This window comes from Lytechinus variegatus, chromosome 6, assembly GCF_018143015.1.
Source record: "Lytechinus variegatus isolate NC3 chromosome 6, Lvar_3.0, whole genome shotgun sequence".
Classification (NCBI taxonomy): Eukaryota; Metazoa; Echinodermata; class Echinoidea; order Temnopleuroida; family Toxopneustidae; genus Lytechinus; species Lytechinus variegatus.
Window position 1 is genome coordinate 41,631,064 of NC_054745.1, and position 71,578 is coordinate 41,702,641.

At 35.0% G+C, this 71,578-nt stretch overlaps 2 protein-coding genes across 2 annotated transcripts in view; both read right to left on the minus strand.

Annotated features, from left to right (window-relative positions):
- Positions 1–7,001, minus strand: part of LOC121417834 (tyrosine-protein kinase receptor Tie-2-like) — a 14,852-nt gene extending 7,851 nt beyond the window's left edge. Inside the window, exons 1-3 of the mRNA XM_041611566.1 lie at positions 6,644–7,001; positions 3,898–4,191; positions 1,396–1,533 (exon numbers count right to left, since the gene is read on the minus strand). Of these exons, the coding sequence (XP_041467500.1) occupies positions 1,396–1,533; positions 3,898–4,191; positions 6,644–7,001 (790 nt within the window). The remainder of the gene's footprint in view (positions 1–1,395; positions 1,534–3,897; positions 4,192–6,643) is intronic.
- An 8,866-nt stretch (positions 7,002–15,867) lies between these two features.
- Positions 15,868–45,832, minus strand: LOC121417835. The gene is made up of 4 exons (XM_041611567.1): positions 45,618–45,832; positions 17,711–19,120; positions 16,600–16,696; positions 15,868–16,087 (listed from the first exon to the last, which is right to left on the minus strand). Exons 2-4 carry the CDS (start codon positions 18,756–18,758, stop codon positions 15,868–15,870), a joined length of 1,365 nt encoding a protein of 454 aa, XP_041467501.1. The 5' UTR covers positions 18,759–19,120; positions 45,618–45,832.
- Positions 45,833–71,578: the final 25,746 nt, after the last annotated feature.

The following is a 71,578-nucleotide window of genomic DNA, read 5'->3' on the forward strand; positions in this document are numbered from 1 at the left end:
AACTTTCGGAATGACAAGTAAGCCAGAGGTGGATGAGCGCAAAGATCTGCCTGGTCTGTAGTGATTGGTAAATGAAAGACTGTATTGTGGTGCTGATCCACGAATACTTTTACGAATCATTTAAAATCCTCCTTGACCTTCGAAACTGTTACTGGATAATATTTATATAACTTCAATAAATTTCATATTGGTAATGTTCCTCAAATCTTTAAAAATATGTTTGTAAATAATTCTCTCATCCATTCGTATAATACAAGGCAAAGATTGGTAATGTTCCTCAAATACTTTCCCCATCATTATTTATATAACTTCAATAAAAGATGAGACTTAAGCCTGAAGTCGAACGGAAATTCCTTTGGATTTCCTTTCAAACGTGACTCGCCGTATAACTTTTTGATGTCTAACATGTTTCCCAAATACACCAGACTAAAAATAATTATATCTGAAGAGAAATGATGGTGAAAGTATTTGAGGAACATTACCAATCTTTGCCTTGTATTATACGAATGGATGAGAGAATTATTTACAAACATATTTTTAAAGATTTGAGGAACATTACCAATATGAAAATTAAACATTAAATATGAGTGTGTTTAGTGTTACAAGCTCCTGAACTGGAAGACTTTCTTGTTATTTTTAATTTACAACAACTTTTTTTTTGTTACAAAAATGAAGTAATTTTCATTTTGGGACTAGCGAACCCTTCGGATTAACGAACTTTTCTTGTTTTCGGACTAACGAACCTTTAGATTTTGATAATCTTATTTCGTTTCGGAGTAACGAAACTTCGTACTGATGAACCTTTTTTTCTTTTTCGAACCTTCGGAGTTACGAATCTCATTGCGTTTTCGGACTAACAAACCTCGGAATAACGGAGCGTATTTTGTTTTCGGATCGAAATTACGAACTTTCGGACTAACGAACCGTTAGAAATACAAATGTAACCCTATGATATCACTATCGCCTAATGGATATTCCTGTCGATGTGCATTTTCACAAAATACTGCTAAAGTTAAGAATTCAATAAATGTATGACTCATTATCGAATTTGGAGGAAATGTTGAGTGTTTTGTTTGCTATTTTTTTTCATTCTCTTCAAACATAATTATTTTTAGTCTGGATTTATTTGGGAAAGATGTTAGACATCAAAAAGCTATACGGCGAGTCACGTTTGAAAGGAAATCCAAAGGAATTTCCGTTCGACTTCAGGCTTAAGTTTCATCTTTTATTGAAGTTATATAAATAATGATGGGGAAAGTATTTACGTGTCAAAAAATCCCACACGGATGCGATAATAAATACAATCTACAATTTATGTTCACTTTGACCAATTCGAGAGTCACCCTAAAAGTATTTGGTATGTAATGGATCAATAATTATACAGTAATACCTTACCTATTTCACATGAATAGCCCTGAAATCCTGGAGGACAGATACATTCCCCGGTTTGATCGTGGCATATTCCTCCATTATAACATGATGAGCAGAACTGGGTGCAACCACTCGATTCATTATAGCGCCCAGCTGGGCATGCTGAAACATGATTTTCAACAATTGTTAACCTAAATGATTTCTCGCCCTTTAAACAATATACACTGCATTTAAGTTGTATGGTCACCTATCAAAATATGGGAGCAATGTGTGCATTAAACCTTTCTATTTCCCATAATAATAATAATAATAGGCATTTATATAGCGCCATCTATCTAGAAATATTCTATTCCTAGGCTCACAAAAAATAAAGATTGAGAAAGTTTAAATGAGTGTCAAAGTGCCAATATAATACTGTTAGAAAAGATAAGATTTCAGTTTTGATTTGAAGGTCTCCAGTGATTGTATAATTCTTAAATTTAACGGCAACTTATTCCAGAGAGAAGGTGCTGAGGCAGAGAAAACTCGTGCACCATATGCTACGTGTCTTGGGGGTCTTAAGAAGTTGCTGGTGTGATGATCTCAGGCTACGAGCTGGTGCATAAAGCGTGACAAGGTCTTGTAGATATTTTGCTGCCAAACCAATGAACACTTTCCAGGTGAGAAGATGGATGATTCTATTAAACAAGGGCTTAGGCTTGGGTGCCCTGGGTGCACATGCACCCTCCCGCTGAGGCAGAAAAAAAATCACCCCCTTATTCTGCTTTCTAAACCTGATTTTCCAACTTAGGTTCCACCTCCCCACGATATGAGACCCTACCCCCACCCCCACCTCCCCATGCTCGAACTATCCAATGCTCTTGTAAATCTAATGATCTCTACATGTAAATCTGATGAATACGGTTTGGGATTATATCTTTTTTTCAAATAAAATTACTACACCACGAGACATTTCAGATCTATCTTTACAACTTACACGAACTTCTTTATTTCTCCTTTTTTGTTCTCTTATCAGGAACATAATTTAATAAAAATGGGTTATATGCCAACTTAATGTAATTCTTAAGCCATAATTAGGTCAGTAATCTGTTCATAAATCATGCACCCTTACAAATCAAGTGGCTAGGGAGACTATAAAATGAAATTGTAGTATAGCGAAAAAAACGCGAACCCTTCTGAAAACAAATGAACTAAAACTATTTGGTCCCATTCCAGAGAGAGACCTTTGAAAGACCAAAATATGGCAAGTCATTACAGTAGTCTTCAAGATTACTGAAAATTGTCATCTCTGTGAAATGGCTAAGAACATGAAGAAAGATCCATTCAAAGAACTCCGAAAAGTGATTGGTGCTGGGCTTCGACTAGTCCTATAGAGATCCTTTAATTGTTTTTCAGAAATATTTTATGTAACAAGTGATCTTTCATAATTCTTTCCGTGGGTTTTGCCTGGTCTTTTAATTATATTTCCACTATCTCTCATGAGCCTTATGGTGATCTCCGCAAAAATATTGAGAGACTGTCGAAATATCATGAAAAGACTAATCAGAATTTTGGAAAGTTCATCGAAAAAACACTGAGAGACCATCAAAAGACTTTTTTCTGTAAGACCACTGAAAGACTATTTTAACGATTTCAAAAAGTTTTGGAGGTCATGGAGACCATGAAGACCACTGAAAGATCAATCAGGAATCGTGAATGTCCTCGGAGATCTTTGAAATCTCGTTGAATCACCTTTGAAAGATCAAGCAAGGACAGGTTGATGGTTTTACAGCACTCTTTCAGAGGTATTGCTCTCTGTGGAATGGGGGTTTACAAAGCCAGGCATGACAGCAGACAGGCTTACAAATTATTTCAAAGATATTTCTCTTTCAACGCCCAAGACAGACTAGTTTGGGCGGAGGAAGCGTCACAGTAAGCCCAGTCGGAAAAAAGGGTTAATTGAGCTATGCCATTATAGGCAGAGTTACCCGGCCTTTCCTATAGTATACCCAGATACTCCAACTACTTTCCAGGAGTTTCTTGGTCGGAAGGAGGTGGGAGGGATGTCGGAGGAACGTCGGAGTAGGATCCCAAGTATGAACGGCTAACATGAAGCTTGACATGTTTGAGGGTATAATGGTTTTGAAAAAAGAATGCGAGGATGCAAAAAAAATTAAGATGTTGGATGCCAAAGAATAAAGATGTTGGACGGGATTATGAATGGAAACGCTGACCAGGGAATTAAAACAAAAGCCCAATATAGGACAAAATAGGAATGGAATTCAACACTAATAATGAGACCATAGCATACACCTCAGCAGCGGTTACACTTCAAAAAAGGAGTTTACACTTGAAAATAATAAGCCTCCAAAGAATACAGTAATTAAGGTTACACTTCGTAATTCCGAAGGTTCGTAATTCCGAAACACGTAAATTGCCTATACTGTCGGAATAACGAAGCTTTGGAATTGAATGTAATTCCCCCTTCCAACGAAAATACGGAATAGATAATTTTTCATCAACCCAGAGCAAAGTATAATGATTTACCTCTAACAATTAGTCTTTGTAGTCCAGCCCTTGCTTGTGATCTTTGACCCGGTACATGAATCTCGTAAACCCCTGAATGTGACGTATTCACTTTTCCTTTGATTGTATACACTGGCCGCTTTCGCATTCGAGGGTTTATATTATAAGAAATGGTATCCATTGCGATGGTGGTACCATTAAACCTCCATTCTTTGCTGGTGTCACTCGGAGTGACCTCAGTAAACTCAACAGTCACATCCACGTCACCTCTGTTGACTGTCTTGGTAAACCTGCCCCTGCGAGGTACAAATTTAGCTGCGAAGAAATGAAATAAATATATATAACATACATAGAAATTATATTTTTTTTGGTAGATATACATTATAATTCACTTTTCTGTAAGCCCATTTCAAATCCAATATCCTATTCTAGGTGATAATACCAATTCTCAATTCAATTTACATTCAAATGCTCTTGGAAATTAGATTTACAGCCGTCTTTTATTTTACATTCTTTCTTTTCAACTACATTGCCAGTCGCACTTCTTTGGGGCCTGTTTGCCTGTTTCAGCCGGACAGCAATAGTGTTAGCTGTTGTTCTCTGGTTGGGGGAGGTAGACAAGTGTCGGGAAGGTGTGACTGGTACTGAATGTAAATTTTAAGTGTATGTGCAATATAAATGGAAATGTAACATTTTTTATGAATTTAATAATTTAGTAATTTGTAGATATCATTTTTGTCAATAATTATACATAATAATCAATTTTCTGTATATATTCAGTTTTAATCCAACTTTCAATTCTAATTGGTATCCAGTCTCATTTCAATTTGCATGTAAATACTCTTATTTTGATATGGAAATGAAATTTACAACCGATTTCTAAATGTGTATCAATCCGCTTTAATTTTGAGATAATTTCGAGTTTATAATGAATCTTCACCATGCATCCCAATCAAGCCTAAATTTTTCTTAATATAAACTTCTTTCATAAATTTGGATGTACATTTGAGTTTTTTAAGTTTTTAAATTGTTGATGCATTATTTTCAAGTATGTTTGAATTAATCTAATTATGTTAAATTACAAGAATTTTTCGAGGATACAAGGCTACTCAAATATGCACTCGGTGAAACCTTTATTTTTGCAATTTTTCCATAACTTTCTACACGATACCCAAATTTTTGGAATTTATTTCTTAAAACATTATTCCTTATACCAACAATTTCAACTTCAAGTAAAACTATACATAAGTTCATACTCATTGGTTTATTATGTCTCAAAATTTTACTGGAGTATTAATTGGTTATTGGGCATTTCTTTCAAAAAAAATTGTTTATTTTCAATGTTGTTGCGGTTATGATTTACATCAAATATTTCACTGTTTATGTTTATATATTATGTTTTTACTTTGTAAATCTTTCTCAATTCAGTCACTGGCTGCGATGAAATGAAATTGATGAAAATGAAACCTTCAATTCAATTTAATTCAAATGATGGAAGTTGTAAATAGTGATGATGATTTATAAGAAAATCCCCTTAAAATATGAAACAGTGATAAATGAAAATACATAAGTAGATAAAAGAAAATAAATAATAATAATAGTAATAGCTGGTTTTATATAAAGCTGGTTTTATATACAGCTTTTTTGCCTAAGGATACAAGCGCTTGCTATCATTACCGTGGCTTAAGCTCGAGCAACCATCACCGGCGCACAATGCGAAACAAAAGTCATTTTAGGCAATATCAGATTTTTTATTTTGTCATGCCCAGCTGAGAGACAACCCTTTGAAGAATACAAAATATTTCATTCGGGAATTTGCATAAAGGTTGATAATTTCCTACCTCAAATCGTAAAATGTGACATTTTGCGAAATGCCACGTATATGACAACTAAGTTGAAAAACAAGCTATTTCACAGAAGGCTTTTCACGTAGGAATCTGAAATAGCATAAACATAATCCTGATATATTACTTTTACGTGTGAAAGGGTTCAAAGTAGATAAAGGACATATTTCAGGAGGTTTATGGGATAAATAGTCCTCGAAATAGGCGGATAATCCATTGTGTTTCGCATTTACATTAGCAACGTGTGGATTTCCGTAGATTTCCGTCTAAATTCTATCACCATCATTTTGCCACATGTTTAAGCTTTAAATCGATACCAAATTTAGCTGCCCGTCTTTGCCCATTTCCATGTTAGAGCCGATTTTACTTGACACAATACCCCCAAAACCTGTTAAAAACGGTCATTTTTTTTATACCGCGCAGTTATCGCAGCGCATCGTGTGGGGTGCGATAACATTATTTTTAGGATCTCATACATACTCTTTATTATTCATAGAATGATATCATCTAATATATACTACATTGGGCCTCGTCAAAAAAGACGTCAAAAATAGCAGTTGCTGATACCCTGTTTGGTGTTTGGTATCAAGACATAAAGCCTTGTCAATCTGGAGCTGCACAATGGCTGCCCACGACCAATTAAGTAAATTTCGCTTGTAAAATGGATTTTACATTAATATTTCTATTCTCAGATTTCTATTTCAAACAATAAGATATGGATTTGAAAATATATTACAACTGGAATATCTCAGGGGCCGCAGAAGCGGGGAGGGTTTTCCAAAACCGTGTACAAAAACGTAAAAATTACCATACGATTGTGATTTTTTGCATGGTCAGCCCCCCTCCCCCTCCCCACTTTGAAAAACGTTCCGCGGCCCTTGTATCTAATTCATTTTTGGAACACAGCTTAGAATATGTTTTACCATCGGATCTCAGGAAGATTGTTGGAACAGCGGAGTATTCTCCATCAAGCGCCGCAGAGCAGTAGAAGACACCATACGATCTGTGATAACTTGTGTGAAGGTTTATTCGGTAGACTTCAGTTGATGGATTACCAGCCCTGTAGAAGGTAGGGAGTGGAGGCAATCCATTAGCAGGGTTAACTATGCTATTGTATGTATAGACGTATCTGTCTACTCCCACCTTGGCTTGCAAATCAGGAGCACTTCTGAAGCAGTCGAAGAAAGGTTGACCAGTCTCTGCGCTCGTGTATCCTCGACTGGTAGTAGATATGTAAACACCAACACATGCTGAAATAAAGAAGCATGATTTTCTTTTCATTTTCTGTCATTTCTGTTTTGTCTCTCCTTAGTTTATGTTCCCTATGAGGGATGTATTATCATGAAACACATGCCCGGTATGTTGTTAACACCGTTGTGACATGCAAACAAATAATAATGATTTCGAGAAAAGGAGCAAACTTATATTTTTCCGAGCCTACATCACATTCATTATCAATGATTCAATTGTATTTATGAATTTGCAGTAAACAGTAATTCTAAATAAGTGTTTAAATAACCATCACTTCATGAAAGCCGATCTGGGGCCCGTAACACAAAGCTTAGCAATGATCATAAAACATTTTTTTACGACTGATTACATTGACTATGATGTATAATAAATCATGAAAATCAAGTGTACGCTCAATCGCTAACCGTTGTGTTACGGGACCCTGGATCTCCATACAAATACTGTGTGCTCATTTTATCAGATCGTTACCGCAACTCCCATTTATGTTCATATGTGAAAAATAGATTTATCGGGTGAAAATCAAAATATAAAATTTTCCGATGAAGTCATGTTAATATTTTTCAGGCCGTTTACTGCATTGTATATAATTTTTTTCAAACGATTTCTTTGCAAGTCACGCATGTTCATTGGCAAAATACTCTAAAATCGTCCTTTCATGATTTCAAAATGGCCCTTCTGACCTAAAAATATAATCATTATCACATCCACATTCACACTTTTATCATAAAGCATAGAGTAAAATAGATGAAGTCCAACATTTTAACAACAAACGATTGTACTTTACCTCCATATAAATTCAGTGTAAGTGTAACAGCCACCAACCTAGTGAAGTTCATTTTGAAGCCAAGTGCCAAAAAATGTTAAAATTCAAGGAGGATGCGGGATCGACGGGCTTATCAAAAAGTGAATCCTCTTGAGACACATATACCTACGTGTATGTATATATATGAAATTCAGTCTATCTTTATCCATTAAACAGTGTCACAACGGGACGTGAATTATTCTTCACTTTCGATTTCGCAATTTTGTTTTGCAATTACACTGTGAAGTATACTAATCATCATTACAAAAAAAAATAATAAACATTGTTTTGGCGGAAACTCCCGGTAGTTCTGCAGACAATCAGTTCCTGCGACGCTAGCACAAGATGTTTTTATAGCATTTTCTGAATGTCTCAAAATGTGGGGGTTTTGTCAACTGTTTATAGTGAGATACCTATCTTGTCCATAACTACAAAACATACTTAGGATGTCCATTTCCACGTAGGAGTATCAGATTTTGCGGTTTGATAACGAACCCACTTTGTTCATGATTGCAAAAAGTCATGGGCGTAAATCCCAGGGGGTCGGGACGTGTCCCCTCTACTCAAAATAGTAGGGGGACACAATATAAAATGTCCCCCTATTATTTTTGGTCTTCTATGATGGTAAAAAAAACATAATTCAAAATCGAACTAAAACATGTATTTTGGGACGAGATGACCTTAGCTTTGGGATGATAACCTTTTTTTTTGTTTGTTTCTCTTTTTTTTCGCTTGTCATTGTTTTTCGAAATGACCTTAAATTTTCGGTGATAACCTTTCTTTTGCTTGTCAGATTTTCCAGCCCCGTGTCACCCCTAGCTTTTAGAAGAGATTTCTGCCCCTGCAAAAAGTGCTTAAATCATCCTGTTTTCAGGACGAAAAAAATCCAAGCTTTTCATTTCACGCTTCACGGTCACATTCTTTGATTTGTGAGATATGCATTTGTTGTTAATGATTAGTTTTTCCAATAGCTGCTTATTGTCCAATTTTCAGGTTAAAAAAATCTAAATCTGAAGCTTGCACTTTGCGCTCGCATCGATTGCGCAGTTAATTGCGCATATTGTTTATGATTACAAAAAGATCGCCTCGAGTGTCCATTCCAAGGTAGGGAAATTACTTGGTTATAGATCCTTCCTGTTTTGTTTTCATAAATTGTTTTAAATGGCAAATGTTTGGGTCTAAATATAAGAAAATCCCTGAACCCGATCCTATTTTATTGTTAAAATACGGTATGCATTCATTAAACACTTTAAGCGGTCATCAAGTCATTTTACGTTGTAGGTAAGTATACGTCTTACGTCGCATGAATTATTAAGTTACACATCAGGTTTACAAAAAAGCTCGGAATGTTCAGTGTTCAGGTGTAATTATTTGAAATATGTGAGATCCTGCTTATGCTCGAAAAAATTGTACTTATGAATCGTCAGAATGCTGATCTTGTTAGAATGGAGCTAGGATGTATTTGAAACTTCAGTCCTTTTGGAGCAAAAAAATTAACTGAAATCAGATTTTAACGGCAGATCTGCTTCGAAAGGCACACGATTTGCAATATGAAAAATATTGGTTACATTTTTACCACCACGAGGGTAATCATGTGTCCAAACAATTTTTGTCAATATTTTGCCCAATGCGGGAAGCATATTATCCCATTAAGTAAAAAAAAAATAAGCAGCAATTACTTTAGAATGGGCAAAATTTTCATCACACTGGATAAATAAAAACAAGCCAAAAAGAAATGCCCAATATTGGTTGGACACATTATTATCCTCATGGATCAGTTTTACCCAATATTTTTAAGAGTACGGTTGCAACTGAGCCAACTTTGCTCTCAAATTACTTTGACGGCAGATATGAAACAAAAAAAGAATGCAATAACTTTTTCAGCCCATATTGATGAAAGCTGGATTTGTCACTTGGTATGATAAGAGGCAACGTGACTGAGTGTCACTACCGTGACCACAATCAAAGACACCCCCCCCCCCCCTACTAAACACAAACAGACACAAACACACTAACCCTCACACACGACCCCTACTCGTATTTTGTTCCCGATTGATGTGCAAAGTGAGTAAACTCGCTTCCATTTTGTTACTCTTTGAGTGAGGTTGTGTGAGGACTACATTGGTGAGTATTCAAATTTTGACGTAAACGTCTTCGCCAGGGATATGAAACTCACAGTAATAAGATATTGGTAAAATAACTGCATAGATAAATATATGAGTTCATTTAGTTTTTCCTTTTCTACTTTTTTCTTTTCTCTTTTTTTTTGTTTCCAAATTTGTTTTGTTTTTCTCTGTTTCCCCTACCTCTTCTCTGTTTGCTCCCTTCTTACACAGTGGGCTAATCGCTCTGTTTTAAATTAAATCCCCTACAGATGTACTTATCCTTTTTTCAGATTCCTTTCTTAATTCGGCAGTTTCCGTCCAGTCACATTTTTTTACTACAGTTACAAAAGAGGTTGCAAATTCTAATTATAGTCATACATTAATTTCTTTACCGATTCAAAAATTTGTGAACATACTGAACTGAATGAAAAGTAATTCAAATTTGATTCATTCTTGAACCCATGTACAATTTTATATTCATAAATTATAGGCTCTCATTTGCATCGTATACATTTCGACTAGTACAAACCAAATGACAAATGTAAACTGCGATTTTGAGTTTCGTATCCAGGAAACAACTTTCCCTTCTTTTTTAATCAGAATTATAATTTTCAACATAAATTACGAGTCCTGTATTTTTAGTCAAACATTAGCAGCAAGAGTATAATCTAACATAACATGACTTTAGAATATATATTTCACAGATCAAAACGTGTCATAATCTAAATTCAACGATATGAATTAATTCTAAAATGGAACAAGTTGTTTAGCACTTTCAAATCCGCGCCTTAATTCTTTAGTCTGTGACTATTTCATCCCTCATACGCATAATTATTAATATAAAAAAATAAAAGGAAAAACCATAAACAAGGTTTCGTGTTGTGATTTACAGTGTTTTGTACCTCTGTACAGAAGTTAGGACAAAAGTGTATTTAAGAAATATATTAGTAGATAGGTAAGACGGTGAGTAATACATGAAAAGTAGATAACAGGCAAACGTTGGAGAGGAGAAGGAAGGAAGCAGGATTTCTTAAAATAAGTAGAAGATAAAGAGGAAGGAAGAAGATACGTCAGAATATAAATTTTAAAAATGTGTAATATTATATGAGTAGTGTTCAATCTATTGTATATCATACTGGATTATAAGTACGACAAATATGAAACAAAATATTCCGAGTGCATGTTTATTTTACCGAGGCCGAAGTCCGAGATGAAATAGAACTGCACAAGGGATAGTTGTATATTTGAAGTAGATACTGTCCAGTAATATAGTATCATAGAACTTTCACTATTAATAGTAAAACGTACAACTACTTAACTTGTTGTACACAAGCGCAAATGTCAAACATTCGTCCTGTTGCACACGTACCACCGTTGCACTGGTCAGGATAAGGTGACGTCACTATAAAAATTTTGATTCAACGCATTGTACGCGTTTAATGCAGACGCGCAGGGCTAACTGGCTAAATTGCCTTTATTCTCACAATTTCATTTAACACGGCTTTTTCCCCTTCAACAATCGAATGTTATATAAGTTTTTTTAAGGGAGGCCACGTGGTACCAATTAAGCCAATCACAATTCGTATTTTACTACCACTATTTACTATAATTCATGTACTATCTGGATTGGGCGCTCGAGCATTCGAGGAATTCATTCCTACCGGGTACCTATTCACGTCACCTAGGTAGAGTGCAGGGCAGGGGATAGTATGTAAACTTGTCAGGGGCTTAAAGAGAATTGGGGCGAACAAGAAAACGGATGACACATAAAATACAGCAAAGCCATCATAACGGATAGAATACGCGTAAAACATGTAAAAGACAGAGAATGAGGATGTTATGTGAATAGGGCTGCGTTTATGCGACCTCAAGCCAGAATCATGATTTGAATAATGATTCAAAACACAAACATGAATCACAATATCACAGAATCAGCGTTTAGACGACCTTCATTCCAATGCTGTTTCTCCTCAGATTCGGGACAATCCAATGCGCATCACTAGTGCGCAGTTTGACAGAGGAAATTTATCGCACGTGTTTCGGCTCTCGAAAAATCTTTTGCTTCAAGAATTCAGTCTATACCTCATTTTGTTTACTTCTATCATAAAGGGTCCATATTCTTCTATTCATCTTGTTAGTTTATCCAAAATGGTGTTCGGAAGTGAATTTCAGCGTAGATCCAATTTATTAATGATACTGTCAACAACAACTGAGATCATTGTCTGTCCAGTTAATTCATGACATTACTAGAACTTGAAGTTGAAGACACGAACAAAAAATAAGTCAAAGTGGTGTTGTTGATCTTGGTATAAGTGACCATTCTTTTACTTTCTGTACACGAAAGAAAATTAGGCTGGCTATAGGTGTTCACAGAACCACTGATATTAGATCGTTGAAAAAATATAGCGAAGAATCTTTCAATCTTAAATTGTCTGCCGTTGATTGGTCAGATTTAACCCAATGCACTGACGTAAATAAGGCTTGGTCAATTTTTCAAAATACTTTTATTTCAACGTTGAATATGATAGCGCCTCAAAAACGGATTAGAATTAAACAGAGATCAGAAAATTGGATGACTAAAGATATTATTTCTCTTATTCGAGAAAGAAATGTGGCGTATAGAAAAATGAAGAAAAATCTAAGCGATCAGGATTATGACACGCTTTCCAAAAGATACAAGAAATTAAGAAATATGGTTCAAAGAGAGGTAAAAAAGGCCAAATTAGAATACCTACAAAATAAAATAGAAGAAAATAAAAATGATTCTAAAAGACTTTGGCAGAATCTAAAAAGTTTGGGATTAAAAAAGAAAAATGGAAAGGACCAAGAATTAGTCGTTTCAATTGATGGAGAATTATGTCATGATAAGATAACTATTTCCAATGAATTCAATTCCTATTTTACAAATGTCGCAGCTACGTTTGTCGATAAACTTCCATCTTGCAAAGACATTTTCAGTGCAGACAGTGAAAAGATTCGTGAATTTTATGAAAAAAAAGTATAAGCCAAGATAAATTTGAATTATTACCTGTTAGTGATCAATTCATTTTTAATGAGTTGCGTAAATTAAATGTATCAAAAAGCACTGGTTTAGATTTGATACCTGCTAAATTTCTAAAAGAAGGAGCAAAGAGTTTGTACAAACCATTAAATTTCTTGATAAATCTATCTATCTTTACTAGCACTTTCCCAGAGGATATGAAAATTGCAAAAGTAACTCCTATTCATAAGAAGAAAGATAAAACTGCTGTTGAAAACTATAGACCTATCAGTGTTTTAAGCATAGTATCCAAAATTCTTGAAAAGGCGGTATGTGTTCAGATCGAAAAATATTTTAAAGAAACTGATATGATTTACGAATATCAGTCAGGTTTTCGACATGACTATTCGACTGAGACATGCCTTATTCACCTGACTGATTATCTGAGAACAAATATTTCTAAGGGACAATTCGTTGGGATGGTACTTCTAGATCTTCAAAAAGCATTTGATACAGTTAATCACGGCATCTTATTGAAAAAATTACAAATATTGGGTTTTAACCAGGCTACTGTAGCATGGTTCAAATCCTACTTGTCGAATCGACATCAAGTAGTTGCTATTCGCGATATTCGTTCCAAAATTATGCCTATAACGTGTGGAGTTCCACAGGGAAGTATTTTAGGCCCAATCCTATTTTCAACTTATATCAATGACATGTCTATTTGTATAAAAGCTGGCTGTAAATTATTATTGTATGCAGATGATAGCGTACTACTTTGTTCAAATTCCAACCCAAAATTTGTTGAGGAAAAACTTAGCGAACAGCTGTCTACATGTGTCGATTGGATGACTGATAATAGATTATCGTTACACTTAGGCAAAACCGAAAGCATTCTGTTTTGTTCTAAAAGTAATCATAAAACTTCATTTGAATTTGAAGTATCATACAATAATAAGATAATTCAGAGGAAAGAATCTGTAAAGTATTTAGGCATTGAGTTTACTAGCTCCCTTTCATTTTCATCTTTAGTAGAATCAATCGTGAAAAGGCGAATGCCCGTTTGAAATTTTTGTACAGGTATCAAAGTTGTATGGATCAAAAAGCAAGGCGTATTCTCTGTTTTGCACTTATTCAGAGTTTATTTGACTATGCTAACCCTGCTTGGTTTAGTGGCATAAGCGAAGTCGATAAAAAGAAGTTGAAAATTATACAGAATAAAATGGTTAGATTCATTAACTGTTCTGGTCCCAGAACCCATGTTGGCTATACCGAACTCTCTGGAGCAGGTTTTCTTGAAGTCAACAAAAGATCAAAGCAGCTTATTTTGCACCACGTGCATAAAATCTATCACAATAGATCGAATCATTACATTGGATCAAACTTTAATCTCGTTACCGAAATACATAACTATAATACGAGAAACAGCCATTTCAACTTTTGCTTACCAGAAAGGATAGGGAGTATTGGTAACTCCTTTTATTACAATGCTATAAAACATTGGAATTCCCTTCCCAATTATATAAAGGAAATAGGAAACTTTTTGCATTTTAAGAGGAAATTGAAAGAATATCTTTCACTTGAGAGTCAAAAAGAAGATGCAAATGATATGTTATACGGTTGATTTAGCCTGAATACTGACCTAGGTCTTTTCTCTTCTCTACCAGGTATTTTTATGTATTTTACATAGTGTGATTGAAGCTTCGATATGTCCTTTCTTCTATTCTTTCTATTTCTTTTATCTCTTCCTATTCTCCTCTTCGTGTTGTTATTGTCGTCACCGTTTTTGCTGTTGTTCTTCTCCTTATTTATTTTCCTTCGTTATCAGTTTCTTCCGTCTCCTTTTCTATACTCCTCGTTCCCACTATTCTTCTGTTGCTCCTCTTCCTTCTCCTTCTTTTCTTCTTCTTCTTCGTTATATTCTTGTATATATCTTATTTATTGTCTATATATCTTATTTATTGGTAATACTAAATTCTGATTTTTTCCTTCATTTTTAATATGTAAATAGTATAATTGAACCATTTTATTATCTTAATTCAGGACCCCACTGGAAATAAGCTTTCGAGCTTTCGTGGGTCATCCTGTGCAAGCCTGTTGTTTAAATGCCACTGTATATATGTTATGGTGACTTGCCAAATAAAATCAATCAATCAATCAAAATGTGAAAAGTAGTGGACGATGCGATGACCAACACAGAACTTGAACATAACAAGAAATGCATGCATATTACATAATCATGTACATCCAATTACATACAAGCATATAGAGCGCCTTGAGCTTGGCAACAGTCAAACCGAAAGTAGCCCGACACAACAGTGAGGTCATAAAATCATGAATCTAATCACGATATCGTTTATTCGAATATTTTCGTACGTGATTCTGCAGAAACGTCTTTCCAAACGCCCCTTTTTCATTTTTGTGATTCTAATCATGATTATATTCAATTTCGACTAAACGCAATCGTGATTCTGCAGAATCGTGATTTCAATCATGATTCTAATCATGATTCTAGGGTAAAAAAGTGGCGGATAAACGCACCCCCATCGCATATGATGATGTTAAACATTGATGGATTTAACCGACATATAGATAGATAGACAAAAGGATTGCATAGAGATAGAGAGAATGCTAAATAGGTCGACATATACATAGATCCACAGACAGATCGACACAGATAGATAGAATGATAGATACTAGATGGATAGATAGATAGCTTATTATGGATCCCCATTAGTGATAGAATTTGTAAGAAAATTGATGGAGTTTTGAAAATGTTTTGGGAACAAGAAAAGGGTGGGAAAATGACAAAAGAAATGCATGAAAATTTGTATGACGAGGTAAGATTCACAGATTACTATTAAGATGAAAGCATAAAGAAAAAAAGGAAATATATATACATAAGAATGCAATATATAAATTAATATTTATCGGTAGATCCATGCACTTAGCAAAACGTCATATTCTGGGGACTGCGCCATACCCGAGCTAGCAGTCATCATTTTCCTTTTAATTTACTACATTCTTTCTTCCTCGAGGTCCATCTATCATAGGCCCGTTGATATATTCAGCTTCGCTTCCACGTGTCAAGTCAAGGTCCTGATAAGCAGCTGCCTCATTGCTTGGTCGTTCATAGAGCTCCACATACGTCTCAGAAGCACCTTCAGTCTGTTTACCGTCAGCGTGTTCGTCATCCTTTTGTGTGCGGGGAGTATGATGGGAAAGCCGTCTGTGTTTTATAAAAAAATACGTAAAAAAGAGAAAAAACCTTAGACGTATTTGTAAATAAGTACAAACAAAATATAGTAGTCTTCATCATTGTAATGATATCACAAAAAGTTCATCAGTGGTATGATGATGTGAATCCTCTAAAGCAATCCATCTCAAAAAAATCACCTGATCATGAGATAAACTAGACATTTTAAATGAAATATGTAATACAGCCATATTAAAGTTGTAAGAGTGTGGCATCGCAATATGATATATTTTTCATTAGTGTTTTCAATATTAAGATTATGTTACCAACTTTAGTATCATTAATTTATTCAATCTTTCTCAAGCTTTCATTGACTTATTTTTTCTCTCTCTATTGTTTGACTTCTCCATGTTTCAAAGGTTTTTATTATCCTTTAAGGATACGTATATCTTATATTACGCCTAGGGAATAATCATCAAACGTCTAAAGTGCGTGGCTTAAGAGCCTTGGTATCTATTCGGTCGAAAGGGACTTATTCAGCTTACCTTTTTAAAAGAAGTAAGATAAGTATGGTTAAGAGTATACTTGATGGGATAAGCGCAGAGAGAAGAATGTCTTTAAGATGATATCTTGGTCCACATCCTGCAAAAAGTACAAACATAATTACATGCGAGTAAATCAAATCTAGCCGTGTTGGCTGCCGAGGGACCGTTTTCACGTAACTTGGGTTTTGCAAAGGATTTGCAATGGCGCGGGTGTTGGGAAAATGTGGGGGATGCATTTTGTCTTTATGCAACACAAGTGCAAATAACGAGCCCTTCGATGTTCGAAAGCTTTGCCAACATTATTCCTCGCAGGTTTACTTAGGGTCATTCTTGGTTTGGAAGATGAGGTAAAGCATAATTCACTTTGGAAGGACAAGTGACTCCAGCGAAAAAAAATGGCGAATATTCTGAAGAGCCGAACCGTCTAAACAAAACAAAACAAACAATAGATTAAAACCCCTGCCAGCATTTTTTTCCGGGCATGCGGCTCCAAAATAATTTAGTACCATCGCGTCGGGAAAAAAATGCTGAAAAGGTTTGATTTCTTATCAAACTTCCCTATTCAATACTAATTTTTTGCTTTAGTTTTAATAATAGGACAGTTATTTGCATGTTTTAAATAAATTGTATTGGCTGATTGGTATAGGGAGAGTATACACTGCAAAAACACCGGTGTTAATTTGACACTAGTCAGGTATCTATACACAACATAAAAGTAAACCCCCCCCCCCCTAATAAATCAAATTGCTGTTACTTTTGAACGGAATACTTCTACAACATGATATTTCGTATTTCAGATTGTGTAAATACAAAGTTTGGCAAAGGTTGTTTTAGGTGACTTTTATAGTGTTAATGCTGTTATACTATCCATCATTTAGCCACGCACACAATTATGATATCGTATGTTTATGGTCGAGTGAGCACAATGTTTTGTGACGTATCATTATAGGGGTGTATGGCAGTATCTCCAACTACTTGTTCAAACACATTAGAATTGGAAAATATTGGTGGCTCCCCCAATAATACTCGACCCCTCCCCATTTCAACATTTTAGGGTTTGTTTATGCGTTATGCCCCCCCCCCCCCCCCATCCTTCCCTTTCTTGTCGTACCTTGGTCAAGAGGAGGCGAAAAAGAGCCCTCAGCGTCAGAAAATGATTCACTAGGATCAAAAGGTTCAATCCTAGCTTGTCCCATACCACGGAAAGACCCATCAAGGGATGAAATCAAACATGATACCGTGGAGCCAGCGTATTCTCGACTGATCATTAGATTTAAAAACGAATGACCAGTCCCATTAGGTATGAGCTCAGAATTGTGATACCACTCAAATAATAAGTTATTTGGATCATAGTTTACAGGCAAGCAGACAAACCCTTGCCGAATACCAGGTGGGTGTTTGAACAAAGGTGGATCTACTACAACTTCGACCTGACGTTGCAGCGGTGTATAAGTGCATTCAACCTGATTCAAGATCGAACCACCCAACTCGCATACAAATGTTCTATTGACGTCATCGATAGAAATTAACCGATTATGTATACATGGGGACTCTGGACATGAAGCTATATAAGATCGTATTCCATTTTCCATGAAATTCCAGGTCAGTGTTTGCGGTAGAAAACCTGTTGGCGTAGCGCATGTGAATCGCACCAACGTCCCAACGTTGAATATGTTTGGAGGTGATATTGCTCTAGCCGAACATGCGTGTAAGGGATCTTCAGGTCGGGTCCTTGGTCGAACAGTGAGTCTGGCTTTTCTTGAATGAAAAGAAACATAATCTTGTGTGATGGCAGAGCAAAAATATTGTTTCTGGTCCGACATGGTAACATTCTTAATAAAGAGGTTGTAGACACCATTGTTAAAGTCTCCTTTTATTGAGATCCTCTGCGTTAATTCACCGTGTAGGGGAGCATAGGTCTGTGTGTCTTCGTTCTCGGATAAAGTTCCGTAGTAACCTTCACCGTCAACATAAAGCCAGTAAATATTGGCATCTCCACGGTCAGCTACAGTACACCAGAATGTGGCAAGCTCGCCCTCAACGACATCGACATCCCTAGGTTCTACATCGAAGCTAGGGACTGCAGTTGCAGGCAGAAAGGAGTTTGAAATCACAGTAAAAATAATCACAGACACCATGATCAGATTCATTTTTTCCATCGTTTTTTTATCAGACAAAAGTCATCCTCGTTTTGTTTATATCTTTCAGAATTTTAAAAATCTCAATGTTGCGCAGAAATCTATTATCGAGCTATCGAAAGGCATTTCCTAAGAGGTCTGAAAAAGTTGAAGTAAGCATCAATGATTTAGGGTATGTTTCTTTCAGTTTATAAAACATGGGTGATTCATTACCGTCTATTTTTAAATTAACAAGTTCTTTAATTGAAGTTCCACGTGTAACTGAAAAAAGGGTGGTTGCATAAAAGTGTTTCTTGGTGAAGTGTGTAGGAACGAGTCACGTAATGAAAGCAGCGACGGTGGGAAGGACGACGTGTAAAAACTCCAGTGGGGCGTAAGGTTTCCTGGAGAGAAGATAGAGAGAGGGAGAGATGGAGAGAGAGAAGATAGGTCAGAAACGAAATAGGTAGATAACATTTGAACATTTAATGCGTGAGAAGAGAAGTAATCAAAATATTATCATTATCACAAATATAAACAAAATGAGTTGATGAATATGATAACGATATTAGCATTAAGACTCATATAATACGACATGATAATAATAATACATATGATTTATGTAGCGTCTTTTACATTTTGATAAAATGCTCAAGGCCCTTAGAAGAGAGCAAACATATAAGTATAGAGAAGTGCAAGAAAGGGTATATTACATATGATGAAAAATGGTTGTCTTCAGGGCCGTAGCCAGAACCTTTTTTTTGGGGGGGGTGTACCAGCTGAATGTGCCAACTAGATTTGGCGTGACAGCGCCAACGTGAGCACAGGGGAAGTCTGTATGATGGGGATGTGCACCCCCCCCCCCCCTACAATAATCACATGCTAAAGATTTGAATTATTAGAATTGAATTAGTGACATTTGACTTTAAGGTAAATTATACAAAGATAAAAAAATAAACATTTTGGATCAAAGTAGAAAAGCTAGTGTGCCGTAGTTGCTAACTTGCAGTATAATGATTGTTGTGTTGGAATCGTTTATCTCTTAGTTGGGAGCATCAATAACTACGCAGGAACGTTCGATGTACATTTCAATCAAGAAACTTTATTAATCATCAATCTTCAGCAATATATGTAGAGTTGAAAAGCATATCACAACGTACGACGATGTAGATCTTAACTCTGTGATCATCTTAACTTATCTAACCTCAACCCTTGGGTGTACACTCAATATATACATGTATTAAAGCTTCTACACAAATTATAATCCAAGGGTTTGGATATAGGACTAAAGGGGGTTTAATTATTGGGAAGGGGAAGGCAGTTGTTTGTTCTCTGATTGGAGTTTGTTTGACTATGAACGATAAGGGTTTTAATGGCTTGGATTAAATTAATGAATAAGGGTTCTGAGAAGGGGGTTGAAAAGGATGGTTCTGAGAAGGGGGCATATACATTATGAAGTCTAGACTGTGTATATGTAGTGATTTATACAATCACTACATTACATGATATACCCTATGCATTAAACGGATGTTCCAGGCTGAAAATATTTATATCTAATACATAGAACAGAATTCACTGAGCAAAATGCCGAAAATTTCATCGAAATCTGATAACAAGAAATAAAGTTATTGAAGTTTAAAGTTTAGCATTATTTTGTGAAAACAGTCATCATGAATATTCATTAGGTGGGCTGATGATGTCACATCTCCACTTTCCGTTTTCTTATGTTATTACACAAAAACATATTTTTTTCATTATTTTCATATTTGTGTGAATAATATGTCTCCCTTATAATATAATAAGTTGCAGCAATAAATATCTAATGTACTAAATATCAGTTGTCAATCCAATATTTCTAGTTGGAGGAAAAAATTTGAATAAACATAATTTTATATAATAAAGTACAAAAGAACAAATGAAGATGTGACATCATCAGCCCACCTAAAGAATATTAATGACGAATTTTTCACAAAATATTGCTAAACTTTAAACCTCAATAACTTTGTTATTTGTTATCCGATTTTGATGAAATTTTCGGGATTTTGCTCAGTGAATTCTACTCTATGTATTACGTTTCTCATACTTTCTCCTCGGACCATCCCTTTAATAATATCAAAATCAAAGATTTGTTAATCTTTAATTGACCTTCTGTGCAAGATGTCTCAACTAAAATTTCAAGAGTGCTACTATTAACATGTGTCTCTTTCAGCCATTTAAAATGTTACAGAATTTATAGAAGTTACCTTTATCTTGTATATTATTCTATATCATATTTAACGTCTCGGGTTTGTTGACCAAGTTGATAGCAAGCGACTTAAGTCGCCAGTGTCTGTAAGGTCCTTTTCACAGTTCAGGAGAAGCAGGTTGTCCAGTCGCCGGTCTGCCATGGTTGATCTATAAAAGTTCTCACCAAATTTCAGATGGCTGAAGGTGCGTTCATCCTTTGCAACACTTATTGGTGCTGTCATGAGAAGCTTGTAAGCATTCCAAGTGAGAGGAAGAATAGACTTCTTGCCAAATGCAAAAGTACGCGGACATTAAGACTGATCAAATGACAGACTGACATCGGAAAAATGGATGTATCAAATCGTATTCAGATATGCTCATTTCTTTTTTGATTGTCTTTTGATTCTTTTTTGCTTCCTTTTTGACTACTATTCACGCTTCCAGATCTTAAACGAGGTCGAACAAACTCTGGTGGTGACTCAGCTGAGACATCAGAGAAACGAAAATCAGCATGACCATTACCGTGATGTTGACTTTGCACTGGTGTATCGCTGTAAGAAACTCCAGAAGCTTGGTCTTGTAGAGGAGGCGAGTTGTTGCTGAAAAGATCTTGTTTCGGGTTGCGTGTAGCGGAGACGAAACGTGTTATCTTCGATTGTGATGTTGTATCGCTTGATGCTCGATCGCGATTACGGGTGGGTCTTGACGGTTTGCTCTCGTAATCCCCTTCGTTGCTAGAATCGTCGTTCGAAGATTGCGACTCGAAGGTGGGAACCACATTTTCCGTGACCTTGCTAACTGCCTCTCGTTCTTTCTGCAAGAATGTCGTGATCATGCTTTGTTGTGCTACATTTGGCGGTTGATTTCGTTTGGTAGATGGTGATGAGGCATCCTGTATTTCGGGTTGAGCGGTGTCGTCACGTGAAGCGGGGAAGGGTCTGGGTCTGTAGTCGTGCAGTCTCTCTAATAGTGTCCAGGTTTTGTGTCAAGAGCGGCAGATCACTTCATTCTTGCACTTGGACGGTGATGGCCCCTTTCCAGACAATTAAAAAAAACCGTGGTCGTATTGTCGTGATTTGGGTGGAACACCCTCGCTTTGAAGGCGCCAAAATTGACAAACCTTGGCAGGGATTGGGAGGGGTTTTCGATGTATAACACTCTGTCCCCGGTTAGACATTCTGTCAGTTTACCATCGACACGAAGTCTTTGCAGTATGATCTTTCCCACTATTTTCAATTTCCTAGCTTGGAATTCATTCATGATAACATCGGCATTCTCATACTTTATGTCCCAACAGATTTTCGATCTCAATTTCTTACCATTAACCGTCCTTGTCACTTATCACAAACCTCGTCACTTAATTATATTCATCCGCGGAAGCTAATAACTTTCCCGTTGTTTTTTTAAAGGTCAAGCCGCACTTACCTTCTTCCAAATACGATTTCAGCTTGACAGCTAGCCATGTATATTCATGAGATCTCAAAACTACTAATTAACCTTGAAAGCCAACCATCATCTCTCTTAATATACTCATACTTCATGTCCACCACCCCCATTCACACTATAGTAGACATAACGCGCACCGTATAGGCGCGCACAGTGAAATTTCTTTGTTGGGACAAAGTCCCCCACCTCCTTTTAACCCTGTTGGATAGGGATAGTAGAGCGGATAAGCTCCAAAAATCACAAGAATTGTGCAAAATTTGACTAAAGCATGAAACTTTCACAAGTATTAGTATATGCCGTAAGATTTATTTTAAAGATGGGAGGTAAATTTTAAAATGCCATTTTCGGCCGTTGCCATGGCAACGGAATAATTTCTCAAAAATGACATACATTCCCATGTAAATGGTAAATAAACATGATATAGATAAATAAAATGACAACTTTCAAGCTTCCAATTGAATATATATAAAATTTAGAAACATTCAAAATCAACAAGATAGTTCCAATTGGTCCGTTGCCATGGCAACGGCTTGTTTATCCCTAGAAAAATAAAAATTTTGATTAAAAAAACGTTGTAGAATATGATTTATCTTTAATTTTCCCTAATTTTACAGTGTTAAACAAAGATATTTTGGTTGCTAGATGTATAAATCATATCTCAAGCCATTGCCATGGCAACCAAATAACAACTGATTTACAAAAATAACATGGTTGACAAGACAATGGGCAGGTGGAAAAATCAACTGGAATTGACTTTATATGTATGCTTTAGTTTTGACCCCCTCATTTGAACCAAAAATACAGAAAGTGTTCTGCAGGAGTTCTTTATAAAGATAAAACTTTATGTTGCATTGGTAATGCTTGAATTAAATAAAAAGAAACAATGTTGCAAAGAACCCGTTGCCATGGCAACAGCTTATTTCCCTCTAGAAAGGTAAAATATTGATAAAAATGTAGAATACATGTATGATCATCAGTCCATTTTCAATCATTTTTGAGGTACTAATCGGGATATGCTTTTGACTAAATTTATAAATATAACATCTTAAGTCATTGCCATGGCAACCAGATAACATCTAATTAAAAACAACAACAACAGGGATGACAAGGTTATGGAAAGGTGAAAAGTACAATGAAAATTAACTTATATGTACATGCATAAGGTTTGACCTACTCAATTAATTTAGGGGAAATAATACAGTGAGTGTTCTGCATGAACTAATTGGAATGATACAGATTGATGTTGCCTTGGTAATACTTGAATTAAATAAAAAGAAACAATGTTGCAAAGAACCCGTTGCCATGGCAACAGCTTATTTCCCTCTAGAAAGGTAAAAATATTGATAAAAATGTAGAATACATGTATGATCATCATTCCATTTTCAATTTTTTAAGTACTAATCGAGATATGTTTGTGACTAAATTTATAAATATAACATCTTAAGTCATTGCCATGGCAACCAGATAACATTCAATTTAAAAAACAACAAAACAGGGATGACAAGGTTATGGATAGGTGAAAAATACAATGAAAATAACTTTTATGCATAAGGTTTGACCTACTCAATTAATTTAGGGGAAATAATAAAGTGAGTGTTTTGCATGAACTAATTAGAATGTCCAACATTGATGTTGCCTTAGCAATACTTGAATTCCACGATAAATATCAATATTGCAAATGACCTGTTGCCATAGCAACGGCTCATTTACACAAGAAAAGTACCAGTTTTGATTAGAAAAATGACTATATACTCTGATTTTTCTTTCATTTCTCCTAATTTTGTGATAAGAATTGATATGTTTGCTGTTAACATACAAATAATATCTGAAGCCATTGTCATGGCAACCAAATTACATCTAATTTGAAAAAAAAACATGGTTGACAACACAATGGACAGGTGGAAAATACAATTAGAATTATTCTGTATATGCTTAAGTTTTGAACCCCTCATTTGAACATAAAGTATAGAATGAGTTCTGCAGGAGTTTTTTAGAAAGATAAAACATTATGTTGCCTTGGTTACGCTTGAATTAAATTCTTTTTAAAATGTTGCAAAGGGCTCGTTGCCATGGCAACAACTTATTTCCCTGTAGAAAGGAAAATATATTGATAAGAATGTAGAATACAGACATGTATGATCATCTTTGCATTTTCAATTATTTTAAGGTACTGATCAAGATATGTTTGTGACTAGATTTATAAACATAACATCTTAAGCCATTGCCATGGCAACCCGATAACATCTATTTTTTTCAAAGACAACATGGATGACAAGGGTATGGAGACTATGGACAGGTAAAAAATTCACTTAATGTGCATGCATAAGGTTTGACCTCAATCTAGGGGAAACAATACAATGAGTGTTCTGCATGAACTAATTAGAATGATAAACATTGATGCCTTGGTAATACTTGAATTCAATGATAAATATCAACGTTGCAAATGATCTGTTGTCATAGCAACTGCTCATTTTCCCAAGAAAAGTACCAGTTTTGATTAGAAAAATTGTAGTGGTCTGATGTGTCCAAGACCTTGAGACGGCTTCCAAAAATGGAGTTTAAAACGGCTGATGATATATAAATGGACATAGCTCACTTCATATCCGCCTGGGATAATTATATGATTTCGTGTCTAGACCATGGTTTCAATGGTCAAGTAATACATTATGACAAGTTACACGGACAGTCAGTTGTCCTGTATATTAAAAGAAATCCAAGATGGCTTTGAAAATGGAGTCTAAAATTGCTGTTGCTGCATTAAAAAACGTACTAGTTTCTTTAATATCCTGGAATAAGTTTATGCCATAGTGAAATGTGTCAAATTATACATAAGGACAAGTTACAAGAACAGTTAGTGTTCAAGTATGTCCAAAAATCCAAGGTGGCTTCCAAAAATGGAATATAGAATAGCCCCTGTTACTAACAAATGGACATATTTCGTGTAATATCTGCCAAGTGCATATTATTTTGATATCTAAATCATGGTTTTAAAAGTCAGTAAATACATCATGTACATTGGAACAAGTTACAAGGACACAAGGACAGTCAGTAATCCAGTATGTTCCAACATCCAAGATGGCTTCAAACAATCGGAGTCTATTGCATTGGAGCCTGTTGCTTAAAAATTGACATAGTTCATTTAAATCCACCAAGGAAAACTGATTTTGGTGTTCACACTTTGGTTTCAAGTTTTAAAAGATACGTTTAGACTTGTTACAATGATATCCAGTTGTCCATTTTGCCTAAAAAATCCAAGAGGGTTTTCCGAAATGGCATCCAAAATGACTTCTATCACTCAAAAATTATCAGAGTTCATAAAACCTGTAAGAAACAATTTTGGTGTCTACACTGTGGTATGAAGGGTCCATTATTACATTAGGACAAGTAACAAGGATGGTTAGTTTTCAATTTTGTCCAAAATCCAAGGTAGATTCTCACAAGTGGATATCATATCCACTTCAAAGTAACAGTCGCCATTTTAGAATCTATTTATGGAAGCCATCTTGGATTTTCAGGCAAAATGGACAATTATACATCATTGTAACCAGTCCCAACGTATCATTTGATCCTTGAAATCCTAGTGTAGACACCAAAACAACATCCCAATGTGTATTTAATGTACTATGTCCACTTTTAAGTAACATTAAAACCCCCATTTTCAAACAATCTTTGAATTTTTGGACACAATATTGACGCCTGACTGTCTGTTCAACTGGACACAATGTAAAATATTAGTTGACCCTTGAAACACTTCTGTAGACACCAAAATCATATCCCCAATGTGTATTAGTAATGAACTATATGTCCATTTTGAAGTAACAACAGTCAATTTAGACCCCATTTTGGAGGCCATCTTGGATTTTTAACATATCATTCCATTGATTGTCCTTGTAACTTGTTCTAATGCATTAAAAAATGGTTCTATGATAATGGTTGAGACATCAAGATCATATTCCCCAGACAGATATTGAACAAATTATGTCCTAATTTATTATTTGACTCTTGTAACTATGGTTTAGACACCAGAATCACATTTCACAGGCGGATATAGAATGATCTACGTCAAATTTGATTAAAAACAGTCAATTTTAGACCCCATTTTTGTAAGTCACCTTGCGTTTTTTTTACATACCAGACCAATGACTGTCCTTGTAACTTGTCTTAATGCATTGCACGACCCTTTAAACTATGGTTTAGACAGCAACATAATATTCCCCAGACAGATATTGAACAACCAATGTTTATTTGTAAGTAACATTAGATATGGTTTTACAAAACTTTTTTTGTAAGCCATCTTGGAAATGTGGACATACTAGACCACTGACTGTCCATGTAGCTTGTCCTTATGTATTGACCCTTGAAATAACAAATCATATTCCCCAGACAGATATTGAGCAAACTATATCCTAATTTATTATTTGACTCTTGAAGCTATGGTTTCAACACCAAAATCATATCTCACAAGTGAATATAAAAGGAGCTATTCCATTTTCAAGTATCAGCAACCATTTTAGAATAGTTTTTGGAAGCCATATTGGATTTTCAAACACACCTGTCATTGTAACTTGTCCTAATATTGTTAGACTCTTGAAACCAATGATTTAGACACCAATATATCATCCTCTAGGCCAATATGAAATGAGCTATGTACGCTTTAGGTATCAGCAACCATTCTAGATTCAATTTTTTGAAGCCATCTTGGATTTTTGGACATTCCAAACCACTGGCTGTCCTTGTATTTGGCCAAATGTACTATCCTTAAAACCAATGAATAGAAACCAAATTAAAGCCATTTTATCAAGTAATGGATAAATTGTGGATTTTTAGCTCACGGCAGCCAGTGAGGGCATCATCTTGGAACACCCTTGAGTGCTTAAATTATTTTTAACCTTTCAACCAGTAAGGGTATTTTTATCGTATTTGACCAGTCTACTTTTCATGTAAAATAACCAGTGAATAGATTAAACTTCGTGTTGAATAGATTCAAACGTTACTTTAAAAATTATCACAGTATTACAAAATTTTCTTCGTCAAAATCAGCAGTGTAATTTTGAGGGGGCCAGATATGACGTATCGAGCAAAATTTACTTTAAAATGTTCTCACCGAGCCAGCGACAGAGCAAAAAATTTCATTTTGTTTTTCATTTTGGGTACATTATTCGTAAAATAATATTTCATCCATCTCTCTTTCACTTTCTCTTTATTTTTTTTGTAATGATTTTTTTTTTTTGGGGGGGGAGAAGGGTTGCTAAATTACTGGGAATTTTCTTGATGGAAACTTTCCATGGGAATAAATTTGACTTTTGTGGGAATTTTTTAAATTTTTGGCAATTTTCAGGAATTAAAAAAAAATGAAGGGAATTTTCAAAAAGTAATAATTTTCTGATATTTATATGCAGGAAATAGGCATATCCTGGCAGATGATGCTTAATAGTGCTTTGCTATCATATTTCAAGCCAAGTATGCTAAAACAGTCAGACAAGGCATGATTTCAATGATCTCCATGTAAAAGATGATTTACTGTATTTACCTTGATTTGGATATCAAGACCATCTCGACTTCTTACATAGACCTAAGATTTTGAGTTATCAACCCCTATAATCCCCTTATATATTGATATGTTGAACAGCTTTAAAACACATATCACCCCAAGACGCTTTCTTCAAAATGGCCGCCTGCGAATACTTTGAACAAAATTGTCCAGCATCGAGTTTCGGGCATTTATTTGAGCCCACAAAACTCTGATACGAGTTTTGTTGGTCTTATTTCGATGCCATGTATAATGAAACAAGATTGTGCTTATCATTTAGCATTTTTATGTTCAGCACCCCCCTAAAAGGGGAAAAAATAAATAAATAAACATATTTTTATCGAAATTTGTACTTTTCTGGAGCCATTTGCAACATTGATATTCATCTTTATGTTCAGCATTACCAAAACATAAGTATTTTTGTCAACCTAATGGAACAATGCATAACACTAAAAAGAGCAGGTCCAATCTTGTGCATATTAAGTTAATTTTATTGTATTTTCCGTCTGTCCATTATTTTGTCAGCTATAGTTTTTTGGGGTAAATTAAATGTTATGTTATTGCAATATTAATGCCTCAATATGTTATTTATAAACAACAAAAATGTACGCGTATCTTTGTCACCCTAACTTTAGTAAAAATAAATGAAATATAAGATTCTACTAGGTATTTTTTAATCAAAGATGGTCTTTTCTGGAGGAAAAATGATCCATTGCCATGGCAACCGAACACACATTTGCAAACATTGATATCATTAAGTTCAACCGTTACCAAGGCAGCATCAGTTTTATCATGCTATTGTACTCATGCAGAACACTCACTGTAATTTTTGTTCAAAACTTAATGACTGTTCAAACATTATGTAGATTAAGTAAAATTTTATTTTACATTCCACCTGACCATTATCATTTCAACAGTGTAATTTTTTTTGTATTTATAAATTACGTCTTAATCTCAATGGCTGAAGATGTTATCTACATATTAACAACAAGCGGATATATATGCTTAGCACCCTAATGATTAGGTGAAATGAAAGAAAAATCAAATTTTACCATGTTTTTGTTTATCAAAGTTGCTTATACTTTTCTGGGAGGAGGGGAACATTTTAATTACTAACATTTGAATTACTAATATTTATCATTAAATTCAAGTATTACCAAGGCAACATCAATTTATTATTCTAATGAACTCATGCAGAATACTTAGTAAATTTTTTGTCCAAAATTAAATGACTGGTCAAACCTTTCACACATTGAGTCATATTGTATTTTCCACCTGTCCATGATATTGTCATCCAAATTAATATTTTTTGTAAATTAGATATTATTTGGTTGTCATGTCAATAGCTTTAGATGTTATTTAAACATTTTGCACCAAACATATCGATGTTTAACACACTAAGATTAGGGGAAATGCAAGAAAAATAAGATTCTATAGTCCCTTTTTTAATAAAAATTGGTACTAAATGATCCGTTGCTATGGCAACAGGCCATTTGCAACATTGATATGTATCCTTGAACTCAAGTATTACCAAGGCAACATCAATCTGAATCATTCCAATTAGTTCATGCAGAACACTCACTGTATCATTTCCCCTAAATTAATTGATGAGGTCAAACCTTACGCATGTATATATAAGTTAATTTTCATTGTACTTTTCACCTATCCATAACCTTGTAATCCCTGTTGTTTCTTTTTTTTTAATTAGATGTTATCTGGTTGCCATGGCAATGACTTAAGATGTTATATTTATAAATTTAGTCACAAACATATCTCGATTAGTACTTAAAAAATTATTGAAAATGGAATGATGATCATACATGTATTCTACATTTTTATCATTTTTTTCCTTTCTAGAGGGAAATAAGCTGTTGCCATGGCAACGGGTTCTTTGCAACATTGTTTCTTTTTATTTGATTCAAGTATTACCAAGGCAACATCGATCTGTATCATTCCAATTAGTTCATGCAGAACACTCACTGTATTATTTCCCCTAAATTAATTGATGAGGTCAAACCTTATGCATGTACATATAAGTTAATTTTTATTGTACTTTTCACCTTTCCATAACCTTGTCATCACTGTTGTTGTTGTTTTTAATTAGATGTTATCTGGTTGCCATGGCAATGACTTAAGATGTTATATTTATAAATTTAGTCACAAGCATATCCCGATTAGTACCTCAAAAATGATTGAAAATGGACTGATGATCATACATGTATTCTACATTTTTATCAATATTTTTACTTTTCTCGAGGGAAATAAGCTGTTGCCATGGCAACGGGATCTTTGCAACATTGTTTTTTTTTTATTTAATTCAAGCATTACCAATGCAACATAAAGTTTTATCTTTATAAAGAACTCCTGCAGAACACTTTCTGTATTTTTGGTTCAAATGAGGGGGTCAAAACTAAAGCATACATATAAAGTCAATTCCAGTTGATTTTTCCACCTGCCCATTGTCTTGTCAACCATGTTATTTTTGTAAATCAGTTGTTATTTGGTTGCCATGGCAATGGCTTGAGATATGATTTATACATTTAGCAACCAAAATATCTTTGTTTAACACTGTAAAATTAGGGGAAATTAAAGATAAATCATATTCTACAACGTTTTTTTAATCAAAATTTTCATTTTTCTGGGAAAAACATGCCGTTGCTATGGCAACGTACCAAATGGAACTATCTTGTTGATTTTGAATGTTTCAAAATTTTATATATATTTAATAAGAAGCTTGAAAATTATCATTTTATTCATCTATATCATGTTTATTTACCATTTACATGGAAATGTATGTCATTTTTGAGAAATTATTCCGTTGCCATGGCAACGGCCGAAAATGGCATTTTTAAATTTACCTCCCATCTTTAAAATAAATCTTACGGTATATACTAATACTTGTGAAAGTTTCATGCTTTAGTCAAATTTTGCACAATTGTTCGGCTAATCCGCTCTACTAGGAAACCTTGATAGCAAAATCCTTCATCTCTCTTAATATACTCATAATTTATGTCCCCCAACCCCATTCACACTATGCTTGTTCCGCGCACTTAATCTTGTAGGCAAAACCTTGAAAACAAAACTTCATCTCTCTTAATACACTCATACTTTATGTCCCCAACCTTTTGCTAAATTCATTTGCTGTAATCAGCACGTGTATATTATAAACACCATTTTCCCCTTGTTTTTCAATTCAAGCCGCACTTACCGTCTTCCTAATACGATTTCAGTTTGACAGCTAGCCTATAATCATGAGATCTCAAAATGACTCATTTACCTTGATAGCAAAATCCTTCAACTCTCTCAATATACTCATACTTCATGTCCACCACCCCCATTCACACTATAGTAGACATAACGCGCGCCATATAGGCGCGCACAATGAAATGTCTTTGTTGGGACATCAAGTATGAGTATAAATAAGAGAGTTGATTCTGGATTCCCAGGTCAGCCAATTGTCTTTATGCGAGTCCGCGCATCTAATCAAGTTGGCTGAAGTTCACCTTGAGTAGAATCTAGCTAAAAACGTAAACATTGCGCCGGAACTACTTTCAATAATTTGGGTCGACGTAGAAAAGTCATCGTTTTCAATGGTAAGTTTGTTGGGACATAAAGTATGAGAATGCCGGTACAGATTTCCCTCAAAAACAGTGACACATGAGTTTTGTAAATCTAGATCTTTTGAGATGAGGTCAATTCTACTTTTCTGATCCGACAAGTATAACCTCTGAATGACACGCAATTTCGTGAAGGAAATTGTTTTAGTCAGGGCTGTATACATTTTCTGGCTTGTTACGGCATTGTCCTTGGACAAAGGTATATCACTGTGCTTGATAAAAACAGGCTTATCTTCCGTGTTCATAGCGTGACGCTCATGTTCGTGTGCGCCTGCTTTCGTGGCGCTAGCGTAGGATGAACCTCGGGAAAGCCCACTAGCCGCCATCTTACCACCCAGTTGGTTTTAGAAAAGTTCAAAAATTTAGGCAATCTAAAGTCCAAATCCTCTAAAACGATAAGATCACAGGTCGACAAAGTGTTTCTGAGAATTCAGTTGTCCTTATATAGAGTATTCGTAGTCCGATTGATGAGATATCGAGGGATTTTTTTTCTCCGGTGTTTGAAGTCGTGACTATCAATATACCGTGAAAGGGCGCCTTCAGTGTATCCAATACGCTCTTGAACTTTTCCTGTAGAATGCATGGAGTGATAATGCTGCTGCAGTGTGAGGAGCGTCATCAAACCTTGCTGGTGGGAGTCTAACGCGATAGTGCGTCTGGTAGTCCTACTCTGGATCAATGTCCAATATCCTGGCATAGGTGCATAGGTGCATGCAGCCTGAATTTTAGCATCCATGGCATTGGTGTCACCATTCAAGCGCTCAAGTGACGTGACAGCTTATTCTGTTAACTTCAGAGCATCTATGATATTTAAATCTTCTTTCTCGAGTAATTCAGCGAGATTGCTTGTTTTCATCATCACGTTCTTCATAAACATCAGCGATATGATGAAGTCTAAAGTATTCATCTTCTTTAGTATACCTTTAGTTTGTGACAGGTTCCGGAGCTTTAGGGCATTGGCAACATCTTCCATGCACTTACTTAGGACATCATTTCTCTTTGTGCTACTGGAGAAGAATACGTTCAACTCTTGCATGATGTTGAACATCTTTTGTATGATACGACTGCTCTCACAGGCATGTTCAACCACTGTATTTGCCCTGTGTGCCTGACATGGGATGTAAGGAACATGCCTGTCGAGTTTCTGCGACACCAGAGCCTGTGCACCGTTCCTTACACCTGACATATTGGATGCGAAGTCATAAACTTGGAAGCTAGATTGCTGATTTGGAGACCGCTGTCCTCTAATTAATTTAAGATTCAACTTGTCTGTCGCTCTCCGGTCTTATCTACTGTCTCCTTGACTTCTACGAGCCGCTCCCTTGCTCTTCCTTCGGGACTTACATATCTAATAGCAACAGCCAGTCTATCTTTGGATTTGTGTCCGCCATGACACCATAAATTAAAAATAAAAAATCTTTGGCGACAGAATTTAGTAAAAATTACTTAGAACATATTTGTGTTTTTTGCCAACTGCGAACTTGTAGACATGTCTACAAGTTGTAGACTTGTCTTCATGTTATTTGCCAACTGCAGAGTTACCATGTTTTTTTAAGTCTTGTATTCTGTTCTTGTCAGATCTGAAACGGGGCAGTACTTGTACGTCAATTTGCTGACTGGTAGAGCGTATAGTGCTCTGCCACTTTAATCCCACCCCATATTTCTTTACCTAGTCTTGCCTTTAATTTTACAAAACTAATGTGATTGTTAAATCGTCAATAATTGTGGTATAATTTGCAAACTCATAAGCTTGTTTATATTGGGGGAGGACCGGGGACTTACTTTGTGTGTTATTAAAGCCCCATCTGTTTTGTCCTTTGTATTTTGCTGAGTAGGGCTCTAAGCCTGGCTACTATACATGGACTTGGATTTGCCAACTTGTTGTCTTTACTCTATTAGTTGTATCCTTCTTCGAAATTAGTATCCCTATTTTTCTTTCCTCTTTCTTTCTTTATTTATTTATTCATTTATTTATTTCCTTCTTTCTCTCCCCCTCTCTCCTTTCTTTTTTTCTCTTCCTTTCTTTCCCTCTTTCTTTTTCTCCCCTATCCTCCAGTTTGCCAACTGGTACATGATTTTGCCGCCTGCCATGATATGTGGGGGTGTCACACCCCATACCCCCTTCCTCTAGCTACGACCGTGTCTGTCTTCAAACCTAGTACCTGCTGGTAAATAAGTGAAATTTTTGGTTGCCCTTAAAGGATGTTGCAGAGTTTGAGTTCTTCAGCTCCATTGTGGTTTAATTCTAAACTACAATGCGCGCAAGCCTTTTTTTCTATACATTTAGACCTACAATGTACACATCAAACATTTCAAGCAACTTTCGTAATCGTGTACTTGATTTAACTGAACGATCCATTAAGAAAATAGGTATCTAACCAAACAATATTGACTAAAGCGTGAAGTAAAAAAAATGATTATACCGGCCTGCGAAAAGACCTGTTAATCCCTTATAAAAATCGCCAATGGTATTTGAATGGTGCCGAATGGTAGTTGAATGGTGATCTGAATGGTAAATGGTACGCGAATGGTATTTGAGTGGTGTTTCAATGGTAAGTTCTTAATGGTAATTGGTAGTTTATTTAATGGTAAATGGTATACCATATACCCAATGGTGTCTCAGCGGTATGTGACTAATGATATGATTGGTATGACGAATGGTATACCATTACCCAATGGTGTCTCAGTGGTATGTGCTTGTAATGGTATGACTGGTATGATCATTGGTATACCATACACCAATGGTGTCTCAGTGGTATACAATGGTGTCTCAGTGGTATTCAATGGTGTCTCAGTAGTATGTGCCTGTAATGGTATGATTGGTATGATCAATGGTATACCATACACCAATGGTGTCTCAGTGGTATACAATGGTGTCTCAGTGGTATTCAATAGTGTCTCAGTAGTATATGCCTCTAATGGTATGACTGGTATAATGAATGGTATACCATACACCAATGGTGTCTCAGTGGTATACAATGGTGTCTCAGTGGTATACAATGGTGTCTCAGTGGTATTCAATGGTGTCTCAGTAGTATGTGCCTGTAATGGTATGATTGGTATGATCAATGGTATACCGTACACCAATGGTGTCTCACTGGTATACAATGGAGTATCAGTGGTATTCAATAGTGTCTCAGTAGTATATGCCTCTAATGGTATGACTGGTATAATGAATGGTATACCATACACCAATGGTGTCTCAGTGGTATACAATGGTGTCTCAGTGGTATTCAATGGTGTCTCAGTAGTGTCTCTATAATGGTATGACTGGTATGATGAATGGTATACCATATACCAAATTGTGTCTCAGTGGTATTCAATGGTGTCTCAGTAGTATGTGCCTCTATAACATGTATAATGGTATGATTAGTATGGTGAATGGTATACCATTACCCAATGGTGTCTCAGTGGTGTCAAATGGTGTCTGAGTAGTATGTGCCTCTAATGGTATGACTGCATGGTATACCATATACCCAATGGTGTCTCAGTAGTATGTGCCTCTATAATGGTATGATTGGTATCAATGGTATACCATATACCCAATATGGTGTCTTAGTAGTATGTGCCTAGTGGTATATATAATCATGTTGGATAATTGTAAAGCCATAGTGGCTTAGTGGTGTTTGCCTAATGAATGCCATTAATGTTAATGGTGAATGGTATGCCCAGTTGCATTACCCATTATCATAATTCCGAAGATTTAAAGAAAATATATCAAAGATTAAAAGGTATTTAGAGTTAATTAAATATTTGAGCTGTGACTTTTATGCGAGCAGCTTCCCCAAATCAAGTGTAATCGCTCATGATTGTAAACGTGGTATCTTGCATTCTTTTAAATTGTCTTTTTCCTTATTAAGTAAAAGGTCTATATGTGTTTAAATATTATTGATCCAGTGGTTATAATACAACATTATAAATTTGTTATATTTTACAATTGTACATGTTACTTTCTAAATTTAAATCTGATGCAATGGGTGCAAAAATAAAATCAATCGGTCAATGAAATCTTTTTTGATAATAAGGGTTTTGATTTTTAATTAATAAGTTTTATTCTATTTTTATAATAATTTTGCTTGTTTATGGCCGCTTTTTATAAAAAAAACTATATATTGAGTGTTCCAAGAAGATATTTGCAATCAATCCCAAAATTCGATCAGATGCAAATTTACAGGTGATGATAAACATTAAGTTTATCTAGAACATAACAATTTGGATTTTTTTATGGATCAGTTGCAAGTTTGCAATGAAAAGTATGACTCTCATGATTTTGGAGTCTGAAATTAATTTGCATTCGATTGCTTCGATTGCAAGTTTCTTGCAATGCCCCATATTTTGCTCAAAATGAATTCACTGTTGGTTGTCTTGGTCCCCCAACCTCTATCAAATTCCCATCCGCAAACCCTGATTTGGTCTGTCTGCAACGTCAAAAGCCCCCTCTGAACCCATTTGTACACTATTATAGCTGCTTCCAATCATGAATTATTTCTCTCTTTTTTTACAAATGATATTTTCAAAATTCTAATTCTATTTTTTAGGCCCTAATTATTCTTTCCCACTTGTGGACAGCGTTTATAAAGAGGAGAGATATTCTATAGGCCGATCATTACTTGATTGAAATGATTTATCCACATGGTCTTGCTCCCTCACCCCTATCAAAATTCCCTGCCGCCATCAGGGCATACATGGTATAGTACAATGTAACAGAAAAGAAATCTACTGAATGAAATCTCAATTTCTATCATTACAAAAGCAAATTAAAAGGGAAGAGTGAGGAAAAGTAAAAAAATATATATTAAGGGGAAAAAACAAGAAAAGAAAAAAGGCAATGAAGAAAAGAAAGATTAACAGAAAAGAAAATAAAGACAACGAAAATAAAAAAGAAAATAAGAGAATACAGGAAAAAAAAGTGAAGGGATCGAAAACTTTTTTCATAGATTCCAAGATCCAAGGAAAACAGTGACACGCCATCATGGTTTCCAACCCAGAGCCAATCGAGAGGAAAAAGAAGACACCCCTGATTTGGTTTTAATTCACCCCCTCCCCCCCCCCCCCCCCCCCCCCTCCCCCTCGCGTTGGCAAGCAGGGCCGCTTGGCTGCTTGTTAGCTAGCTCTATCGCACGCACGTACGCGCGCGCACGTCTAACCGCCAATTGCAATATTTGAAAAAGAAAACTCCATCTACCGGGACCGCCGTTTTGCTGTTGATAAGTCCGTCGATAATTCATCAAAAACTAAAGGAACACGGGTCAGATTCGGACAGCGACTTCAAAGTCATTTGTAGAAGGCTAAACAGTAAGTTCTATAACAATTTTCTTTGATTTATTTCTCAAATTGTCTCAAAATATTAGATGTCGGTGTACTGCCACGACCACTGCACTGCACTGCCACCGCCATTGCATGCCCCGTTGGCGCTGGCCGCTGCTCTACTGGCCGGGACGTGGCTATGACGATAGGGAGTGCTTATGCTTTGTGTTGGCTGAGTTGAGCTCGGCGAGCATGGAATAGATTAGTAATTCGCTCGTATTGCCTGATGTTTATTGTCAATGTTTTACAAAAACCATCTCTGAATACGTTGAATTCATGAATGAATGATTTGTTAATGCTAATGTCAAGACTGCCAAAGCGTTAATTGTGAAACACTGCACTGCACATCGTAATTCACTGAAATTGAAAACTTGCCGACAAATATTGTTTTGGAATTAGGTCTATAATTTGTTGTTGTTGATAGATGTTGGTAAATGAGATAAAATGGAGGTGAAACATGGTAGGGGTCCTAAAGTTTGAAAAATGATAAAGACTACGCAGCCCCTATATTAGTTACACTGTACACACCTATTCTTGAGGACGCAATGATGATGATTTTTTTAAATATGTCATATATTTCTTCATCATTGACGTCTTGACACTCTCTCCATAGTGCCTTCAGCGAACGACCAAAACAAAGATGGATTCCCCCAAAAAATCCATCCTTTTAAACCGAATTAAAGAGCATTCATTTAATTTTATTAATTCTTACACCTTCCTACGCCTAATGCGTAGGAAGGTTTTAAATATTACTATTTAAAAATGTAAAAAAATGAAGATTTCTTACCTAACTGATGCCGCGTAGACCCCTCGTTCCACATGTAAACAACGGAAATACAATAGCGTCGACCCTTGAACCGCTTATGTATGACGTACTTCCGGAAAGCAATGCCGTCTTAACGGACAATTTAGAGATAAAAATCTTATTTAACAAATATAAAAATTTATTTTGTGATCATAAATAATTCATATCAATATATATAAATTATTTATGATCACAAAATAAATTTTAATATCTGTTAAATAAGATTTTTTATCTCTAAATTGTCCGTTAAGACGGCATTGCTTTCCGGAAGTACGTCATACATAAGCGGTTCAAGGGTCGACGCTATTGTATTTCCGTTGTTTACATGTGGAACGAGGGGTCTACGCGGCATCAGTTAGGTAAGAAATCTTCATTTTTTTACATTTTTAAATAGTAATATTTAAAACCTTCCTACGCATTAGGCGTAGGAAGGTGTAAGAATTAATAAAATTAAATGAATGCTCTTTAATTCGGTTTAAAAGGATGGATTTTTTGGGGGAATCCATCTTTGTTTTGGTCGTTCGCTGAAGGCACTATGGAGAGAGTGTCAAGACGTCAATGATGAAGAAATATATGACTTATTTAAAAAAATCATCATCATTGCGTCCTCAAGACTAGTACACACCACTCATCGCACATAGGGTGAAATGTGCACTTTGTGTGTGGAACTGTGACTGGACAGAGTGACAAACGATTCCTATTCAATTTTTCTACAGAGGCTGCAATAATTATGCAGAGAAAAGTGGCGCTAATGCAGTTTTGCACCGGCCGATTACCAGCATACCTCATCACCAAAATTTGTTCCCAAATGTCATGACAGGTCTCTCAGTCACATTTCGATGTTAATACCACCTCTTTTCAAAATATCGGGAACGGCTGTATTTAGTCTTAGATCTCGAGGCGTTGACAAATGGTTGATCTAATCCGTAGAAATCACTTCGCGGATTGGATTCGCTGTAATGTTTATTGGGACTGAAGTTAGCAAACAAATCATGCTAACATGTGGCGAACAAACAGCCAGCTTTTGGTGGCATAACTTCGGTCCATTTCAACATGACGGCAAATCCAAGCGATCCGCAATATTTTGAAAAGTGGTGGGCATATTGTGTATTGACCTCAAAACGTGTGTAGACAAATACGACAATTTCTGGTGGGGAGTTTTGCTCGAAGTTGGCTGGTGTGAAACTTGTGAAGCATTAATGCGGGAGGTTATTATTAGATCATTTCATGGGGCTAGGCATATCAATTTTTAAAGTAAATTTTATCCTTTTTTAAGTTTGTCCTGTGATCACATTTTATCTGTTTTTATTTATTTACTGATCAAAACTTGCCTAAAACAATGTCTGGAATTCATCCACTGGCATACGATTGTCCATGAACGGATCCATGATTTCTCAAAGGGGGTAGTGGGGCAGATTTTCCCAAGGAAATTTTATATAACAAGCAAACCAAAAAAGAGATCCTCACTCTTGTATGAGACAATATTTTCAATATAAATATTTGCTGTAACTTTCGAAGGGGGGGGGGAACACTTGTGTAAGAAAGCCACATTTTTATCTTGCTCTCAAGGTGGGGGCACAGGGGTCCATTGCAGAAAGAGTTGCGTTTAAACCCAGGTCAAAAAATCAATCGCAAGTCCCAAATGCGCGCTATTGATTGATTGAAAATCAAGTTGCGTATGATATTTAGAGTTGCGATTTATTGCAACTCAAAATATACAATGGACCCCAGGTCAAATGTGCCCACTTGGATCCGCTTCTGGGATTGTCAATACCAGGGAAATGGAATTTATGTCATCGATTACCCTCCTTTTGAAAATTACTGCTCTGGAAATTTGATTTCAGATGACATAGCTATTACTAGTATAAAGCATGCACATTTATAATACAGCCTTGTCTGAACTAAGCTGAACAATATCACATTTTATTATTGTATTCCTGAATTGTGGGCTGGTAATCAGAGATCCATGAAAAATATCTCTAAAATTAAAGTTCTAAGATCATTCTTTTTCTATTACTATATTAGTATTCTATTTTTGTTTGTATCTGCACATACATGCAGATTTTACAACACTTAAATTGATTTTATTTCATTTTCAAAGTTTGGACGACGGATACACTGGATGATAAGGTAGATGGTCCAGCCTTACATGGGAATGACACGACGGGTGTTGAACACAGAAAACGTGCCGTGTACAAGAAAAAAATGGAGTTTATGAAAGGTATGTGTGTAAGAATTTTCTTCAGTAGGAAAAATTGCAAAGCTTCATGAGATAAAACAGATTGTATTCCTGCAGTGGCATAGCTGAAAAAAAAATCAGTATGTTGGCTGAGGGGTGGACACTTTGTCCTCATGTATTCATTTGTTGTGGTATTTATCATCATTGGGGCCTCCCATTAGATAATAGGTTATTTTCTTCCCATCTATGGTTAAACATAAATTTATTTATCATATTTTACAAAATGTTGATATTTGTTAATTGGTACCGTTCAATTGAATGGTAGTGTATACTGCAAATTTCTCGATATTTAAAAAAATATAAGAACTTCTAAAGAAAGCTTAAACACACGACAAGCATTTATGTTTTGAACCTTTAGCTAATATACTGCCCTTTGCATTGTTTTCATCCAATATTTCTTATTACAGCTTCAAGGAATTAATCCTGCCGGGTACCCATTCACTTCACCTGGGTCTAGTGCAGCATAGTGTGGATAAATTTCGGGCTCAAGGAAAACACACCATGGCTAGGACTCAAATTCATGACCCTCTGTTTGTAAGGTGAGAGTCAGAACCACTAGACCACGACGTACCCAAGCTGATGTCATATCCCCTCTTGTTCTTTTGTATTTTATTACAAGAAGTCATGCTTATTTACACTTTGTCCTCCGAGGACTATAAAAAATGGAGTGAAAATTTATTTCAAAGACATGTCCACCCTAACAAAAAGTTGATTTGATTAAATAGAGAAAAATGAAACATAAAAATCGGATGAAAAATAAGAAAGGTATGACATTTTTAAGTTTCACTCAATTTCACTTAATAGTTATATGCACATCCTGGTCGGTATGCAAATGAGGGAACTGATGACATCACTCATTCACTTTTCTTTTGTTTTTGTCTCACCTGCGAAGCAAGTGAGACTATAGGCGCCGCTTTTCCGACGGCGACGGCGGCGGCGGCGGCGGCGTCAACATCAAATCTTAACCTGAGGTTAAGTTTTTGAAATGACATCATAACTTAGAAAGTATATGGACCTAGTTAATAAAACTTGGCCATAAGGTTAATCAAGTATTACTGAACATCCTATTAGAGTTTCATGTCACATGACCAAGGTCAAAGGTCATTTAGGGTCAATGAACTTAGACCATGTTGGAGGAATCAACATCGCAATCTTAACCTGAGGTTAAGTTTTTGAAATGTCATCATAACTTAGAAAATATATGGACCTAGTTCATGAAACTTGGACATAAGGTTAATCAAGTATCAATGAACATCCTGCATGAGTTTCACGTCACATGACCAAGGTCAAAGGTCATTTAGGGTCAATGAACTTTGGACGAATTGGGATATCTGTTGAATTCCCATCATAACTTTGAAAGTTTATGGATCTGATTCATGAAACTTGGACATAATAGTAATCAAGCATCACTGAACATTTTGTGCAAGTTTCAGGTCACATGATCAAGGTCAAAGGTCATTTAGGGTCAATGAACTTTGGCCGAATTGGGGATATCTGTTGAATTCCCATCATAACTTTGAAAGTTTATGGATCTGATTCATGAAACTTGGACATAATAGTAATCAAGCATCACTGAACATTTTGTGCAAGTTTCAGGTCTCATGATTAAGGTCAAAGGTCATTTAGGGTCAATGAACTTTGGCCGAATCGGGGATATCTGTTGAATTACCATCATAACTTTGAAAGTTTATTGGTCTAGTTCGTTAAACTTGGACATTAGAGTAATCAAGTATCACTGAACATCCTGTGCGTGTTTCAGGTCACATGTCCAAGGTCAAAGGTCAATGAACTTTAGCCGAATTGGGTGTATCTGTTGAATTACCATCATAACTTTGAAAGTTTATGGATCTGATTCATGAAACTTGTACATAAGAGTAATCAAGTATCACTGAACATCCTGTTCGAGTTTCAGGTCACATGATCAAGGTCAAAGGTCATGTAAGGTCAATGAACTTTGGCCATGTTGGGGTTTTTTGTTGAATAACCATCATATCTCTGTAAGTTTATTGGTCTAGTTCATAAAAAGAGGACATAAGAGTAACCATGTATCACTGAACATCTTGTGCGAGTCAGAGTAGTATGCAAAGTCAGCACTGCTGCTATATTGAACCGCGTGATGCAGGTGAGACGGCCAGAGGCATTCCACTTGTTTTAAATATGAAATATAATTTTCTCCCCATTGACCTTTGAAATAAAGTTTTATTTCTCACTGAATATGTGGAGTTACCATTGCTTAACATTATTTGGTTCAGTCCAGTTGGTCCTTATTGTCAAATCTGTAAAAATTGAAATATTGTAGAAGTAAAACAATGAAAAACAAAACAAAAAGTGAGGGACATCATCGATTCTCTCATATGCATGTGGGTAAATTGTGCATATAACTATTTTGTGAAATATAAGCGAAATTTTGCATCCGATTTTGATGAAATATTTTGCATGATGCTTGCCTGATTTTTCTCTGTTGATTCAAAACAACATTTTCTGTGGTGGACTTGACCTTTAATGTGAAGATATGCATTGCTGGAAATAATGATATGATACTTGGGACATATCATACACACATGTATGAAAATATGAAATAATTATGATTTCATTTCATACAATAAGCCTAGCAAATATTCCTGACAATCATGTGTACATTAGGTTAGTTTTTTACCAAAACATTGTTAAAATTTCAAATTCAATAACTTTGTTATTATTAGATGTTAACGAAATTTTCAGCATGATGTTTTTCTGATTCATTCTCTCCCTACCAAAATCTCCCCTCTTCTATGCTTTCTTTCTATGGTCCCCTTCATTCTCATAACTATTTTATGTGTAAAATGTAACCGGTCGTCCAACCCATTTGATTGAAGGGCTAGAGGTACTCGAGACTGAAAGTTATGTGATATAATTCAAAGTGTGCATCAGACAAACAAAAAGCACTGAAAATTTCATCAAAATTTGTTGAGGATTTACGAAGTTATGACGAATTAAAGTTGTTATTTTTGGTAAAACTGTTCTCTTCAAGTCCTCATGAATATACAAAATCACAATTTATATATTTTTTGTATTATATGAATTCAAATTTTGTCCAAGCTAGGTTGTAAAAAATTACAATTGACTACTGATTCTGTGTAAGACAATAATCATATTATTTCTCACACATAGTTGAGTTATTCATCTGATTCAGCACAGCAAAAATAGACAGAAAAGAAATAAGTGGGTATCTTGTATATATTATTTTCTATATATTTTGCAAAAAGAGGTCTCTATTTTTTCTGTTTTTTAGTGTTCCAAATTGAATAATTTTCTTTCCCTATTTTCATTATATTTTCTTTCTATGTGTGATATATTATTTATTTCTTAATGTATCTTTATTGTATTTATTATAAACTTTTGGGGTGTTTCTACAGTAAATCATTAAAAACAGTTTATCTTTTCCGGACTCGAATATTCTTATCGCTCTTAAACCAACCTGTTTCTACGGACCGAATAATCTGATTAACTTGCATTTCACTTAGCAAATAGGGCAGAAATCGGAAAATTCAACCTATAACATCAACATTGCATTTCGGTATGTCTCGTTAGGAAAATTTTCAAAATTCATGGTAGATCTCACTCATTGTAGCAGGTATACGTGTTTCGCGATCAGCTGGCGAGATTAAACAGGCCAGAATATATGTATACTGTGAGATCGCACTTCTGGGTTCAAGCACTTAAGCCAGACATGCATGCTATTTTGCCCTATGTTTTACAGAAAAGTTAAACGGATTAACATGGCAATAACCACCTCTCAAAGAAAAATGAGAAACCGTATTTTGTGCGATGCAATTTATCAATTAACCACATCGCGTCTGTTTCTACAGGAAACTTATCCAGGATTCTGGATACTTAGGCGGGTAATACTTTTTAACAATTCTTTGTAGAAACACGCCATTGATATATCTTTTTAGGTGAAAAGAAAAAAAGAGAACAATTTGGGGGTACTATTTTGCCCCCTTTTGGGGATATTTCATTTCTTCTAGGTGTGGTACCCTTTATTCATTTGGCCATGTGAAGGCTATCGCACATTTTGAGTTTCATCTTCGAAATTTGGTGTTCATTAGTTTGTTGTCCAAATTTTGTCTTACATGTAAATTTGTTTATAGGAAAATTAACATAATATCTATGTGGAGTGCAATCATTGATCTCTTGTAGTGTCGCGTAGTCACATGTATTCATAATATGGTGCTTTTATGCCATACCTGTCAATACTCTTTTGTACTTGAACTTATTAGTAAAAAATGTTTATTAATGTTGTTGAAAGCAATTACACACAACAGATTTAACATCAAGTATCAGGTTTGTATGCAGAACAGTGGTTTTGCCAAGTACGCAATCCATGTAAAAAGCAATAAGAGAGAACAGGTTTATTTTTGGAAATGTTAGTCTTCATTTGTTGTGTTTTTCAAACTCGATCTGTCTTGATACATGTTTATTTTTTTCATAGCAAGATTGACAGAGATATCAACGAATAGCTAAGTCATATATATTAATAACTTATGTGCTTTAATCATAAAGTCTATACTTGTGAATACTCTGTGCCATTTATGCTGTACTTAAACTTCTTATAGTAAAAGCAATTTAATGACGTTCTTGAAATAACTGCTTTCATTTTTTTTCTTGTGTATACCGGGGTACTTATTCCATTATTAAGCTTTCCATTAGCCCCAGAGATATGCTGTTCACCATTGGTCTACCATTCACTGTACTTTATTGGCTTACTATACATTGCACATCTTTGTTCTACTGTCTACCATTGGTCTACCATTGAATGTACACTTGTCGTCTATAGTGTATGACCAATGGTGTTATTTGAATGGTTGACTAATAGTATAGTGTATGGTATGACAGTATTGTATGGTAAATGGTAGGTCAATGGTGTACAGTGTATGGTAAGCCAATGGTGTATGGTAAGCCTACGGTGTACGGTGAATATTAGTTCAATGGTGTATGGTAGGCCAATGGTGTACTGTAAATGGTAGGTCAATGGTGTTCGGTGTATGGTAGAATGGTGTAAAGTGAATGGTCAATCAATGGTGAACGGTTTACGGCGAATGGTAGTTGAATGGTGAGCGCTCAATGGTACACGAATGGTGTATGTTGAATGGTACGCGAATGGTGTACGGTGAATGATACGCGGATGGTGAATGGTACATGAATGGTGTATGGTCAATGGTCAATGGTAGGCGAATTGTGTATGGTGTAAGGCAATTGGTAGGCCAATGGTGTCCAGTGAATGGTGGCTGAATGGTAAATGGTAGGCCAGTGAATGGTGGCTGAATGGTGAATGGTGGTCAATGGTAAACCTGTCTATAGTGGCCATATGGTAGATCAATGGTGAATGGTGTTTGATCAATGGTATATGAATGGTAAATGGTGCTCATGAATATGGTAATAGTAACGTCCCAATTATTTAAATTAGTTTGAATGGTATACCATTGAGGCTTGAATGGTATACCATTGGTGTATGGTGGGTGCTGTGCGAATGGTATTCCAATGGTATATCAATGGTGTATGATGAATGGTAGTCAATGGTATACCATTCAATTTTTTTTATAAGGGATGACTCTTCGCAGTGATCCATTAGAAAGTAAATATCACCGGTCCTAAAAATGCGAGCTGAAGATTGGGTGTTCCGACCAGAAAACTTAAATTTCTAGGCACTTCATGAATGAAAGAAATACCATAAACAACTTTGGACACTTACCTGCTGATCGACCACTTCCACAGGTCCAGCCATGTAACGTTCATTGAGAATTAAAACCTCCCAGACCAGATAGCATCTCGGCTAGATTTGTTAAAGAATTCACCTAAGAGCTTAGTTATCCTCTCACTAATATCTAGAATGCTTCTTTCAGCCAGTTGTACTATAATGCAGAAAAAAGAGCCCACGTAGTTCCTTTGCCCAAAATGTATTAACCATCTGTAAATGATCTAATATCAGTTTCCTTAACGGATCATTTGCCAAGGTGGCTGATAAATTCATAGCCAAATGGTTTCTTTCCGATGTGGAAAAATTCATTGACCCTGCGCAAGTCGGCAACACAAAAGGGATCTCAATCTTGCACTACTTGATCGATTTAATTCAGATGACCTACAGTAATGCCCGGAAGCCGAAAATGATTTTGTTTTCTTTACTCGTTTCCTTTGTTTTGTTGTTGTTGTCTTTTTTATTTGTCTGTTCTTGTAATAGTTCGTCCGTCTTTTTTTGGTATAACTTTCTGCCATGTCTTGTTCTTGTACCGTTCTGTCACGTCCTGTTTTCGTAACGTTTTGTCTTGTGTGTCCTTTTCACTTTTCTTCATATCTTGCAATATAATCCAGCCTTGTCTATCTTTTACTTGGGATTATATGTAAGAAATATTCATATTTAACAATGATTTACATATAATTTTTACAAGAAAGATATGATGACTTGTATATTATATATATTTTGAACTTCAACAAGAACGATATGATTTGTATATTATTTATAGATATATATTGGTTTTTGGATTAATATGTCTTATTTATTGAAGGAAACCTTCGATAACAAGCTTTGCTTTCCAGGGGCCCGTTGCATAAAACTTTTTACCTGAGAAAACTCAGGTTGTTTTTACCGGAGTTTTTGCCCTGTGCTAAAGTCAATGGCGGAAATCAGACTAACCTTAGTTTTCAGTTTTTACCAGAGTTTTCTCAGGTAAAAAGTTTTATGCAACAGGCTTCAGAAGGTTCCTATTTCATTTCAAAATATTATATTATATTTTGCTTTACTTTGTAACTTTGTTAACAATTTGGAATGAATAAATTCGTTATCAATCTATTTATGATTACCGCGGTTGTTACAACTGATTTTACCAAAGCGTTTGAAACAAGCAAACTAAAGTATTAAGAAAATTCATTAGTCAACTCAATGGAAAAACAACCCAATGAAAAGAACAAACGTATTCATACAAGACAAGGGCGATGGAGCGAAGTTTAAATGTGTGAGGGGGGGGAGGGGGTGGTTACAGGGGAAAAAAGGATAGCATGTTTTTAAAAGGGCACTACCGTAAAAGGGGAAAATTGCATATATACCCTCATTCCAAGTAAGAGCATGCATTTAGTATTCAGTTGCATGCGAGGGCAAACGAAAATTGGGCGCAAAACCTAATTTTCACCATTTGATTTGGTTTTTACAACAAGAAGATGTGTTTCATGGTAATATGAATTTAGCAAAATCTTCGGAAGGAGATATTTTTTTGATAAATATTTGCTGTCCCATGGGCGAGCGGTTCTTATTCCTTGAAGTAGGAATAAGGACTCATAGAAAGACAAGGGGCATTCGCTAGCGCAATATGAGTCATTCTGGGATAAAAGGGGGGACTGAGCAGGTTTGTAAGGGGACGATTACTAAAAGGGGGATTCTCAATGCTACCAAAAAAGTGTGGGGCGGGGGCTGTGCCCCGCTGTTCCACCCTGGATCGCCGTCCATTTTATTTATTATCATCATGATGGAGAAATGGTATATTTAGGTATTCGATAATTGAGAGTTATTCTAGCTCACATGAGAAATGAACCCAAACTCTCAACTACCAGACTTTGAAATATCTTTACAATGATCAGGATATATTATTAAGGAAGTTTAACCGACTGTTTCCGTGGCCGTCTGCCTGTGCCAAATTACTTCAAAATAAATTTCCAGACATTATTTTCTAGTTACAATATTCACAGATCAAATCACCTTGCTAGAAGTTTATTTGATCATCTGATTTCCGTTTTTTGTATTACCCCATACGGCATAGATCCACAGACAGACACGTATATGGATAGATAAATAGATAGATAGATAAATAGATAGACAGATATATTGAGATGTATACAGTATATATCTATAATATATATATATATGTGTGTGTGTGTGTGTGTGTGTGTGTGTGAAGCTATACATGTACAACAGCTTTGGCAACTCTTTTAGTTAAATATTGTAAAGAAATGGATGAAGAGAACAATGGTAGACGTAGCTTAAATCAAGGTTCCCCAGAGCTATCTACCCTTTGGAAAAATTGGTTATGCCGAAAAAATGTCTCTGCCGGGAATCGAACCCGGGCCCCCAGCTTTGACCGCCGGTGCCTTAACCACTAGACCACAGAGACGGGCTAGTGGCTAGGCCGACCGACATCCGATTGACCGTCAGAAAGACAGATTTTCGACACTATACCAATTACCTTTGACGGGTAGATAGCTCCGGGGAACCTTGATTTAAGCTACGTCTACCATTGTTCTCTTCATCCATTTCTTTACAATATTTAAATAAAAGAGTTGCCAAAGCTGTTGTACATGTATAGCTTCACACATTTGTATACTTTCTCACATACGTGTACTGTATCGAAGCAATAGCTTTGATCCAGCTGAGGCATGACGGCTTGTCATTGTTCAAAACCCACCTTCACCCGACAAAGGTAATTGGTATAGTGTCGAAAATCTGTCTTTCTGACGGTCAATCGGATCTCGGTTGGCCTAACCACTAGCCCGTCTCTGTGGTCTAGTGGTTAAGGCACCGGCGTTCAAAGCTGGGGGCCCGGATTCGATTCCCGGCAGAGACATTTTTTCGGCATAACCAATTTTTCCAAAGGGTAGATAGCTCTGGGGAACCTTGATTTAAGCTATGTCTACCATTGTTCTCTTCATCCATTTCTTTACAATATTTAAATAAAAGAGTTGCCAAAGCTGTTGTACATCTATAGCTTCACACACACACACACACACATATATATCATATATATATATATATATATATATATATTATATATATATATATATATATATATATATATACGATGAAATAACGAAGTATGTCCCCCGTCACGGAAAGGAAATAATAATCAAAATAAATGAAGAATAGTCAAAGAATGCTCAAATATTTCACTTTAACTAGTTTCGTCTTTAATTCTTCAGAAAGTGAAATATTGATTAACAACAAATTCATACAAAAATTGCGCTCTAGCGCCATATATTAAGCATATGTATACGCTGATGAGATGCGTTGCGTAGCAACGGAATCATTATGTTATCACCATTACGTAATTTACGTCATAATCAAAAACGCTATGATCAAAAGACGTAATTTACGTCATAATGTGAAGCGCTATGATCAAAAGATATTTCATTATTATTTACACCCATTAAAAGAATCAATGGTTAGTCCATTTCCATTTTTATTCTTTATGATGTTCAAGCCTATTCAACTCCGGCTGAAATATGTCAATGAAATGTTTCTCTTTTATTTTACGTTCATTTTCATTATCTGTTTTTAATTTGTAAAAAGGTATAACATGAAATTCTGGAGTTATTCCTTTTGCACATATTGATATGTGTTTACTTACATTTAGAATTTGATATTTTTTCTCTCTTATGTGTTGACGGTGGAGGGTCATTCTATTCCTCAAAATACCTCCTGTTTCTCCAATATATTGTTTTCCACATCCGTTGCAGGTCATGCAATAAATCAAATTCCGAGATGTGCATGAAAATGAATCTTTCAATTTGAATATTTTTTTATTATCATTGTTTGTAAATTCTAACTTATCCGTAGTAGGCATATATGGGCACGTTTTACATCGTTTATTATCACATTTTTTCGTCCCTCCTTGTGATTTGTCTAACGATGCTTTTGTCAAAATTTTCTTCAAATTAGGAGCTTGTCTTTTGCTTGCAACATATTTAGTTTGATCAAATACCCTTTTAAGGTTAGCATCATTGTTCAAAAGGGACATTGATCGTTTTATAGAATTTGAAAAGTCTCCATTATTCGGATTATATGTAGATACGAAAACAATATTATTCAATTGATCAATCTTCTTCCTTGTTTGTCTTAGAATTTTTTGTTCTATAGAACGTGCTTTCTGTATGCCAACTTCGATAAGTTCCTTTGGATATTTCCGAAGGATAAGCATTGATTCTAATTCTTTTAATCTTTTTTCTCTAATTTCTTCGTTAGACACAATAGTACAAATTCTTCTTGCCAGATTATATGGAACATTTCTTTTTGTGTGTCGTGGATGACAAGAGTTGAAGTGCAAATATTGATGCGTGTCTGTAATCTTATAATATATATCTGTTTCCAATTTATAACTTTTCTTTTTAACATTTATATCCAAGAAAGAAATGGTTTCTCCTGAAATATCTATTTTGAACTTGATATCTTCATGAATATTTTGAAGTATATTATAGAAAACTTGAACATCACCAAACTCTTTTTTCCATATAATAAAACAGTCATCCAAATACCTAAACCAATTTTCTTCCACATATAATCTGGCGTTCTGCGAAATAATTTCCTCTACTTTCTTATATAGTTGCTTTTCCAGATATCCGAGAAATAGGTTTGCGTATGTAGGGGCCATTTTTGTGCCCATTGCTGTTCCTTTGATTTGTTTATAAAAGTTACCATTGAATTCGAGTATGTTGTTTTTCAAAATTAAGTCAATGGCATCTAAAATAAATTCTTTAGTTATCCTGGGATTTAGATCTTCAGGATATGTTTCCAACCAATATCGAATAGCATCTAATCCAACTTGATGATCAATATTGGTATAAAGGCTGTTGACATCAAAAGTAACCAATAAACTATCATCATCAATATTTTCTGGTAGATGATTCAAAAAATCAACACTATCTCTAATATAACTCTTCACATGTTTCAAGTAAGGTTTTAGCACAACATCGATCAAATTACTAAGACGATGAGTTGGGCATACTGGTCCAGCAACTATTGGTCTCATTTTTAAGTCTACATCAGTACCACATTGAACGTAAGAGCTTTTCTGCTCTAAAATATTTTCTTTAATACGTTTACTTTGGTGTATTTTTGGTAAACCATAAAAATAACTTGTTTTGTACTCAAAGTTTATGATGTACGTCTTTTCTTTTTTTGTGAAAATATTTTCATGTTTTTTAACCAAGTCTTGTATTTTTTTCATGGTTCCAGTATCCTCATTTCGGGATAGTTTCTGGTATGTTTCCTTTTTATCCAAATGGTCATTCATTTTCGAAATATAAAAATCCCTTTTCATCAAGACAAAAGCGCCTCCTTTATCTGCTTGTTTGATGATGATATCATCATCTTCTACCAATTTTTGGAGGGCATCAGATTCCTTTGTAGACAAGTTATTTTTACGTTGATAGCCGTTATTTTCTGATTTATAATTGTCACTAAATGTTTTTAGAAAATCAATATATTTCTCGAGAGTTTGATTTCTATTTCGTTCTGGTTGGAAATTACTTTTTCCTTGAACGATACTGTCATCCTTTATACTTTTATCTGCAAAGTATTCTTTCAATCTTAATTTCCTACAAAAATCATTGACATCTCTTTTAATTCATTATTATTTCTCTTTGGCACTGGCGTAAATTTAGCGCCTTTTTTCAAAATATTGATTTCATCATCTGATAACTCTCGATCACATAAATTTATTATCACTGGTTGATTGTGATAATCTTCTAAACATTCAAATCTATTGTAGTGTTCTTCTAGGTTGATAGAAAATTGATTTGATTTACCGAGTCCAGATTCAGTTTGATTTATGTCAGGTTCGGATTTCTGTTTCGCTGGTAAAAGGATAAATCAAACTGAATCTGGACTCGGTAAATCAAATCAATTTTCTATCAACCTAGAAGAACATCAAGTTGCATTAGATGCTATTCGATATTGGTTGGAAACATATCCTGAAGATCTAAATCCCAGGATAACTAAAGAATTTATTTTAGATGCCATTGACTTAATTTTGAAAAACAACATACTCGAATTCAATGGTAACTTTTATAAACAAATCAAAGGAACAGCAATGGGCACAAAAATGGCCCCTACATACGCAAACCTATTTCTCGGATATCTGGAAAAGCAACTATATAAGAAAGTAGAGGAAATTATTTCGCAGAACGCCAGATTATATGTGGAAGAAAATTGGTTTAGGTATTTGGATGACTGTTTTATTATATGGAAAAAAGAGTTTGGTGATGTTCAAGTTTTCTATAATATACTTCAAAATATTCATGAAGATATCAAGTTCAAAATAGATATTTCAGGAGAAACCATTTCTTTCTTGGATATAAATGTTAAAAAGAAAAGTTATAAATTGGAAACAGATATATATTATAAGATTACAGACACGCATCAATATTTGCACTTCAACTCTTGTCATCCACGACACACAAAAAGAAATGTTCCATATAATCTGGCAAGAAGAATTTGTACTATTGTGTCTAACGAAGAAATTAGAGAAAAAAGATTAAAAGAATTAGAATCAATGCTTATCCTTCGGAAATATCCAAAGGAACTTATCGAAGTTGGCATACAGAAAGCACGTTCTATAGAACAAAAAATTCTAAGACAAACAAGGAAGAAGATTGATCAATTGAATAATATTGTTTTCGTATCTACATATAATCCGAATAATGGAGACTTTTCAAATTCTATAAAACGATCAATGTCCCTTTTGAACAATGATGCTAACCTTAAAAGGGTATTTGATCAAACTAAATATGTTGCAAGCAAAAGACAAGCTCCTAATTTGAAGAAAATTTTGACAAAAGCATCGTTAGACAAATCACAAGGAGGGACGAAAAAATGTGATAATAAACGATGTAAAACGTGCCCATATATGCCTACTACGGATAAGTTAGAATTTACAAACAATGATAATAAAAAAATATTCAAATTGAAAGATTCATTTTCATGCACATCTCGGAATTTGATTTATTGCATGACCTGCAACGGATGTGGAAAACAATATATTGGAGAAACAGGAGGTATTTTGAGGAATAGAATGACCCTCCACCGTCAACACATAAGAGAGAAAAAATATCAAATTCTAAATGTAAGTAAACACATATCAATATGTGCAAAAGGAATAACTCCAGAATTTCATGTTATACCTTTTTACAAATTAAAAACAGACAATGAAAATGAACGTAAAATAAAAGAGAAACGTTTCATTGACATATTTCAGCCGGAGTTGAATAGGCTTGAACATCATAAAGAATAAAAATGGAAATGGACTAACCATTGATTCTTTTAATGGGTGTAAATAATAATGAAATATCTTTTGATCATAGCGCTTCACATTATGACGTAAATTACGTCTTTTGATCATAGCGTTTTAGATTATGACGTAAATTACGTAATGGTGATAACATAATGATTCCGTTGCTACGCAACGCATCTCATCAGCGTATACATATGCTTAATATATGGCGCTAGAGCGCAATTTTTGTATGAATTTGTTGTTAATCAATATTTCACTTTCTGAAGAATTAAAGACGAAACTAGTTAAAGTGAAATATTTGAGCATTCTTTGACTATTCTTCATTTATTTTGATTATATATATATATATATATATATTAGATAGGACATTATGGATCCCCACTGCTGATAAAATGTGTAAAAAATGATAAGGGAGTTTTGTAGATTTTATGAGAGCAAGAAATGGCTGGGAAAATGAAAAAAAAACCCTAACAAAATCGCAGTAAGACGAGATATTCAATATAAACCCCTCAAAAAAAGTTTGCAAATCTGAGTTTGGCAATTTATTTCTCCTGACTCCCAATTTTACACAATGCACATTTGACATCATTCAAAAGATAATTTAATTTCTTTAACAAGATACCGTGCTTGTTATGATCATGCCATCACGAAAAGAGCAGGATTCAAAAGTGTTGGATGAGGTCTGAATTGAAAAGCTGCAAAACGAGCAAAAAATGTTTCGAAATCCGAGTTTGTGCACTAATTTCTCCCAACTTCCGATTTTATTCAATGTATATTGACATCATTCAGAAGATCATTTAATTCCCTTTAAAATGATACCATGCTTGTTAGGTTCATGCCAGCACGAAAAGAGCAGGATTCAAAAGTTTTGGATGAGGTCTGAATTGAAAAGCTGCAAAACGAGCAGAAATCGTCATGAAGGGTCAATACAGAACATGATTCTTTTCTCTGTGTCAATAGACAAGATAGAGATGATAATCCATTCAAATCAAGCCCCTGCTTCTTCATGTTTATGTTTTGTTGTGGTTTATGTAATGATGGTTTGTTTGTTTTGTGTTTGCTCGTGCAGAGGTGTGTTAAACAATTAGAAGAAACCGCTAAGAAACTCATTGATAACAACGGAAAAAAGGACAGTGACTCTCAATATTGTGTCATTTTGCAACTTTTGAATTTTGACCTTGCCCCCACATTTCGAAGGCTCTGCACCTCCATGTGAACGATAAGCTCATCATGTAGGGTATCATTTTGAATGAAATAAAATGATCTATTCATTAATATTAATTACATACTGATGTTTAATAAAACCGAGGAGGGATTATCGATGAAAGGCAAAAGAAGCCACTTAGAAACTCACTCATCTAAATGGAAAAAGGAACAGTGACTTGCAATATTGTGTCATTTTGCAACTTTTGAATTTTGACCTTGCTCCACATTTCAAGACACTGCACCTCCATGTGAGCCACAATCATATCATGTAGGGTATCATATTAAGAAAAAATTAAATGATCTATCCATTGATATTAATAACACATTGATATTTACTAGACCCGAGGAGGGATTATCAATCAAACTCATATTTCCAAACTTTTTTGAGGAGTTTATTTCAATTCAATTTATTTTGCAAAATAAAACAAGAAGTTTTTAAGTAAACAGATACATACGAATGAGCCAGGGCCTCTGAAAAACCATCATGCACTAATGTTTGAACCCCTAAATGACAATTTAGACATACAAAAATAATGGAGTTAAATAAACTTTGTTTAAAAACATTAGTATTACCTAAAGGCCTGCACACCATTCCTATAAAAGGCACATACACCCGCAATCACACGTTGCTTCAAAAGAATAAGGAGAGAGAGAAAAATAGATAAAAGAAGATTAATAAGATCATAGTGAGAGTGAGAAAAGAAGATGAAGAAAAAAAGAAAAAAGAAAAAAAAGAAGGAGTCTGCTCAGCCAAGGATGACAGTTTTTCGAAAATTAATCGTTTCAGTTTATTATAATCTGAAACGAGAGTGTTGAAGAATACTTCAGATTGTTGCACAGTGAGTTCCATTCATGAACATCTATACGTGTGTGGTAACTATGAAAATAACAATTGGTTTTAAACATATTATTAAATATTTTTGGGCAAAATTCCTCTGTGGTACTTAAACATAAGGACACATATATTTAATTTTACAAGATCATATTTAGGAATAGTTTTTTAGTCTAAGAAATAATGGTAAACTGGGACTACGAAAGTTACTCTTTGTTATTAATCTTAGTGCTCTTTTTTGTACAATATTGAGTTTCTCATTATTAGTCCTCTACGTTTTAAGGTGTGGCAAAATTATGGCATTATAAATGTTAACTAATTTTTTACCGGTTAAACTGTACCTAAGTTTTGATAAAACACAAATACTTCTTGAAAGCTTAGAACAAATATTAACAATATGATACTTCCATTCAAGTAACTGGAAGTAACAGATTGAACCAATTCACCTAAGAAACTTAATGATTCTTTATTAAAATGCTATTGAGATGGATGGAGTACGGAAATAATGAATGGAAAGTAAAAAGAAATGTAACCGAGAAGAAAGACTGGTGCACTTGTGTGGATAAAATGGAAGGAAATGCATGCAATATACATGTAGACCATAAACCGTTGAAAAAAAAATCAAAATTTGCAGGGTTTTCTTCATTTGCCTGCTCCTTCTGCACGAACGATATGCCTCTAGCACACAGTGTAATGGGCAGTATGTTTTACTTTCCGCCGAAATGGGGGTCACACTTCCGTTGATGAGTGGATACCAGGCGCGACCATGGGGTTTCGAAAAGAACCCTAAACAGGGGAAGTAAGTCTTTTCCAGATTATGAAAATGCATCTCTTAAGTATTTGGGTTGTGACACCCAACAAGTATTGGAAATATATTCCGTTTTTCAGTATTTTAATCGTTTTTGACAACCTTATAACGCTACATAAGCCTATATGTAACGTACTTACCCTTACTATTCAATAGAAGTGGGCCCCGAACGGCCTCTCAAGCTCTGGGAGGAACCAAAAGTGGATTCGTAAAGTCGTCCTAAATCTGATAAATCGCTGTTACCATAGTAATAACCAGAATTTTGCACACGAAACGCAAATTGAATGTTTCTGTTCCAGATGCGAAACGAAAAAAAATATCATGTCACACAATTTGCATTGCAGGACAGTTTTACGACCATGACGACGGGCCAAAAAGTATCTTCCAAAATCAACTAGCGTCTTAAATATAAAGCGTGCACGTCCTCAAACGCAAGGTCGGGAGTATGAGAACGAGGAGGGGCATTATGTATAATTCTTATAATGTTCTTTTGTAAGATTTCAATCTCTTCCATTTCAATTTATCGTCATTCATGAGCCCTAAGAATCTGGTTGAAGAGACCCTATTTAGAGGAGTGTTGTCCCAAAGGATGTCTCCAGGTAATTTTGCAAAGTATTAATAAATAACATAAGTTTGTCTTCAGGATGTTAATGGATAATTTGTTAGCTTCAACCCGTTCAACTACATGTCACAGTTCAAGATTTATAGTAGATAATAGTGTATTTTGTTTAGAATGAGAATAAAATAAGGTCGAATCGCCTGCAAATAAAATTAAAGATAGAACATTTCGGGAGCGTTTCATCAACATTTTCATCCGACAAGTTGTCAGATCTGACATCTTTCTCTGATGTTGATTGGCTGAGAGGTACTATTACTATGGTAACTGTCGTATAAAATGGGATCCGACAAGTCCTTTCATGAAACGCCCCCCTGAAGATTTATAAAATTAATTTATGTACATAATAAATAACAAAGGACCCAATATAATGGTTACACTTCGTAATTCCGAAGGTTCTTTATTCCGAATGTTCGATAATCCGAAAACGAAATAAGGATCAATATTCCGAAGATTCGTTCGTCCGAAAAGGAAATAAGGTTCGTTGTTCAGAAGGTTCGTTATTCCGAAAACGAAATAAGGTTCGTTGTTCTGAAGGTTCGTTATTTCGAAAACGAAATAAGGTTCGTTAATCATTACGTTTTCGGACTAACGAACCTTCGAAATTACGAACCTCATTTCGTTTTCGGACTAACGAACCTTCGGTATTACGAACCTTCGGAAATACGAACCTTTAGAATAACGAACCTTCGGAATATCCGAACCTTCGGGATAACGAACCTTCGGAATTACGAATGTATGCGAAAATTATTGGTCGCAATGCAGAAATATGATTATCTATTTGTACAATTTGTTTTCTATTAGATAAATAATTCATGAACCATCCAAATTTTTTCCCTCTAACACCATAGTGTGACAGCTTTACTAATAGGATATCATGGTTATCTATATCAAAAGCCTTGGAAAAGTCCAGGAATATTTCAATAGTATGCAAATGTTGATCAACGGCATGTGATAATGTATCGATGCATTTCAATCCCGCTTGAGTTGTATTGTGATTTGCTCGAAAGCCAAACTGTGATTCGCAAAATACATTATGTTTGTTTAAGAAGTATGTCACTCTAATAAATACAATCCTTTCGAAAACTCCGGAAAATGATGGTAATAGTAATATTGGTCTGTATTTTTTTTCAGATGTGTCTCCTTTTTTAAATATTGGGATTACTTTCGCATTTTAAAGTTTTTTGGTGCAATGCCATGCATTAGTGAGTGATATGTTAAAAATGTACATGTAGGCCAAGCGGAGTCGCTATTGTTGAGATAATGGATTTGAGGACACAATTATCAATCTCGTCGTATCCTGAACTTTTCTTTTCTTCTTACCAATTCACAATTCCTGATTATTGATTGATGTATTGTCATTAAGAAATAAAATATAATTAAAATTATCACGTAAAATTGGTGTAATATTAACATATATTTAATATACATGTAGGCATTGGCGGCGGAGCAGAGGATTATCCCTTGTGTTTGGGGGAACACACTATTGATGCGTCCCCCCCCCCCAACACAAAAAAATATCCTCTGCTCCGCCGCCAATGCATGTAGGAGGAACCTGAGCACGGAACCTTGTGGTGTACCTAAATTAACAACTAGTTTAACAGATTGAATACCATCGACCACCACAAACTGTTTTTTTTATTATTTATTTATTAGGTAACTTTTAAACCACTGTAAAGATAAACCTGTGATTCTATAAAAAATATATATATTTTTAAGAATGTGATGATCGATGGTGTCAAATGCGTTCGACAGATCCATAAAAACTCCAAAACAAAAGTTGCCTTTCTCTATTTCATTTAAAATATAATCAGAAAAACAAATCACACTTAAAGAAGTAGAATAATTCTTACGAAAACCAAACTGTTCCTGTATAAAAATGTATTTTTTAGTAAGATAATCAGTTAGCCTGTTAAACATTATTCGTTCAAGTAATCTGGCAAAAATTGGAAGGAGTGCAACAGGTCTATAATTTTCAATATAATCTTGATTTTCCTTTTTAAACAATGGCACAACCTTTCCTATTTTTAGTTTTTCAGGCACTGAACCAGTACTCAGAAACATTTTAAAAATATCACATAAAGGCAGAGCAATATAATGTATGCATTCTTTAATAATTTTTGGTGATATACTATCAGATCCATTAGCCTTTGAAGATTTAATGAAAGAAGACATTTGAATTATTTCATGAACAGTTGCATTTTTTATAAAGAATGATTCAGGAGTTGGGAATGGAAAAAAAAACCTTGAAAAGAGTGCGAATGATTTCATATTGACTTTGATAATTATTTACCGATATTAACAGAATGGGAATTGAATTGGTTTGCTATATCGAGCTTGGATGAAAATTTCACATTTTCAAGATACATTTACTTTGGCAATGCATAATGTTTTTATTACATAATATATTATTAATATGTCTGTAGCGGCACAGCTTTGCAAGACGGCCGGTGGCCGCCCACCGTCTTGCGCTGCCCACGTACAAAAAAAGGACGGGAGTCAAAGAATGACAAGTTCGATGAAGTTAAGTTGTGTATCAGGTTTTATTCTAAATCAAAGTCAAATTACATGCTGGATAATAATAAATGTCGCATCTCTGGGCTGGACGACCGACGACAGACAAAAATTAAACCGACATGGCCTACGGCGGCAAAACAAATCGGGAACGAAAAACTGCCCCTTGTCAACTAAACACTCCCTTTTTATCCCCTTTTTGGTCAAACACCGCGTGGCGAAAAAAGCCTTTCCCCAAGTCGACCCTATCACTTTTGGTGTAATGCGCGAAATTAATCCGCCTATAATGTAAGTATATAAAACGGAACTTAATTATTGTGTACTCCGATTCCAAATTCAAGTTCTTCGGCTTTCCATTATTCTTCCAACTTACGTAACTCTCTTTACCACTCCCCCAACTGCTCTCTCGGTCAATTAATCCTCTTTTGCGACTCTTGTCACTTCAGCCACTCCCACTCACAGCTCACTTCCACCAAGGAATTCACTCCTTGCTTCCACACCTGTTCACACTCTCTCTCTCTTTAATCACTGAAGAATGCAAGCGAGCCGAAGAACATGAATAAGAAGCAAAGTAGTAAATAACTGAAGTTCCAATGGACTTCTATTAGTCCTGAACGCCTAGCAACCCAGTCAGTTTGCCCTCTTTCACTTCCACATTCCAATCGCTAGCCTGGCCCAGAAAAACTAGCAAACGAAATCAACACCTTTAAGGAATGTAAACAATGGAAGAAGGCGAACGAACTTCTTTACCCAAACAAACAAATCTCTATTTTCCATCCCGCTATAACTCTCCCCTACTGAATCGATCTGTTCCATAAGATCGCAAAAAATAAGGAAAAAAAGATTTGTTGATACTGACGGTCGTCCATCCATGACACTTACAATTTGTCATAAACAATATAAACATTTCAACATCGTTCTATATTTATGCCAAATATTGTTCTTTCAAAATCTTCCCTTTTTGGCAAATAAATTGCATGTATATACATTGTACCTGTACCTTCTTCAATTAAAACTAGGATTTGGAGAGCTTCCATCAGGGGAATGTCAACGTATAGGCATTGGGAAGTGGATGACCCAAGCTTCCTGCTGCTTCATCGATGACATCACCCCTTCAAAGATAAACACTCCAGACCCCTGAAAAAAATGAATTGAAAGATTTAGTTACAAATTCAACCTCTAAACATCAATTAAACCTTCATTATACCTCTTATGCACAACTAGTTATATAAAAAATACTACAGGTACATAAACATACATGTACAGTAGTAATAATAGCAATGATACATGTGAAAAGTAAAATTATCCATATCCGTATCTGTATCCACCTTACAAAATGAAAAACAGCAGTAAATCTGGTCATCTTATATAAAAAACTATAAATAACCCGAGTTAACAAGTGCATGTTTTATGTCCAAAATGATACTAAAAAAATATTTTGCATCAGCATACTTGTATAATGCCCTAGTAAAAGTGTTTATTAATCAATTGAACATTAATCAATGGATGGGTTGTAATTGTAAACCATGAACAATCAACTTCAGGCATTATATCAACCATGAACATGCATCATAAACAGTAAACAATAAATATTTTGATATTGGACAGCATGCATGCACATGTTAGACCTCGCTCTGCTATGGTTACAAATAATGACGCTTATTCTGAAAGTTACTATTATTTTATGTGTTATACTTTCAGAATCATTACTTTACAGTGTTTTTTTTTTTTTTTTTTTTATGTACAATTCATCCTTTGCTTCCAAACAGATGACATAGTGCACCTCTAGGGTAAACCTCCACATTAAAAAGATAACAATTGTTTAAAAAAATCCCTTTTTTCATTTGTTCAAATTTTACAAGTCCTTTTACATGGACAAAAAAATAACCCAAACATTACTGTTTTCTACCATTTACCAAGACTTTGGGATGATGTCAAAACTACCATCAGAGGTGGATATCCCATGCCTCCTCCAGTTCCGTTTGACACCATCCTGCCGTCTGATATGTGGTTTTCCTATAAGGACAAATATAATTACATATTTACAGATTAATTAATATCACAAAATATATTAAATGATCCATGTCGGCAAACCAAACTGGGCCAGTCAATCAATAGAACCAAGCAATCATACATATAACCCATAATCACTGATGTACATCATTTATCCCACAATAATAAAAAACTAATTAAATCCAAAAATGTGTCTAATAAAAACTTACTATTCTACGTAGGTATAGCTCCTTCCCCCTTTCTGTTATGGGGTGCATCCGGCAGGGAACGGTGCTCCCAAACCCAGAACATATCCCTATGTATTTGTATTATGTAGCATTCTTTCAAAGTTGAGTCACCTTCTCCAAAACTTCTCAATATTTGTTATTTACCACCAATTTCCAAATACATGCTCCTTACCCCACTCCCTACTAATCGTTTCACAAAGCTATGTCCAAATAATAAAACTGTCAGTCATAAATAATTGAAGGCGGAGTCCAGCCCAGAGACCCAAGGTAAATTTTTAATTTTTTACTTATTACTTTATTTTTCCAATACAGACTTAGGTAAGTTGTATGGATTAGAATGAATGCCTTTATTTTGTCTTTAAGATCTCATCTGGACGACACTTGTTCCGCCTCTGGTACGCCCACTTGTACGCCCCCATCCGTACTCTGGTTAGACCAGTACTCTCCCCTACTGTTTCTGTAGTTACTCTTTCTGGTACTAAAACATATTCATCCTCAAAATCTTTTCTAGAATCCTTGTAGCTAGCAATGATTTTCCTTCTCTCATAACCCAAAATCTTCCATATTTTGGTCAACCACATCTGATTCAGAAGGTACTTTCCTTACTAGCCTACGATTCACTATCTTTGGATTACCTCCATTAAGGTCGGATACGATAAATATCCTCAGTAGGATTTATCCAATCAACATATAATTCATCAAAACAAACATTCTCCAACTTGTGTCTTTTACTAAAAGCACACTTCTTTAAGTAAACAAGAGATCCTATGCCCAGGGGAGGGGACTTGCAGAGATATTTGCATCAGCTCGGGCCTTATTCCGGGCTGCTACCTTGTCAGTTCTTTCTTTGGCAACTTTTTGAGCCCTCTCAACCAACTGGGCTTGTTCTATAACAAATTCTTGTTCCCATTCTACATCAGACACACCCAACAAATGATCTAAAGGAATACGCTCTTTCCTACCAAACATAAGAGCAAAAGGGCTGACCCTCGTAGTTTCGTGGGGGGTGGTATTATACATGTAGACAAGATGAGGCAATAATTCAGGCCATCTACGTCTATCACGCTGATCCAGCGATTTGATTAGGCCAAATAAAGTCCTATTGAATCTTTCAGCCTGAGCATTACCCTCAGGATAATATGGTGTTGTACGAGTCTTACGTATACCATAAAGCCTACATAATTCTTTTATCACCTGACCCTCAAAATTACGTCCCTGATCACTATGAATTCTATTTGGAATTCCATACTTTGTGAACCAGTGCTCTTGTAGAGCTTTAGCTACTGTTGAGGCGTGTTGATTTCTACAAGGGATTGCCTGAGCTAATTTCGTATATACATCTGTAATAACAAGTACATCCTCAAATCCTCCCTTACCAGGATCTAACTTAACAAAATCAATAGCAATAATTTCCAATGGACTAAATGCCATTAGATGTCTCATTGGGGTTCTTACCCGAGGCTGCATCTCCTTTGCCTTAGCACATTTAATACATCTTTTAACATAAAATTTTATATCACGAGCCATGCCAGGCCAATAAACTCTTGACCTAGCTAATTGTTGAGTTTTATTTCTACCTTGATGTCCCCATTCATCATGACATCCAACTAAAATACTCTTACGCAAACACTGTGGGAGTAAAATTTGAAATATATTACCAAATAAAGGATCAAGAACCTTCCTTCCTAATATTCCATCTTTAACAGTAAAATTAGACCATTGATATAACCATTGTTTCAAACTATCCGGTTCTGAAAAACGTGCGGGAAATTCATCCCCCGGTTTCCAGTGCGCACTCCACCGTTCCCACACAAATCTCAGTTCTGGGTCAATTTTCTGCATTTGAATGAGTCGTTCAGGCGAAAAGGAAGGAAACAAATTTAAAAAAGTGGTCCCTAACAAATTTTCCTGGTCAGAAACACCAGACTTCGATTGGATTTCATAAAAGGCTTGCTGCAAAGATTGCACAGTTTGTTTCTTTCCAAAATGTTTTTGAAATAGTTCAATAATACTTTTAGTATCTTATTTCCCCGAAAAACAACTTTTTTTACGTGCTGCACCTTCCAAATTTGCTCTGATTATGCCGCACTTTTTGAGTTTCAGAGATTTGGTATTGTTCACAATAAAGATCTATTTCTTCTAACCATTCGGTAAGGGAAATGCCACCTTGTCCAGAAAATCTCTCAAGTCTGGTACTTCTATCACTAGGGGTAAACCTACACCTTTGTAATGCTCCGGTTAAACCGGTTACTAAATCTTCAACTAACTTTTCAGCCATAATTTTACTATGTATATGTGAATACTACTGAAAGGAGATGCAACCTCAACTACGATAAACCTTCAGTTATAACACTTATAAAATAGTCTACTATCTAACTCTGGGAGAGAAAGGTAACCAATCGAACCAGACGCAGAACCTAGGAAAAAAGGCATTTAGTTAAAATTGTGAAATGTGTAAGTCCAGATCACAATAAACATTGGGGGTCTGACATAAAGGTAAGCACAAAAGACTGCAAATTCTATATAGATTTTCTGAAGATGTATTTTCACGTGTTGCCAAAGAACACTATCAAAATCTAGATTTTTACTATTATTCTGTCTAGTGGTGTATTTGCAGAATTTATTTGTGCTATCCCCTTCAGATCCCAATGCACACTAATGCAAAACAGACATAATAACAAACTGCATAGCTACACACATATCTTAACACATCGTCATGTTGAGAAGATAACGAGTTCATATCTTTTCAGATACATTTCAAGCATATCTTATAGTTTGTAATATGAGAGTCTACATTAAATGTGAATGACTGTTCTGGAAAAATCTTAACAAGGGCTTCATTACATACCAGCGACTCCTGCTGCTTCACTCGCCAAGGCTATCGGCTTCCAAACGACAGTGCCAGCTTCCACCTAGTCTACAAATGTAGACCCACATCTGCAGTGTGTGTACCTCAGCTGATTCAACGAGTCTGCATAGCAGACTAGGTCTACAGAGGCTGCAGAAGTGGGTCTACAACTTGTTTGAGCCACATCCACGAAACGTGGATGTGAGGCGGAGCTTGCTGAAACCCTCCGTTGCCAGTAGATACCATGATTGACAGCAGATTTGTGGAAGTAGGGGCAAGAGAGGGATTAGGATCCAGCTGTTATGACCATTTCTTATCTTGTGGAATGTATACAAGTAGGGCCATTCTCTTTCACATTCTGGGCTTGCTACATGTATATAGGTCCATGACTATACATAACATACATGGGTAGATACATATGTGTTATACCATGGAGCTAACAGAGAGCTGTTAGCTCCATGGTTATACTTTGAAATATCAAGGAGTTAGATGATATCTCCTTGGAAATATCTTCTATAACGGTCCATGCAGAGAGGAACGTGTATACAGAATATGAATATGTAGAAGATCACCCCCGTCATGTAATTGGGCCTAATAAGTGACATAAAAATAAACATTGCCCTTTCTTTCTTTCTTTTCCTTTCTTTCTTCTTTTTCGTTTTCCTTTTTTTCCCTTTGATTCTTCTTGATTTTTTCTTTTCCTCTTTCTTTCTTCTCTTCTGTTTTCTTTCTTTTTTTTCTCTTCTTCTTTTCCTGTGACCCCCTTACTTTCTTTCTCTTTCTTTCTTTCTTTCATTCACTCTTTCCTTCTTTTTTTCCCATTTTTTCTCTTTCTCTCTCTCTCTCTCTCTTTTACTCTTTCATTCTTTCCTTTCCTTCTTTCTTATTTTTATTTTCGTTTTATCTTTCACTTGCTCTCTCATTCTTCTTCCCTTCCTTAAATATCCTGTTTTTAAATGATGTATCTTTATCATTTCTACATTATAATGGAACCGATTGATTAATGTACAGAACCGTTTTCTATACTGGACCTACCAATCAAAAATGCTAGCGCAGAGCGCTAGCTCATATGCCTACTTTTTCACAATCAGACACCTCAGAAGGGATATTTTGAAACTTTAATGTAATACACAAAGACAATATGTACAGTACTTGACAAATTACATAATGCGAACGCACAGCGAAAGCTGAAAATGTTGATATTCACACCATAAAACGGACATTTTACAAAGCACTTATGAAAAAAAATCATTTGTAAAACAAAATAATGAAAGCTCGATGTCCGAACTGAAATAAGATATGTATCTCATCGAACAGGCAATGTCAGCGCGAAGCGGGAGCGAAAATTTTATATTTTTGTTATTTTCCCGGAGTTCCCCTGACCTTATCTTATTCTCTTGTCTTTCTTCTCTTTTTTATCTTCTTCCTCTCTTCTCCCTTCTTTTTCTTTTTTATTTCCGCCTTTTTCCTTCTTTTAGTTCTGCCAATATAAGGGGGGCGGACACTTCGGGCCCACCCTGGATCCGCCTATATATGAAATGATATAAATAGCATACACTACAGCCAATATAACCGGTAAGCACATATTTAACAGACAACAAAGATCTGACCTACTTTCCACAATTCAAATCCAACAAATTAATATTTGGAAACGAAATAATTATCCTTCAAACCAATGGGGCACATACATGTAAGCAGTTTGCACTAGTAAACAGGTAATTAAAAAACATCATCAAGGCATATACATGTAGCTCCCGGGCATAACTATATGCAACTTTCACATCTTTGGCATCGACATTGCATGTGTTGACAAAGCTAATTGTTTTCATATTCAGTTCATTCAGCAGGATTGGCTGATTTAAATCACTATGCTGATTATTTTTTCAAATCATTGCTTTAAAGGTCATATCCACCCCAGAAAAAAGTTTAATTGAATAAAAATAGAGAAAAATCAAAGAAAAACGCTGGAAACTACATCAAAATTGGCTGTAAAATAGGATAGTAACAAAACATCTTAAAGTTTCGCTTATTTTTCACAAACCGGTGGGTGTTTAATAAAGCTGTTCGTATAAGAGCGACTTTAAGAACGATTGGTGATCCTTTCTTGTGGTAAATAGTATATATTGGCGATGATTTATCGCGTAAGAGAGGATCATTAGTCGTTCTTAAAGGTCAAGTCCACCTCAGAAAAATGTTGACTTGAATCAACAGAGAAAAATCAGACAAGCACAATGCTAAAGATTTCATCAAAATCGGATGTAAAATAAGAAAGTTATTACATTTCAAAGTTTCGCTTATTTTTAACAAAATAGTTACATGAACGAGCCAGTGTTACATCCAAATGAGAGAGTCGATGATGTCACTCACTATTTCTTTTGTTTTTTTATTGTTTGAATTATACAATATTTCAATTTTTACGAATTTGATGATTAGGACCTCCTTGCCTGAAGCACAAAATGTTAGAATAATGGAATTCCATGTGTTCAGGGAGGAATGAAACTTCATTTCACATGACAATGACGAGAAAATCAAAATATTTCATATTTCAAACAATAAAAAAAAAGAAATAGTGAGTGAGTGACATCATCGACTCTCTCATTTGGATGTTACTGGCTCTTTCATATAACTGTTTTGTTAAAAATAAGCGAAACTTTGAAATGTCATAACTTTCTTATTTTATATCCGATTTTGATGAAATTTTTAGTGTTATGATTGTTGAATTTTTCTCTTTGTATTCAAATCAAGTTTTTGTTGGGGTGGATATGTCCTTTAAAATCGCCCTTAACTTATTAACAGCTTTATGAAAAGGCCCTTAGTTATATGGACAATTCAGTGATATGGAAATCATAGAGTCGATGATGTCACTCACTCACTATTTCTTTTGTATTTGTACTGTTTGAATAATACATTTCAATTTTTACGAATTTAAAAAATAGGACCCTCTTGTTTAAACTACAAAATGTTAAAACAATGTAATCCCACATGTTCAGGGGGGGGGGGATTTTTTTTTGTTCATAAAAATATTTCACATTTCACATAATAAAATACAAAATGAATAGTGAGTGATGTCATCGGTCCCCTCATTTGCATACCGACAAGGATTTGCATATAAATACAACTGTTCTTTTTAAATTAAGCAAAATTTTAAAATGTCATTACTTTCTTCTTTTAGATTGGATTTTGATGAAATTTTCAGTGTTATGCTTGTCTGATTTTCTCTTACTATTCAACATGTTCAAAGCAGCTTTTTGTTGGGGTGCATGACTTGTCCTTTAAATCACTTCCATTGGAACATCTACAAATTTGGGATTTTTTTTTATTTATTGTTTGTGGCAGTTTTACTTTTTAAATTCAAAAGAGTAAGATTTTACCAACTTTATATCATGAGAAAAGGAATAAACCCTTTATATCTACTCATAACAATTGAAATCAAATCAATAAAATCAACTTAATCAAGTCAATCTTGCAAAACCAAAGATGTACATGTAGCCTATATGGGACCCCTACTCGACTTGTATGTATGAGTGGACTTTGTTGATAGTAAAACAGTTCTTATTTCTTTATGTCAAACTTCAGAAGTGTTTTAGAGGACAGTTTTCAAGAAAGAAAAGTACAGGAACTCTGAACTTATTAGGCTGAATCTCAACATAAATTTTGCCAGGATGGGTTATAACCTTGGATCCTACTAGAAAAAGCCTGTTCAGACATTCTGAGTGAGATTGTGCGTCATTCAGCCAGTTCACTGAAAAAGATTCAGTAAAATGTACATTTTTATTTTAAAAATGGATGAATGTTCTTGGCAAAGGGCACTAACATGACTAAATCATAGCAACTATACATTTTAGTGCCCTTCGCCAAAAGGATTTATGTTTGTACATTTTTTAGTGAATGTTTTGAATGGAGTACAATAAAAGTAAAATTCTGCAATGTCCCTGGTGACCCATTAGACCAATAGTTTATCATTTTATTCTTTTATATGTCTTATTCAAATAAATAGGCCGACACAGTAGTATAAGGGAACCCGTTTTCTTATTTTTTGCAAAACTTCTAACAACTGCCAAATACTGCAGGTATTCAAGTTTATTGTGAAAGAAATCATTTAAATCAACTTGCAAGTTTGTCAATAATTTGCAAGCAAATGCTTTGAAATAGTCCAATAGTTCCAACTATGGCTCAAAGAAGAACTTAAAGGAATTGTCCAGGCTGGAGAAATTTATATCTCACTGATTAATAGAGTAAAATTCAAAATGCTGAAAATGTGATCAAAATCGCATAACAAATAACAAAGTTATTGAATTTTAAAGATTTCTTTTCCATCTTTCCGGTGAAACTAGGCATGTCTTCATGAATATCCATTAGTTGGGCTGATGGTGGCATATCTCCACTTGTTCTTTTTATCATAATTATATGATATTAGGTTTATTAAAAAAAGAATTTACCAAGAACTAAAAAAATTGATTTGAGAACTAATTAAGTACATTAGTTATTTATTGCCGCAACTTATTTCATCATAATGGAGACACATTATTTACACATGTATGAAAAAATGAAATAATTATGATTTCGTGTTATAAGAAAAAGGAAAGATGGGATGTGACATCATTAACCCACCAAATGAATATTCATGACGATGTAAATATAACTGTTTTTCACAAAATACTGATAAAGTTTAAAATACAATAACCTCGTTATTTGTCATCAAATTTTTGTAAAATTTTCATCATTTTACTCTATTTATCTAGACGTGAATATTTTCAGCCTGGTCCATTTCTTTACGTTTGAATGCAGTCGGTCAAAGTTTTGCAAGCCAATGCTTTGAAACAGTTGTTCCAATTTGGCTCAAAGAACAACTTGGGGTTGAAACAAACAAAAGATAAGTGCAGTTTTCTTTAACATTATGATCTTCAATCATGGGCTTGAAAATAAGATTTAAAAAATGTTTCTCTTTGGAGAATTTGAATCTCTGAGTCATGGAATTCTTCCAAATAAACTGATTCTCATTAAATGTTCAGAGTTTTAAAATGAACACCAACTTTGCAGCATTAGCTGTACCAAGACAGTTCCTTTGAACCAATCAGTAGAAGCTCTCTACATCACTTTAGACACAGCAGAAAATGTCAGCCTATATTCATGGCTTTAATATTTTCTGTAAATTATATTTTGACTGGATTTGATTATGAAATATAGTTAAGAATATTCTTAGTGGTGAAATGTATGATCTTAAAATTGATGTCAGTGTAAAGGGTTAAATTTTGGGTGTTTGCGCTTTGTTTAAAAAAAAAATCTGTTAGAAAAAAATCATATTAAAATTTAAAAAATCTTATTTAAATCAAATAAATCCGATTTAAGTTTATATAAAAAATGCCAACATTGTCATTCAGCATACTTATGAGTTTGAATTGAAAGTACCAGATTTGTCACATACATAACTGTACGTCTTTACCACTGGTATTATGGCTGGCATAAAAGCACTTTCAATGCAAAGGTGAACGAATGTTGCTGGGCATGACAACTTAAATGATGCTGATTAAGGCTAATTAATATCAAACCGAGCTGTAAACATAACAGTAAAACAGGTTGAATACAGTAGCATGCATGGAGAAGTGAATATACATACAAGGTCCCAGGTCCAATCAACAAACTGTGGTTAGAAGTTAATTCCAAACAGGAACAAAATAATAAAACATAGCTATCCTGTTTGATTTAAAGTATGATAGTTTACAAACTTACAATCTTGAAATTTAAGATTTTCATTTTGTAAACTATCTATTATTCAAGTTCTGAACTCTATGGTGTTTTTGAGTTGGATAATATTTCGAGTTTAAGTACCATTATGATACATGTTTTAAGGAATACTGGTTTAATTTACAAACTTAAGCGTAGTTTGCTTCATAAAAATCTGATAACTTTATACCATTCCATGATTCGCTCTTATTTAAAATATTGCAATACCAATGTAACCTCATATGAATTTGGACTCAATATTCAAAAGAAACTTAAGAATAATTACCAATTTCCATTACCTAGCACCATCCGCGCATTTATTTAAAGGACAAGTCCACCTCAAGAAAAACTTGATTTGAACAAAATGAGAAAATTTCAACAAGCATAACACTGAAAATTTCATCAAACTTGGATGTAAAATAAGAAAGTTATGGCATTTTAAAGTTTCGCTTCATTTCACAAAACAGTTATATGCACATCTCGGTCGGTATGAAAATGAGGAACTGATGACATCACTCACTATTTCTTTTGTATTTTATTATATGAAATACGAAATATTTTCATTTTCTTGTCATTGTCATGTGAAATGAAGTTTCATTCCTCCCTGAACACGTGGAATTCCATTATTTTAACATTTTGTGCTTCAGGCAAGGATGTCATAATCGTCAAATTCGTAAAAATTGAAATATTCTATAATTCAAACAATAAAAAACAAAAGAAATAGCGAATGAGTGACATCATTGACTCTCTCATTTGGATGTAACTGGCTCGTTCATATAACTATTTTGTTAAAAATAAGCGAAACTTTGAAATGTCATGACTTTCTTATTTTACATCCGATTTTGATGAAATTTTCAGCATTGTGCTTGTCTGATTTTTCTCCATTGATCCAAATCAACATTTTTCTGAGGTGGACTTGACCTTTAAAGGACAAGTCCACCCGAACAAAAAGGTTGATTTGAATAAAAAGAGAAAAATCCAACAAGCATAACACTGAAAATTTCATCAAAATAAGCAAGAACTCACAATATTTATGTATACGTACAAGCAGAGGTTGCTACCCATGTAGAGTTTTCAGATCTTTTTTCAATACAGTAATCAAGTTCATAACCATAATGCCCGTTCTTCCAATAAATTTCATTTATGGTCTATCAGGTCTAGTCACGAAGCTGGGTTATGTAGGTCCCAAACAATGGAATGAGATTCCCCAAATAATAACTAATTCACAATTTTTATCTCCTTTTAGAAAACAGTATACAAATTTTCTAGGAAATGATTATTAATTCTCGCAGTTGATATCGATGCATACTTGTACTGTATAGACCTCTCAACTCGTGTTCTTTGTAATGTGTTGTTGTTTTTCCTCCCTTTTCCTGCACTAATTATTATAATGATATGACATTTTGTTTTGTATTAATGTTGTGTTTTTTACTATGTTTTGGTGATCCAGCCTCACAGGTTTCTTATTACCTTCATTGGAAGCCACGGAATTTATTTTTATTATCTAATCGCATTATTTGATGTTTCCTTGTATTTTTATACTATTTGTGAAATAAAGATTGAATTGAATTGAATGAGTTAGATATGATGAAAAGTGTTTGATAATGATAATACCATAATAGAGCTATCCACTACCATGCATACACAATATGTATTGGTTTGGGCAATGGAGCTGCTCAGTGGAATGTCATATGTAAACACTTTCTGATGGCCTGAGCCAGGGTATTATATAATAACCCTGCTCGTGGCTCTGTGGTTAAAGTAGGGGATTATCTATACTCCTCAGGGGTCCTAAAATTTGGTTGATAGACAGATGAAGTTATCCAATGAAAGCTCTCTGAAATTTTGGGTGGGTGGGACTTATTTTGACCGTGGG

What these genes read in the sequence shown, in the direction of transcription:
- LOC121417835 (XM_041611567.1), bottom strand. Translation starts at nt 18,758, where the DNA reads ATGGAAAAAATGAATCTGATCATGGTGTCTGTGATTATTTTTACTGTG. An exon ending in TTCGCCTCCTCTTGACCAAG is followed by an intron (nt 16,697 to 17,710) that starts GTACGACAAGAA and finishes TACTTTTTGCAG; the next exon opens with GATGTGGACCAAGATATCAT. An exon ending in ATCTTACTTCTTTTAAAAAG is followed by an intron (nt 16,088 to 16,599) that starts GTAAGCTGAATA and finishes TATAAAACACAG; the next exon opens with ACGGCTTTCCCATCATACTC.